At 41.1% G+C, this 72,089-nt stretch overlaps 2 non-coding genes across 2 annotated transcripts; both read left to right on the top strand.

Annotated features, from left to right (window-relative positions):
• Positions 1 to 35,024: 35,024 nt before the first annotated feature.
• LOC141636038 (small nucleolar RNA R71) lies at positions 35,025 to 35,130 on the top strand. Its single transcript, XR_012540680.1, has one exon. It is a non-coding gene; the product is annotated as a small nucleolar RNA R71 (small nucleolar RNA).
• Positions 35,131 to 68,034: 32,904 nt separating this feature from the next.
• On the top strand, positions 68,035 to 68,143 carry LOC141635032 (small nucleolar RNA R71). The gene has a single exon (XR_012539741.1). It is a non-coding gene; the product is annotated as a small nucleolar RNA R71 (small nucleolar RNA).
• Positions 68,144 to 72,089: the final 3,946 nt, after the last annotated feature.

Below are 72,089 nucleotides of genomic sequence, written 5' to 3'. Positions count from 1 at the left end.
ACAACCAATTGTAAGTTGTCTAAGTGTTAGTTCTGGTTAGAGAAAGTGGCTTTTATGGGCCATGTGATCTCTGAAGAGAGTGTAGCTGTGGATCCTTGCAAGATTGAGGCAGTGTCTAACTGGAAGGTACCAAAGAATGTGGTCGAGATCAGGAGTTTCTTGGGTTTGGCAGGACACTATCGGCGATTTGTGAAAGACTTTTCAAAGATTTCCAGGCCTATGACAACGTTGATGAAGAAAGAGAATAGGTTTCGTTGGGATGAAAGTTGTGAGACGGCGTTCCAAACATTAAAGGAGCGTTTGACCACAACTCCAGTCTTAGCTTTACCTAAAGGGAGTGAGAACTTCGAGGTGTATACAGATGTTTTGAGGAACGGGTTGGGTTGTGTGTTGATGCAGAGCAGGAAAGTAATTGCCTATGCTTCTAGGCAGTTGAAGTCTTATGAGGATAAGTATCCGACGCATAATCTAGAGTTGGGTGCGGTTGTGTTTGCTCTCAAGATATGGAGACACTATCTATATGGGGCAACTTTTAAGGTGTTTTCAGATCACAAGAGTTTGAAGTACATCTTTACTCAGAAGGAGTTGAACATGACACATAGGAGGTGGATGGAGCTCATAAGAGACTATGATATGGATATTATATACCATGAAGGGAAGGCTAATGCGATGGCCGACGCGTTGAGCAGGAAGAGTGTGTGTAGATACCCATTATCCGAAGAGGCCTCAGGTATGACTCCTTCTTGTGGCTGGAGAGCCTTTGTACATAGTCTAATGGACTTTAAACGACCCGCACGGATAGCCGACAGACTCTAAACTGTTCCCGACGACACGTCCTTGGCTCGTACCCTCGAGTTGCCTTGGCGTCGCCCTTCCCGACGGTAGGTCCTGGGCCCAAATCCTTTCGAGCCGCCTCGACGTCGCTTGGGTCTCCAGGTTGTACTCTTCTATTGACCTGGGGACTCTACTTTGACTTTCGCCCTGTCTAAGCCTCAGTCAAAGTGGGGGCTCTGTAGATACCCAGTATCTACTGAGACTCCAACAAACACCCGATGATTATCGGACTATAACATATTTTGGAATCGCGGCGTTTGATCGACAGTTTATGTAAAACTTTACGTCGGAAAACTTAAAACGATTTCGAAAATAAAATATTTCAAAAATTTTCAAAAGTACCTGGAGTGTTTAATGCAAAACGACGGGGTCACAATGACACTAATTATAGTTAAAACCGACACCGGACCAAAAACCGATTCAAAAATTCAAATCCCGACTCCAACAACGAGTCAAACCGAGTCAACCACAAAAAACAAACCATTTCAAATCTTCTATACTAAGATTTCCCGGATTCATGAATGGTCAAGTACCAAACATGTGACTACAAATCCTAGGATAGAACAAATCATGATTGCACTTGTGTGAAAGTGACAGGACAACTCGAAGCCCCGCGACGTGGCTCGCGCCTCTTTGATCAGCCCAGGTGGCCACGTCGCTCAAAACTCACACAACCACTCATTTTCCTATAAATACCCCTCAAATGCCCCTATTTGAGAACTTACGCAAGTGTCCGCCCCCTCTTTTCTCCCTTAAAATTCTCGACTCGACTTCTTAAGTCACAATCCGACGCGTATTTACGACCTACCGATCGTAAATACAAGCCTTACACATTGTTTGGTACCGTCATCGTGCATTAAATCACTTGACCGACCACTTCAACCACTACACCGCCACTAATCTTAATAAAACACCCTTTTTACTTACCAAAATGGTTTTAAACCAAGTCTCTTCCGACCAAATGAGTTGTTACACTTACGTCGGTTTCTCGCCATAACCAAACATGTAAGTATGAGGGTGTAAAAATCCTTCTTTTATCATGTCTTCATTTTTTTCATGACTATAACATGCTAAAACATGCATAACATGATCCAAAACATGAGATAAACAAGCCAAAACTGAGTTTTGGCCTGAGGCAGAAGCCCCTTATTGTGCACAAAGGCTCGCGCCTCAATGGGGTGCGCAGGTCAGAACTCAACTGTGTTTGTTCTCGTCTTTCCCCTATAATTCATTTTCATATTTGTAATCGGTTTTTACCATTTCAAATATTTTCAAACCCTTTTTTATTTTATTTCATTTGTTTTAACCATAAAACATTTTTCACCCTTGGTTCCTCATACCATGACGGTTAAATCCGTGGTTCGGTGATAATATTTGGTTAATAACATTTAAAAGGAATTTTAAAGCCTTTTATTTCATTTTTGGGAGGTATTTTAAAGCCTTTCATCATTTCTTTACATTTTCAAAACAAGGATATTAGTCACCAACACAAAGTCATCCTTGGTTCTACATACCATGCCGGATTTTAACCCGAGTACGATGATGAGTATCGACTAATGATATTCAAATGAACTTAAAACAATTAGTTCATAATTATTTTCAAAACTATTCATGTCAAGTTTGTCAAAGTCAAACCCGACACCGAATGTCATCAAAATAATGATGATTATTCGAGTCTCGTTCCTCAAATCAAATAATGCGGTCTAAACGACTCTTTCAAACCAAATCGGGTCAAATACCCATTTCTCAATACGTTTTATAAAAGTTTTTCAAAAGGTCAGAACACGGCATACAACCGTTAGTTGGCCCGCGCCTAAACATGCCCCTTCTTTCTTATTTCCAAAACCAGGGGAGACCCCCTTGCACTGCCAACAGGCTCGCGCCTTATGTGGCCGCCTGGTGCAGGGCCTGTTCCCTTTCCAGCATCAGTCTAGGACGATCCCGACTCCAGTTAGCCCGGATATAGGACGGATCAGACGACTATTTGCTCATTCAAAATCATATTTGCAAAATGCTTCATTAAGGCAAATGGATCACGTTATGCACCATAAACCTAATACGGTAAATGGATGTTTAATTTCCGTCTTGCATGCAAATCAATCATTAATCCATCTCGATATCTTATACTTGATACTTGGATTAAATCAGCCGACTTAGAAAGCTCTCACGTGTTTGGTTTAAATTATTGGATGCGCATTCATGCATTTAAACCGTTTTATCAATTTTTGCATCCAACCAACCAAGATCGATCAGTAGAGGCCGCTACCACGGGCGGGATTGGGTGTCTGATTAAAGGGCTTCCCAATACATACCTTCACCTATTACTCAGAAACTTTGGATAGTGGACGACCTTATCCAGTGTACAAGAGTCATTATAGAGATAGGATGCTAAAGAGGGACGATTTCCTTATCTTTAGTACCTATGTCAAACGCTGCTTTGTGCTTCGATTTGACCGAGGTATAAAGTGGATTTCGAACGGGTTCCAAGCATCCCACAAATGCCTGGTGGCGACTCCGAACATCTCTAATCGTTTCGAGACCTTTACCGAGACGAAATCGACCGATCCAAAACGATCCGGTCGAAAGCTTTTTTACGCCGCCAAGCGTGGCTTTGAAAAGACCGTTGCACGTCCGCAGATCGAACCGGACCCGCAGGTGGGCCATGTCCACAGATTGGCGACTCTGCTGGGGAAAACTAGGACACTTACTTCTTTGTGATCCCTAGATGGTGAGACTCGAACGAGGTCTTGGTTGGAATGCATTAATTGATATTACGGTCACGGTCGGGTTCCTTGTCCGGGACCACAACCTAACCTTCATCGGCCAATTGGCTCGTCTCGTCGTCGTGAGTTTTCTGATCCCAGTGTTTCGAATCCCGATTGAGTCAAGCATATCATTGATGTCACACATTTATGTTTCGTCAAAGAGCTTTCATCACTTTCGAGCACGAGGCTAGGGCACCCTCTTTACACATTTTGTTTGGATTGGTATCCCTCTCACAAATCGGGGTTTGATTGCTTGGTGTGTAACCCACCCTTCTAAGCCAAAACCCGTGTCAGCATAATGCATAATATAATGAACTGTGAGTGCTTATGTGCTAATTGATCATAAGTCCTTCCGTGTCATTTTCAAACTTTCAAAATCACCCTTTTGCGCCGTTATAATGGCCATTTCGAACCACGGTCTTTTGCCGACGGTTGCACGCCTTTATAGGCGGTCGTAATGACGATTTTCAAACCCGGTTTTTATAACCATTTCAACACGCCTTTCTAGGCCGTCGTAATGACGATTTTCAAACCCAGTTTTTATAACAATTTCAACACGCATTTCTAGGCCGTCGTAATGACGATTTTCAAACCCGGTTTTTTATAACCATTTCAACACGCCTTTCTAGGCCGTCGTAATGACGATTTTCAAACTCGGTTTTCTACAACCATTTCAAATCACCTTTTTATGCTATTATAATCGCCGCGTCTAGACACGGATTTTAACCCATCTCGCGCCGACAATGGCTCTTTCAAAACCCGAGAAAAGCACACACCCTTTTCTCGAGACACTTTCGAGATCCCGAGGACCATGCACCGTCCCCGAGACCTCTTCAAACATTTCAAACTCGATTTTCAAAACATACAATTTTGAATTTCAAAAAACCATCGTAGGAGGTAGTGCCTTGTTTTCCGAGCCGATTCAAACTTAAAACCGTCTTTTGCAAATAAACTTAAGACAACCCTTTCAACTGACCGACTTGCGTAGATCTCTATCTTCGGAAGCCGTCCACAAAGCGACGAATGAATCTTTTTGAAAATTTATATTTTCGAAAACTTTAGTCCACCATTCCAATTCCGCCTCGTCTCCATCGAGTCGAAGCAAACGTACTCATGGGTCTTTACTTATGAGTCGTCTCACCACGAGACTTGTCCAATGGCGGCACGCCATTACATTGGACACGTGTTAAAGGTTCGGTCAACACTATCACGTCATAAATCGGGTCAGCACCGAGGAACCACACACGGTCATCTTCGTCTTGTTGAGTCTGATCTTTGTCTCGTCCTTTGTGTTATCTGCGTTCAGTCTTCAAACTGTGTCGGATTGAGTTGTAATGTGAGCCGTTTTTCTGCTTCAGAGCGATGGCCCCGTCTTTAACTTCGTCTGTCAAGAACAACAACAATGATAACAACAGAGTTGTCACGACTGCTCAACTAGCCAGCCTGCTCACCGCTGCTAAGGTCACCCTAGATCGTGTCGAGACCCGTATCGACACCCTGGAAAACAAAGAAGCTGGAGAACATAATACTCCACCTCTGACTGAAACTGAGAAGAGGCTAAAGCTCTTGGAAGAACAGCTCCTAGCCCGGGGTAACAATATCCATCTTGAGAACAACCGAAGGTTTGAACCTGTTGGGGATCAATTACCTGACAACTTTACCCTGCCTGATGTACCTAAGTTCAAAGGAGTGGAGGACCCGCTCAATCATATCCGTGCCTTCAAAGACTACATGGCCAAAAAAGGGGTCAACCAGGAGCTCTTCACCCGGATCTTCCCATCATCCTTGGAACCGATCCCTCGCCAATGGTACTATTCCCTTGACCCGAAAAACATTACTACCTGGGATGAGGTCGCGGTTGAATTTGCTAAGCAATACGCTGACAATGTTGAAATCCAAGCCAATACCCGTACCCTTGAGGTCTTAACCCAGAACGACAAGGAGGGATTCATCGAGTTCTTAACCCGTTGGAGGAGGGTAAGTACTCAGCTGGTCAGCAAGCCGAGTGAATCAACTTTGGTGAAAAAGTTCGTCAATAATCTCCGCCCAGTGTATGCCAACTTACTGAGGTATCAAAATATTAAGACCTTCCAGGATCTGCAAATTCTGGGGACATGCATTGAAGATGACCTTCGAAAGGGTGTCTTGGCCAAGACCACTGGCACAGGCTACCAGGGATCAACCTCAACCGGATTTTGCCCTTATGGTCAAACGAATAAGATCGATGAGGTCAAACTCGTTGAACCATCTGCTAAGGGAGCTAAGCGCCCCCATAGAGTGTTCACAAATATAGGGTCAACTTGTGCAAGTGCCCTGAAGAGGCTCATGGACCAGGGAAAGTTACAACCAATCGAACCCACCCCGGATCCGACCGATGCTAAGAAATCCCGCTTCTGGAACCCCAATGCCTACTGTCAGTACCATCAAGGGAAAGGGCATGATACAGAAACCTGCTTCAAACTCAAACACATCATCCAAGACATGATTGAGAAAAGGGAATTGCCTTTACCCCCACCAACTAAGCCGAACAACAAAACAAATCCTCTCGGAATCCACGCTATCTCCAATTATGAACCAACTCTAGAATGCTCTCACCTCATCCTGCCAATTGATGACGAGGTGAACACCTTGGAGAAAGATCCCTCGGACGGGGTATTTGTGTTTAGTGCCGCAACTATGCTTACCATGTTCCAACAGGTTAAGGAAGCCATAGCCAGCCTCTCCGAGAGGATTACCTGACTTGATGATGCCTACCGCCGGCTTATCATCAATCCTCCACCACCACGCCCGAGGGAGAGTCCCCTGAGCGCCCAAAACTAGCCTCACTAGGACAGATTGCTCCCGCGACCATTCTGGCATGCACCTCACAATAATAATCCTCACAATAATTATCCTCACAATAATCACCCTCACAATAATCAACCCCACAAAACCTACCATCACAGAAATATCCCTCACAAAAATTGCCTACCAAAGAATACCCCTCCAAGGCGCCTTCTGTAACACCCCCATACTCCAAGTGCCTTACCAGGACCACTCAGGTATGAAGACATTACCATCTCGGTTACCCGAGGCAATGATAATCAAACAACAATAAAGAAAAAATGTTTATTATAAATAATTTAGTGAACAGATACAATCCTCAAAACCAAACCAAAAGTACGTTACATGATTTCAAATCAATTGTCTAATCGAAATGTAAATAAACTAAAGGCTACAAAGCGGAAGACTCCTATCATCATGTCGTGGCATCCCACCTATCCCAGTACTCATCTCAATACCTACTCAATATCTGCTCACCATCCCCGAATGGATCACCGCAGGTTTACAAAACAACACCGGGGTCAGTACTAATCACACAATCAATATGTATAACAATAATAAGATAAACAGACAGCTTAACTGTCACACACACACACACACACACAGCCAACCAACTCCCATCATCTCAATCCTGACTGTCCACTAGACCAGCCCTGCCAGTGGGGGACCGCAGCCGTACCCACTAAATCCCCGCTCCACATAGTGAGCGATAACCCTGTAAATTAATGTGCACATCCCCTTCCGTGGCGGGTTCCACGAAGGGCGAAACTAGGGCGTGAAGTCACTCCCGCAAGTGACCCCACTCAGCCGAGAACGCATCTCGAGAACCATCAACAAACACAACCACAAACACAATACAATCATTATATCAAACAACCAAATACAACACATCACCAATATCCCATTATGGGACTAATACCGAGTAGGAAATCCTACCCGGAAAGCATAATGATCAGACGGTATCAACAATTTGTATCAAAAAGCCTCTTCTACGAACCCTCCTCCTATCATATAACACATAGAGGCTACACATCACATACTACACACAAAAACCCCCAATCTCTAAATTAGGGTTTAACCAAAACAAGGGAAAAACGGTAAAAAGGGTACATAGATCTTACCCTCGACGTAAGGAACTCAACGATACGAATAACGACAAGAACTGACCGTCTGAACTCCGGGAATTGCTAAGAATGCGATTAGGAAGATGAACTGGTTGCTTTCTCTCTTAAACAGGGTTTTAGGTTTTGTAAAAGTGATTTAAAACAATGACGACGAAACTTAAATACCTTAATCGCATAATTAACAAAACCCGAGAAAACTCCCCGTAAAACCGGACACTCGATCGAGTACCCAAGGTACTCGATCGAGTACCCTCTTACTCGATCGAGTACCCCAGCTACTCGATCTAGTACCCAACAGGTAAGAAACTATTTTATTTCGCAACTTACCCTTACTCGACAGAGTATCGACAGAGTAAGGCCTACTCGATAGAGTTCCCCAAGACTTATAAATACGGAGTATTACAGTCTTCCCTCCTTAAAAGGAACTTCGTCCCCGAAGTTCAAACCACTACTAAACAAAGGTACTCCCACAACATTCCCGACTCAAAAGCCAAACAAAATTTAACATAAAACATGATACTAACCCAACTCATCCCGACAAACATACCGACACTACATATAAAAGGTGTATAAAACTCTTAAAACTGCTCGCGATCATCTCCTACCCCCCTAAAAGAAACAAGGTTACGTCCCCGTAACCATACATACCTGATCAAAGAGGAAAGGGTAACGCTCTTTCATAGCTTCCTCTGGCTCCCATGTAGCTTCCTCGGTCTCGTGGTTAGACCAAAGGATCTTAAGCAAAACTGTCTCACCACTCCTAGTCTTTCTAACCTTTCGGTCTAGAATCTGTTTAGGCACCTCAAGATATGATAAGGACTCATCTAGCTCTAAGCTCTCTGCCTCTAACACATGTGACGGGTCACTCACATACTTTCGCAGCTGCGTTACATGAAACACATTATGCACTCTCTCTAACGCAGCTGGTAAAGCCAGACGATAAGCAACTTCCCCAACTCGCTCTAAGATCTCATAAGGCCCTATAAACTTCTGACTTAGCTTGCCTTTCTTCCCAAATCTCATAACTTCGCGCATAGGAGAAACTTTCAAAAGAACCTTGTCCCCAACCTGAAACTCTATATCCCGGTGTAGATCTCGCATAACTCTTTTGCACTGTTTCCGAGTCGCTTTCATCCTTTCCCCGATCATCTTAATCTGTTCCACCATCTCATGCACCATCTCTGGTCCTAAAACCCTTGCCTCAAAGATTGTCGTCCCAACAGATTGGACTCCTACATCTCCTCCCATACAAAGCCTCAAACGGTGCCATACCAATACCGGTGTGATAGCTGTTGTTGTAAGAAAACTCTATCAAGTCCAACCTCTCGCTCCCGCCTACTACCACCAAAATCCATCACACAAGCTCGCAACATATCCTCAAGAGTCTTGATTGTTCTCTCAGTCGCCCATCGTCGCAGGATGAAATGTGTACTCATCTTCAAAGTTGTTCCCAACGATTCCCGCAACTCTTTCCAAAACCTCGATATAAACCTCGCATCTCTGTCAGACACTATGTCCTTAGGGACTCCATGTAACTTAAGCACGTTCTTTCGATAGGCCATAGCCAATTGTGCCTTAGTCCATGTATCTTTCATTGGAACAAAGTGAGCTGACTTGGTCAGACGATCCACTATCACCCAAATCATGTTGTTACCTTGTTGACTCTTAGGCAAACCCATAATGAAATCCATGGAAATGGATTCCCACTTCCACTCAGGCACCTCTAAAGACTGAATCTTACCTTGTGGTCGTCTCTGTTCCCCTTTAACTCTCTGGCATGTCAAACAACGGGACACAAACTCAGCTGTCTCTCTCTTCATCCCAGGCCACCAAAACGTTTTCTTCAAATCCTTGTATAGCTTGTCTCCACCTGGATGAACTGAATATGGTGTGCAATGCGCCTCTGTCATGATCGTCTTTTTCAACTCCTCATCATTAGGAACACACCACCTACCATCAAACCTCAAACTACCATCTGTATGAATAGAAAAGCGGGACACTGTCCCTTTCTCTACTCCAGCTCTCCACTCAACTATCTTAGGATCCAAAGCCTGCTTACCTCGAATATCATCATAAAACTCCGGATGTCTTGTCATATCACCCATGGCATCTCCTTTCGCATCATATGTATCCCAAAGCTCGCTACCTCATCCCTCAGCCTCATCAAAGATAGAGCTGTACACAAGGAATGTACACTCTTCCTACTCAAAGCATCAGCAACAACATTGGCCTTCCCTTCATGGTAGATGATTTCCATGTCGTAGTCGCCAATCAACTCCATCCACCTCCTCTGTCTCATGTTCAACTCCTTCTGCGTGAAGATGTACTTAAGACTCTTGTGATCAGAAAATACCTTAAAGATTGCTCCATAAAGGTAATGTCTCCAAATCTTGAGAGCAAACACCACCGCACCCAACTCCGGATCATGTGTAGGATAATTCTCCTCATAAGGCTTCAACCGCCTGGAAGCATAGGCAATCACTTTACCATTCTCGCATTAACACACATCCCAGCCCATTCTTCGAGGCATCCGTATAAACCTCAAAATTCTCGCTCCCTTCAGTAATGCTAGGACAGAGCGTGGTCAAATGCTCCTTTAATGTCTGGAACGCCGTCTCACAACTCTCATCCCAACGAAACCTGTTCTCTTTCCTCATCAACGCTGTCATCGGTCTAGCTATCTTGGAGAAATCTTTCACGAACCGTCTGTAGTATCCAGCTAAACCCAAGAAACTCCTAACCTCAGCAACATTCTTTGGTGCTTCCCACTTTGTCACTACCTCAATCTTCGCCGGATCCACAGCTACCCCATCTTTAGAGATCACATGCCCCAGAAAAGCAACTTTCTCTAACCAGAACTCACACTTGGACAGCTTAGCATACAACTCATGATCCCTCAAAGTCTGCAACACGATCCTCAGATGCTCCTCATGCTCCTCCTTAGTCTTAGAGTAGACTAAGATATCATCGATAAACACCACTACAAACTGGTCCAAGAACGTCGAAGATTCTATTCATCAAATCCATAAACACCGCCGGCGCATTAGACAACCCAAACGGCATCACCACATACTCATAATGGCCATACCTCGACGTGAAAGTTGTCTTTGGTATGTCCACCTCTCTAATCTTCACCTGATGGTACCCCGACCTCAAATCAATCTTAGAAAAGACTGTTGCACCACTCAACTGATCAAACAGGTCATCTATCCTTGGCAAAGGATACTTGTTCTTTATCGTCACACGGTTCAGCTCCCTGTAATCTATGCATAACCTCAAACTCCCATCTTTCTTCTTCACGAAAAGAATTGGTGCTCCCCACGGCGATACACTTGGTCTGATGTATCCCTTCTCTATCGATCATCCAATCGCTTTCTAAGCTCCTCCATCTCCTTAGGACCCATACGGTACGGTGCCTTAGAGATCGGCCCCGTCCCTGGCTTCAACTCAACGGTGAAATCTATCTCCCTCTTCGGTGGCAACCCGGAATCTCCTCGGAAAAACATCGCAAACTCTCCCACCACTGGTATCTCATCAATCGTCGGAATCTCTATCCGGTCATCTCTCACATGGCACAGATCAAAGGACATCCCTTCCTCGAGATAAGACTTCAAGGTAATAATTGCAATCAACTTAACTTTGGGTTTGACTAGAAACCCACGATAAGACACACTAACACCCTTTGGACCTCTTAAGGACACTTTCTTTTGATGACAGTCTATCTTAGCTTTATACTTTCCTAACCAATCCATCCCAACTATCATCTTAAAACCGTTAAGAGGAAACTCTAGCAAGTCTACAGGGAAATCAACTTGCCCAACTATCAAAGATACATCTCTAAACAATCTCCCACACGATACAGACTCACCCGAAGGTATGAAAACTTGCTCACTAACAGATTCATATACTCTCAAACCCAACTATTTAACATGACTCGAAGACACAAACGACTGAGAAGCCCCCGAATCGAACAAAACAAAGGTAGGAATACCATTAACAAGGAATGTACCGGTGATAACGTGCGCATCTTCCTCAGCTGCCTTCTTCTCCATCATGAATAACTTGCCACTGGTCTTCTGTCCGCCTCCCTGAACAGTACTGGCTGATGCGGCCGGCTTAGCACCCGACCCTTGATTGTTGTTGTTGTTCGTCGGTGTTTTCTGATAAGAATTACCGCCGTTGCGGTTGCCTCCCTCCACTGTAACTCGACTTCCCGGTTTGGCCATGATCCAGCCGGTCCGTTGCTCGCGAAGCTCGTGCAGGTCTCGAAAGGATCCGGTGCACTCGTGCACTCATGTCTCTTGTGGCCTACACCACCACAACCATAGCAGTTCACTCCCCAACTATTACTCACACTCCCACGGCCACGCCCAAAGGAAGCCCCAAAGACTAAACCTGGACCCTTAAGAAAATCCTTTAGATTGACTGTGGTTGCCTTTCTTGTGATTCGATTGGCCACCACCCTCACTCTCGGACTTCCTCTTCTCACCACCTGACCTCTCCTGAGCCATCTCCACCAATCTCTCCGCTCTCCCAGCCCTCTCATAAGCTTCCTTAACATCAGTAAGGATCCCCACGGGTAACTTATCCATAATCTTGGTGGTCAACCCCCTTTCAAACCTCAATGCCAAATTCTCCTCACTCAAACCCATGTCCTCTCAAAGATACCTAGACTTCTCATTGAAACTGTAGTACTCGGCCCACGACATCTCGCGAGTCATCTTAAAACCATCAAACTCTTCTCTCAACTTACTCCTCACATGTTAGTACAAACTCCTTTCTCACGACCCTACGAAACTCCTCCCAAGGTATAGCAGGTAAGCCTTGGTTGGTATATATTTCCTTAGCACTCACCTTCGCTGAGTCCCACCACTTTACGCCGCCTCCCTCGGATAGAACGCACTGTTCCACTCTCATCTCATCGGGACAATGAACCAAGTCTAAGATGTTCTCCATCTCTCTCAGCCAACTATCAAGCTGATTAGGTTCCCCAACCCCCTTGTACTCTTTCGGGTTAAACCTCGCAATATAGAGGCTGATTTTAGAATGATCAACCTCCTTCTCCTTATTCTTATCCTTGTCCTCATTCACTCTCTTCAGGGTCTCAGTAAGAGCATCCTGGTGCTCTAACATCTTAACGATGTCATCCACGGTCATAAGCTCAGCTCTCGCATACAAAGCAGTTCTCTTGGGCGGCATCTTGAAGCTATATAAGAAAGGGTAAACATAAACACGCGTACTAAACCTCAAAACACGAAAACACGCTGCCCAGAACCCACTCGATCGAGTTCCCAAACACACTCGATCGAGTAACGGACTACTCGATCGAGTGCCCCACGTACTCGATCGAGTACCCAAACTCCGTAACCCAAACAGACCTTCGATCTCTTACCTACTCGATCGAGTATCTAGGCTACTCGATCGAGTGACCCCCTACTCGATCGAGTACCCCTAGTTACTCGATCGAGTGCCCCAAAACTCGATTCGGACTCAAAATCGCCAAAACCCACCCGATCGAGTCGGTCTCACTCGATCGAGTAACACTAATTCATAGAAGCTACCCGCATGTTACGTCATATGCTAACATGCTAAACTTTATAAACCACATTATATCATAATAAGCATACTACGCATCTTTTCTACTATCTACGAAACCATTTCATCATGTTATTAAATGCCACATTGTAAATCATCCAACATGTTATCATCTCATCAACAAGTTTCCTCATATCACCATTTTCTTGCACATGCTCAACTTTCTACTTCAACATCCAACAATTAACACATTCCATCACATTCGTAAACAAGTTAACCAAACACACATACGACTCGACAAACATTTCCCCCATGTGACCGGTTCAAAGTTGTAGGGCGACCCTGCGACTTTAGGACGTCTCCCAAGCCTTTGCATTAGCTCCTACAACTTTTACCCCGGTTCATTTTAATTGACTCCCTATGTTCATTAGGTTCATTGGTTACAGGTTTCAGGATCGTCGCTCCGATACCATTTGTAACACCCCCATACTCTAAGTGCCTTACCAGGACCACTCAGGTATGAAGACATTACCATCTCGGTTACCCGAGGCAATGATAATCAAACAACAATAAAGAAACAATGTTTATTATAAATAATTTAGTGAACAGATACAATCCTCAAAACCAAACCAAAAGTACGTTACATGATTTCAAACCGACTGTCTAATCGAAATGTAAATAAACTAAAGGCTACGCGGAAGACTCCTATCATCATGTCGTGGCATCCCGCCTATCCCAAAGACTCATCTCAATACCGCTCAATATCCGCTCACCATCCCCGAATGGATCACCGCAGTTTACAAAACAACACCAGGGTCGAGACTAATCACACAATCAATATGTATAACAATAATAAGATAAAGACATGCCTTTTAACTGTCACACACACACACACACACACACACCCAACCAACTCCCATCATCTCAATCCCGACCGTCCACCTGGACCACCACCGCGAGTGAGGGACCGCAGCCGTACCCACCAAATCCCCGCTCCACATAGTGAGCGATAACCCCGTCCATTAATGTGCACATCCCTTCTGTGGCGGGTTCCACGAAGGGCGAAACTAGGGCGTGAAGTCACTCCCGCAAGTGACCCCACTCACCCGAGAACGCATCTCGAGAACCATCAACAAAGCAATCACAACCACAAACACAAGACAATCATTATATCAAACAACCAAATACAACACATCACCAATATCCCATTATGGGACTAATGCTGAGTAGGAAATCCCCCGGAAAGCACAATGATCGGACGGTATCAACAATTTGTATCAAAAAGCCTCTTCTACGAACCCTCCTCCTATCATATAACACAGAGAGGCTACACATCACATACTACACACAAAAACCCCCAATCTCTAAATTAGGGTTTAACCAAAACAAGGGAAAAACGGTAAAAAGGGTACATAGATCTTACCCTCGACGCAAGGAACTCAACGATACGAATAACGACAAGAATCGACCGTCCGAACTCCGGAATTGCTAAGAATGCGATTAGGAAGATGAACTGGTTGCTTTCTCTCTTAAACAGGGTTTTAGGTTTTGTAAAAGTGATTTAAAACAATGACGACGAAACTTAAATACCTTAATCGCATAATTAACAAAACCCGAAAAAACTCCCCGTAAAACCGGACACTCGATCGAGTACCCAAGGTACTCGATCGAGTACCCCCTTACTCGATCGAGTACCCCAGCTACTCGATCGAGTACCCAACAGGTCAGAAACTATTCTATTTCGCAACTTACCCTTACTCGACAGAGTAAGGCCTACTCGATAGAGTACCCCAAGACTTATAAATACGGAGTATTACACCTTCGAGATCCTGAAATCAATGGCATCTGGAGAGATGATGTTGGAGATGTCTATATTGTCCCAGGGAAAGAGAAACGGGCGAAAGAGATCGGTCACCTTACCCGGTCCGGACGCCCCTATCAGAACCCGAACAATTCAGCGGTCGCTCCAAACGACCAAGTCGTCCCAGAAGTAGACACTCAACCAAGAGCTCCTGAGAATTCGATCCTCAAGCAGCTTCAGAAGGCAAAAGCCGAGATCTCGATCTGGCAACTGATCGCGACATCCTTTGAGAATGACAGGTTTTCCTACAGGCCTTGGGAAAATTAACCCTACCCTCAACCTCTTCCCCTGAAGAAATAGTGGCACATATGACGAGGGATGCCCCTGACATGAACAACCCAGTCATCTTCTCTGACGAAGACATCCCTCCCTTCGGAGGCAATCATAACCTTACCTTGTACATTACCGTACAATATCTCAAGAAGAATATACCCATGGTCCTTGTAGATGACGGATTCGCGGTAAATGTCATTCCCCTCAAGACTGCTCACAACCTGGGTATTAAGGAAGCTGATTTGGTCCCAACAAATCAAGGAGTACGCGCCTACGACGGCACTCGTCGCAAGGTCGCGGGGCTCATCACTCTGACTGTCGCAACCGGACCACTGGAAAGGCAACCCAGCTTTCAGGTGGTCGACATTGACGCCTCCTTCAATATGCTCCTGGGACGTCGTTGGATTCACTCCGTCAAGGCAGTTACCTCAACTATCCACCAGAAGATCAGGGTCCCCTTCAACGGGAAAACGATCACAATTCCCGCTTCCCCGATCAAAGCTGTCATGAGGAAGGGAATAGCCTCCCAGACCATTGAGGAAGATGATAATGAAATGTGGGGATTCCAAGCTGTGAATGCTATAACTGATGAATCAACACCCTTTGATTCTGACCCGTTCGCCAACCTCACGGTCAACCGCATCATGATGCGTCAGGGTTACTTCCCGGGCTTGCCCCTCAATCCACTAAAGAGCACCTTACCTCCCTTGAAATAGGCTAAGGTCCCCAACATTCCCTTCGGACTGGGATATGAGCCTACCGATGAAGATATCCAAGAGATGAACCTCCTAATTCGAAAACGCAAGAACCACGGAGTTATCCTCCGTCCCTATCATCTGACCCTGAACGGAGACTTTGTCCCTAAGGGAGAATCAGAGCTCTACCATGGCTTTCCGGAGCCAATATATGACTCTGTAGCCAAGGCTAGGTACCCGGGTGTGGAAGTCTTCCAGGATTGCTACTTCATCCCCGACAACACCGAAGCTGCATCAACTGAGTCTAAGTCGTCGTCATGCCTCGATGGACAAGCTGTCACCCTCCTCTTTGGAGAGGATAACATCAAGCACCTCGACTATAAGGACATTATCAACATCGCCCTAAAGGACAATCAATTTTACCCAACTGCTTTGATCTCCGACACTGACCCGGAGAAAGCCGCACAAGGCTGGAGGAAAACCGTCAAGTGGACCGATCGCCAAGGCCGCATTCTCAAGATCACGACTGGAGAAGGCCATATGTTCAAAGAAGGAAGTAGAGAAGAATCTGAATCTGAGTCTGAGTCGGAGTTAGTGTCTGTCATATCTCTTAACACTCCTGATGTCCCAATCAAGGTCCCCTTCACGCTATTTTATCGCAAGGTCGTGGCTGATTCAGAGGCTGAGTCTACTAGGGTCACCCCCCACTCCCATGAAAGGTGACAACCTGGAGCCTATTCAAAGGGCCACCTCCTCTGCTGTGTCGCCTCTGACCGACCATGAGATGTATGTCCTCTCCGAGCTTTTCGCTCGTGTCAACTTAATGAACTCTAAGTTTGCTTATGACTCGTCTCAATTTAACTGTAATGCAACTCTGAATGACTATGAGGAATTTGACTTGAGTGACTACCCACCTCACCTAGCCAAAGAAATTGACAAACGAGAAATCAGAACATCCATCATTGAGGAGACCGAACCTATTAACGTAGGGACCAACAACGCACCTCAAGAACTTAGGATAGGGACAACCCTGGACCCCTCGGAAAGACAATAGTTCATTGACCTCCTCCCCGAATATAAAGACGTATTCGCCTGGTCCTACAGAGACATGCCTGCGATTGACAAGGAAATTGCAGAGCACCGGATACCCATTAAGTCCGGAGCTAAACCTATGAAGCGGAAGTTACGCCAGATGCGTCCTGAATGGGCCCTAAAAATCAAGGAAGAAGTGGATAAACAATTCAAGGCTAGTTTCATCAAAGTGTCTGAATACTCTGAATGGGTGGCCAACATTGTTCCTGTATCGAAGAAAGACGGGAGAATTCGGGTTTGCGTCGACTTCAGGGATCTGAACAAGGCGAATCCAAAGGACGACTTCCCTTTGCCACATGTTGACATTCTGGTAGACAACACTGCTGAACATGCTCTCCTATCATACATGGACGGGTATGTCGGATACAACCAGATTAAAATGGTTGAGGAAAACTTGCACAAGACTGCTTTCACTACACAATGGGGTACATATTGCTACACAGTCATGCCTTTCGGTCTCATCAACGCAGGGGCTACCTATCAGAGAACCGCTACCACTCTTCTACATGATATGATGCACAAGGAGGTAGAGGTGTATGTCGATGACATGATTGTCAAGTCAAGAGAACGGGACGGCCACATCAGAGCCCTTTGAAAATTCTTCGCTCATCTGCGGAAATATAACATGAGACTAAATACTCAGAAGTGTGCATTCGGGGTCACCTCCATAAAACTCTTAGGACATGTCGTCAGCAAAAGAGGCATTGAGATTAATCCAACCAAAATCAAAGCCCTTCAACAAATGCCACGGCCTAGGAACGAGAAGGAGATTCGGGGATTTCTCGGTCAGGTCCAATACATCAGCCGCTTCATTACCAAGCTCACCATGATCTGTGAACCAATATTCAAGAAGCTTCGCGCCTCCGATCACACCGACTGGGATGACGACTGCGAAAAAGCCTTCGACAGGATAAAGGAAATCCTATCCAAACCTCCTGTCCTCATGCCACCTCAACTGGGGATTCTTTTATCCTTATACCTGACTGTTACCGATGACAGGGCTATCGTGTACCTATAAAAAATAACTAACTAAACTAACTATATAGCTAGGGAAGTCAGGTCGATCTCCTCAGGGAGGCAAGATATCTATAAGAGTTCGTCTATTTGGTCACAAATGGGGGGGGTTTGTATTTTGAATTCCTAAACTAAAACCTTTAAGGCAAGAGAAATAAGGAAAGAGCAATTAAGGCAGAAAATAGGAATAAACTATCAATAGAGAAGGGGACATGTCAGGATTTCGGTTCACTACGGTAGTCCAGTGACTCAACTGTAAACAATTTGGATGAATTACTGCGAGACGGATATGGAAAGGTCCTTTCGGTCCACTTTCTATCCTAAATTACCACTAACTTAACTTCCGTCCTCGTCAGGGTAGTCTACTGTTCATAGCAGGTCTATTTAGTCCAATCTTCCGATCCAGGATTAAATTTAACCAGAATAAAAAGGTGACTCAGAAGCATGCACTCAACTAAGTCGGTAAATACAGTTATATTGCTATGGGGACAGAATCTCACAAATAATTCATCTAACCTATTTACTACATCGTCACATTTCTACCGTAGATCCCCTAATCCCAACATGAAACAGAATAGCTACTCATGCTATTAATACTGTCAATACTAATAACAAAGAATAAACTAACATTTAACATGATAAAACAATAATTAAATTGCATTAAAAGTAATTAGGACATAAATTAAAAGGAAGCAAAACAAGTAATTAAAATGAATAAAAGAAAGATTAATATTAAAATGGGAGAAAGAGATTACAATCGCAAGAATCCGGCGTAAAGAACAAACAAATCCGAGCGAGAAAATCCGAAAAAAAAAAGTTACAGTGAAGAAGAAAAAGTAACGCAGTCATGAGAGTGAAAGATGAATAATCGATCAAAACATAGATAGAATAGAATAGATGCTAATGACCTAGTTAACGTGCGTTTAAATATAAAAACTACTAAGTCCATCAACTAAAACAAGTTCACGGGCTAATTAAAGCCCACGACAGCCAAAACCACTTGATCGAGTAGTCAGAAAACCACTCGATCGAGCATTTCTCCAGATAATCTACTCGATCGAGTAGAATTGTTACTCGATCGAGTAAGCTCAATTTCAGCACTTCTTGATCGAGTAATATATTACTCGATCGACCAACCAATGCCATAGAAACCACTCGATTGAGTGATAAAATAGCTCGATCGAGTATTCTTCCATCAAATCAGCTACAACTCGTGGCCGACTGTCTTGTAGACCGTTCCTTCACGCATCCCAATGCAAGATCTCACTCTGAAAAATCCCGTCTCCTCAAAATGCATGCAAAAAGGACGAAAATGGTACGATTCTACTACTTTTACGTTCGTTCCTGCAAAATAGTCAAGACGAACCAAAGTAGCCAATTCGGGGGCAAAATGTAATATAAACAGTACGAAAGTACATAGAAATACGTGCTAAAATAGGCTAAAAAGACTATACAAAATGCACGTATCAAATCTCCCAAAACCGAACCTTTACTCGTCCTCGAGTAAATTACAATGCAACTAATGGAACGGAAATGAAAACTCAGAGCTAGCTTAACTTGTCTACTTGAACCAATTTAATGCAACAGAAATTAACAATTATAGCTAAGCAGTCAATACGCAAACGAGTTACAAGCTGTTCAGAAATATAACCGACCTATCGACCTTGCAAGACCAACAAAATCGGACTATCACGTGGTCACTCTTCTCTCATGAAGCAAAGGGTGAATATTATATGTAAAAGAGAGAAAGAGAAACAGTCATTCACCTAACTGCGACCTACATAGCATGCATGCAACAAAAATGAAAGACGATTCAAGTACTAATGCACACACTCCAACCAATAATGTCCGTCACAGCCGAGGGCTTACAAATGATATGGGAATAGTGAGGTTCAAGTGAGAAAAGGCAAAACAAGTTATGGTAATGTGGATGTAAAAGCGTCAAGCTAGTTCCTAAACAGGACCATATAAGACCATTCAATTCTCAACCGACTGGAAAATAAAGTACAAGTGTCCTTCATCTGGCACACAACTCACTAATCATATACACTATCTCCTCAAAAATGTGGAATAAAACGGAGGAGTGAGACCGTCATAAGATAAAAGTGAACACAGACGGACTCAAAATCAACCAGCTTAAAATTTTTGAACTTTTCTTCTTCCTGGTTTTCATCACTGTACAAACATGATTTTTCTTATTTTTCTTCATCTTTTTTTTCTTTTTCTTTATTTCACGTTTTTCTCTTTTTTTTTCTTTTCCAACTCTTTTTTTTTTCTTTCTTTCCTTTCTTTAATTTCCACCAACTCCAATCATATACACACGGGCCAAACTGCAGACGGAATAATATACCACAAAAGACAAACTAAACAAGCTTGACTAGACAGGCTCAGTTTGGGATGTAGCTAATGGGTCAAAAAGGCAAGTTTTGGCTTAAGTGGAGCTAAATTGGTGAAAAATATAAGAAAAAGGGAAAATTTGCAAGCACCTCCCTGCATGTGACACCGACCACAAACCCGAATGTGTGCATTTGTCAATAAATCGAATGTCATAAAAGTGCAAAAATGATGAACATGCTATGCAAGGAGTACTACTCTCAATTCCTAATGAACTGGTCATGAATGTCACTAGTTGTGGGCTCTAAACCTCAGAAATTGTAAAGTAGATTGCCAATTTATCAGGTCAAGTCTAAACAGTCAGCTATATTTGAACAAAAACTCGTAGACTATGCGTATGACAAAACTAATAACCATCAACAGAAGTGCAAGGCTCAAGTAAAATGACAAGTTAAGATGCAATATCATCACGGAAATCAACCGTTCCGACTCAACCTATATGCAAAAGTAAATGTGAATATTTTTTGAATTTTTGAAATTTTCTAATTTTTTTGGTTATTTTTTTTATATTCAATGAAATAAATAAATAATGCAAGCAAAAATAAATAAACGTGAATGCAAAACAAATGCAAATGTAGACTCAAAAGGATGCAATACCCTCCCCAAACCAAAACGGACAACGCCCTCGTTGTCCTCCAGCATACACCAGCAGATATATATATAGGAGAACGGGAATATACAACCAATAAAGAATGAAAAACAATAAAATAAAAAGGAGACAAAATAAATAAAAGAGCGAGAGTAAACATACAAAACACGAACTTCCCCAAACCATCCAGAAAACTAGGGAAGTGAGTAGACCAGCAGCTACTCGTCAGCCTCCTCGTCACTGTCACGCACGTCCTCCACCGTCACATTGAAATCCGGATCTACCTCCTGCTCTCTCCTCCTTCTCTTCTCAGCTCGAGCTCTCTCCGCCGCCGCCGCCGGGTCCTCGTCCTCCTCCTCCTCACTAGCAGACTCCGGGTACCCCTCAGCTGGGTACCGCTGAAAGGAAGGGTGTGGCAACCCTTCTGGGATCGGACAGTGTCGCCTCATGTGATACTCGTATAGAGGGAACAAAGTCAAAGCTATGTCCAGCTCCATACGAGCCTGTCTCTCTGCAATCTCAACTAACAAACCGTCACGGCGCCCTTGGTCCATGACCGAGGATGCCTCAAAGGGTGGTGGAGGTACAAAATTAGCCGGTAGGACCGGCTGTGTCTGTCTCTGGTCAGCAGGCGCGGGAGTAGGAGTAGGAGTAGGGATCAGGGTAGGTGTATCCGTGGAAGTCTGGCCACCCGTGGAAGGTGTGGATCCCTCTCCGGTCTCAATTCTACGCCGCTTCTTAGCGGCGGGTAAAGTAGTAGGTCGGCGGACCTGAAGGTGGTACTGAGGTAGAGGTGGTGGTCGGGCGCCCCATGCAACAGTGGGCAAAGGGGCTAGACGAGGCAGGGTGTCACAAGGAAAGTAGACGGACAAGGAACCATCTATCTTCCATGTCCGGCAGTCTGTGGTCAGCCAAGTCTGAGAGTGCATGGCAGCTAGGCTCAGATACCTATCATCGTCTATGTAAGTAAGTCACGAGGCAAGACGGTGAGGAGAGAACGGGCAAGAAAGGTGGCTATGCCACCGCAGACAATAGTGCCCATGAGCTTCTCTCCCTGAGCCTGGAAGTACCTGGTTGTCAAATAAGCACTGTTGAGGGAAAAGGGACCCTCGTCGTCGATGTTCAGGTAACCGCCTAAGATGGAGAGCTCGATGTTGTTTGGCTCCTTTCGGCCAAAAATAGTGCTCCCCATCAGTCTAAGAAAGTAACGGGCGGGGGTAGGTGGACTTGAGCGAGCTTTCGCTCGTGAAAAGGGGTCTGTGCCAAAGCCCGCAAAAGAAGACTAATGACCTTCCTAGGGGCAACAGTGGTGCCCGTAAAGAAAAGGCCGAGTCGGGTACCAAACTCCTCAAGTGTCACAGAAAAGGTCCGGTTATACAACCAGAAGGACACAGAAAGACTAGTAGGGACAGCATCGTGTGCCCCGGAGGAGAAGGTGAAGGAGCTGAAGAACTCAAGGCTCAGCTCCCTAAAAGTGTGGCCGCTCATAGTGATGAGTCCGGCCATCCCCGTGCCCCGTAAAAACTCACAAACTGGCTCGTAGAAGCCGAGACTCTGAAGTCCTGGACGGTCTAAGAATCGGGTAGGGAGAAACTTACATTCATCTAAGTTATAAAATCGCTCACAATGAATACCATTTACAAAAATTACCTGAGGGAACCGAGGGTGTGAGTCAAGAGAGTCATCCCCTCGAACAGTGACCGTGCCAGAAGGAGTAGCAAGAGTACTAGGAGCTGGCATAGCACGAGCACAACTGCGACCCCGACCACGACCTCTAGAACCTGAAGTAGAAGACCGTCCACTGACGGTACGAGGAACTAGAGTCGCTCGTAAAGCAGCTGAAACTGCGGGTGAGTCCGCCACAGGTGTGCTCACCGTGGCTGAAGTAGAGGCTGTGGCTGCAGTTGTGACCGCCACTGAGGAAGAAAGGCTAGCATCAGTGCTAGCAGTAATAGTGGTTGTGACTTAGGTGGCAGCTGAAACAGGGCTAGCAGCAGTGCTAGCCGCAGTAAACATGGTACCGGCAGCAGAAACGAGAAAAACAGAGGTACTGGTAGGTGCGGAGACGGTAGTAGCAGCAAGGACTACCGTCTCAGACAGAGACAAGGATGGACTGGAAGCGGAACTCGTAGAAGGCATGGAGCTAGAATCCATCCTGAACAAATAGGGCAGGGGAATTTGATAAGAGACAGCAATTTAACAGCATGAAAAACAGCGTGAAATCAGCATGAAAATTCCCCTAAACAGTCGAAAAAAATCGACTACAGCCCAAAAATTCCAAAATTACCTCAAAAATTCGAATGGTAACAAGTAAACAGCGATAGGGGAAGTGTAGCAGAGGATAAATGCAGCAAATTAAGCAACAATTGAGGGAAATTAAGCAAATGGCAGCAGCAAAAACAAGTTTAGAGTCGAAAATTTTGACTGTAATTAGCCCTAATCGCAAATTTCTCGCAAAATTCGAATTAAACAAGTAAATATCAACGAGGCATGGGAATTAAGCATCAAGTAAGACAAATGAAGCATTAAATCAAAATTATAGTCGAAAATTTCGACCCAAAACGGAAATTCGAAACCCTAATTCCTAATTTACTCCCTAAAAAGCCAAATTAATGAAATTAAAATGCAAAGAAGTGTAGGAATTACTTACTTGATGATTAGGAACCTACAAATAGCAATTAATCGACAATAAACAAGCAACAAGGGCGATTTTTTGATCGAAAAATCGCAAACCCTAATACCCTTAAAAGACCATGTAAAATAGCGTAAATCTAAGGGAAAACAGAGGGCAAATGACGATTAATTAGCAATAAACAAAATGTAGGTGGTTGATTTGGCAAATGGGCAAGAAAAATGGAGGAATTGGGATTTCTTTTATCGCAAATATGGAAGGGGGCAACGAAATAATGAAGAAGAAATGAAAGAAATAAAACAATAGAGGGAGTTAAATAGACTCCCTGCGTGTAATTTCCAAATTCACTTGATCGAGTGGTTTAGAACTGCTCGATCGAGAACTTCTTGCATTTATCTACTCGATCGAGTAAAAGGTTACTCGATCGAGAACTCCCCTTATCAGCTTTAGTCGATCGAGTAACTTGGGATCATTCTGTAATACCCCGTATTTTATATTGTTTATTGAGCCGAGTAATTGTCTGGTCGTATTGATATCGTAGGGTCGAGTTATTCGTAAGCTTGTCAAGACGGGTTTAACTGAATGAGATCACGTTAACTAATTCTTTTACCAACCACGCGGACCCATAACATTTACCCACTTACCCAATCACGTTTACCCATGACCCATTTACCATCTAACCTAAAATTTAACCTAATTCTACCCTAACATTACAAACCCTACTCCCTCACCCGCCTACCTCTTTTCTTCGGCATCAAACATCAGCCTTCACGTAATGAGAGAGAGAGAGAGAGAGAGAGAGAGAGAGAGAGAGCGTGGGCATTGACGGCGCAGCAGGGAAGAGCTTAGGGTGGTTGTCGACGTGGTGAGGCGGCCCTGGTGGTGGTTTTCGTGGCGGTTTAGGTAAGCAGTCACCATCCCTTTTCTCTTTTGTTGGTTGTCAGGTTGTGGTTGTTGTCTCGGTGTGTCGCAGGGAGGTAATAAGGGTGGTTGGTGTCGGGGTAATGCTGTTGGGTGGTCTGAGTCGCCCCTATTGGTGGCGGTCAGGTGGGCTTTAGGTGGTGGTGGTGGCAGAGATAGGCGGCATCGACATGGGGGGGTAGCAAACGAGTTTATTTATGTTTTTAGGCGAGTTTAGATGCTAGGCTTGGGGTGGCGCCACCGTGGACTCGGGGGAGGTCGAAACGGCGGCGCCACGGCAACTGTGTGCGTGGCTAGACGGTGAGCAGAGTGGTGGTGATAGGGTGGAGTGCTGTTGACAACAGCGGTGACTGTGGGGTTGTGTTGTGGGCTGCTGTGGTGGCAACCGTGGGAGGTGGAGTGAACCAAGGGGGAGTTCGTGGCCACGGTCTGACTCACCGGCGGGAGTCGAACCCGGTGAGGGTGTTGGTGGGTGCTCAGGTCAGACCCGGTGTCTGACCTGGCGGCTGTCACGGTGGAAGGGGGCGCGTGGGAGTTCGGGAATCGGGTTGGAAGTCGTGGGTTTGGGCGTGTTTTTAGTCGGCTTTGATTCGTTTCTTTATTGTTTAAATTATCGTATTTTGTAGTTAATTTAATTCCCGAGTCATTTAAATAATTTATTTAATTTAAATTCCCGAGTCTTTTAAAATAATTAGAAACGGATTTTGAGTCGGGCTTGTTAAAAGAGAAAAGTTACTATATCGGGAAACTTTCCATTTTAAGAAATTCTATTTTTAGTAACTTCTATTTTGGGAACGGGAATAGTTAAGTGATTGTTTATCATTTAATTATCTTTCAGAGGGAGCATTGTTGTGGAATATTACTGGACACCCGATTATTTGATTGCGGTATTGAGGTAGTGAAATACACTTGACTTCTTATCGTGTTATTGAATCGTGTTGGCTTGTTTGTGTTTCATATGACCAAGTTGTGAACGTGACTTGATTCGTGGTTGTTGATTACGCTATGATATGGTTGACTGAATTGTTCGTGTTGAGTGTGTTATCACGACATTTGGTAGCTGGCATGATTTCATTCATTGTTATACATTTGTATTGCATTGTTTACTGTGGAGCATTCATATGCATTGGAGATGGAGGATATTGAGGTGATATGGTGTGGTGATGATGAGGTTGTGATAAGGCCCAGGCAGGTTCTGCAGACTTGCCCTGGTGTCCTCAACAAGGCGAGCAGATCGGCTACGGTCGATATATATAGTCTACCGGGATCGGTATGGCTGGGTTGTCCGGGTTATGAGTTATGAGATATGAGTTATGAGATATGAGTTATGATATATGAGTTGAGGTGGAGATGGAGGTGACGGAGGAGCATGCATATCATATTTTTGTTGTTTCATTGTTTTCCCTACTCAACCTCGTGGTTGACCCTGTGTATTCGTGAACACCTGTGATGACCCAAACATTGGCGAGCAGACTTGACAGTTTAAGAGACAGAACGGGAGCTTGGTGGGCGTGAGACACCGGATCGAAGACTTAGTAGCTAGATCATCATCTAGAAGACTTTCATTTTTATTTATGTTAGTTCTTTGTAAATTGACGTAAAAGAGGTTTTGTAATAATTAAGTTAAAAATAATTATATAAATTGCCTTGGAGTTTAATTTGTTATTCACTACCTCGGGAAACCGAGATGGTAACAGTCCGGTTTATTAGGGAATGTCTCGGCAAAGGCTCCTTCATAAACCGGGGTGTTACAAATTGGTATCAGAGCCGAACGATCCTCAGGCCTAAACCAATGAACCCAATGAACATAAGTTGTGTCTAAATAAAATGAACCCCTGGGAATAAACTGTTAGGAGCTCACAGTGCGGTTAAGAAGGCGCCCTTAATACGTGCTCTTTTGCCCTCTCAGTTTTGAACCAGGTAACCCGAGAGAAAATTGAGTGAATGGGGTAGTTAGCAGGAAAACCTTGGATATAATCGAGTTGATGTATACCTTGAGACCCATATATTCTAACCATTCTGCAGGACAACGTTACGGTAAGTATTTTGTATGAATGATGACGTGATCATATGATGTTGTGGAAATGAGAAATAAATTTTCGTGTTCAGATTGATAATCAATGAAGTGTTGGATTGTGGTAATCGTGAGCGTGAAAATAATTGCGAATTGATGATATTTATCTGGATGGATGTGAACGACGTGTTGATAGTGTTATTATGTCTAGTGATATGCGGTTATGTGATCCCGAAGCCATGCTAGTATAGTATTGTGATAGTAATTAGAAACACTAGTGACTTGCTTGTTTCTAGTCATAGCAATCGTGATTTAGATGTAAGGAGTAGGTTGAGATGCGAAGGGATTCTATGGGATAGACGTTTACGTAAGTGCAAAGTGTGAGATTTAAGTTGGGATGGGTTAGTGTACATAGTGGGTTCATAAGAGCTTGTAACATAGTAAAGAATGACCTAGTGCTGAAACACGTTTGTTTGATTTTACTCCTTAATTGATCTTGCTGTCATTTCTTTTCTGTTAATTTCCTATGGAGTAAAAGTTTATGAGAGATAGCCTCGTGAGTTAGTGTTCATTTGGCGTTGGTTTCATGTTTATAGGATATACGGATTAGGAGTAATAAATATTTTAGTGGGCTGTGGTCAGGAAGTTTCTGTGCAGTGATGTTTTGACCAACAATTTTGTAAAAATTCTCATTTAATTTGTATACATTATTTTTGCATAATTCTAACTCCATCGACTAGAAGGTTCGCATACGTTTTCAAATTGATAAGCCAAGAAAATTTTTGATGTCTCTATATTAAATGGTAAGTTTTGCAAACTGACCCAAGTTTCGGACCAATTGCTGCCACATACTTGTTTGGACCAACTGAGTTGTAAAATTCTTTCAAAATTGAATTCTTGAACTTTGGACCTCATTCTTTTTATCACGAATTATTAACTCTCTGTATGTTATGAAAAGTAATATAACTCAAGTTTTCGTTGAGCGGCTATTTATTCGTGATTTTTGAAAGTTACAACGTGAATCATGACCTGTAAAATGTGCGTTCTATGTTTAGTTTTCATACAGTTGATTGATTAATTCATGAGCTTAGTAATGTGAAATTATAATGTTTTTATATGAAGATAGTCGCACGCATGTTCAGTAGTTATGTATCTTAACAAGTGATAAAATTAAAACTTAGTTGATAACATTGTTGGCATGATAGTATGAGTAAAATTGAATAGCTTAATTTGATTCTTAATCGAGGGTGAAATATGTTGTACGAGTCCAGTTGTTTGCATATTTTGTGGCATGTTGTAATATCTCTGGTGTTCATCATATTTGTATAGTGGTCGGGTATACATAAATATAAAACTATATTATCATATCTTGGTAAAATTGGTGGCGTTAAACGTCCTAATGTACTCGCATGAATATTTACAATAATTATGTTAAATGTTTACACATGAATGGTAGTAATGATTATGTCTAAATGTTCCCACATGTAGGATGTCATCTGAGTTCTAAGGTCCTTTATGTGAGTCTGTGTGCCTATAGTTATACTTATTGCTTTCATTACATTAAATTATTTCAATTGAACCTAAAACCTATAACATGATAATAAAATGTTGTCGTTATTCCTTATTGAATATGTTCGTTATTATATAGTCATAAAACGCTAAAGTGATTCTTGCAATTGTAGCACGACATTTGACATACCTATATTTCCGAGTCGTTGCTATCAATTATAATCTAACGAATAACTATGTTGACAATTATAATGGGATAACCCTTTGATGATCCACATGTTATGTGTATGTTTAAATGATAGTCGTTATAGTTACGTTTAATTGAGCCGCGAGTTGCCTATTTGTTCAAACCGTGCAAACCAGAGAACTTGTTCACCTTGCTAATATTTTGCCATAGATAATGTTTTACAAGTTATATGATGGTATATGTACATGTCTAGGCTAATTATGCGATATCTTTTGTTTTGCTGAAAAGGAGTTATACTAAGTTGCTGGACACGATTGAATGATGTGGTTGCTAAAATGTCAAACACATATGTGATATGGAAGTAATGTTGTTGTTGTCATGGATCATATGTTGTTACTTTTATTGGGAAATATGTTCCAGAATTTATATCAAACAAATTGACTAATTCGTGTTGTATGTCTGATGAGTCAAAAGGTTTTGATTACGTGTTATGTTTTCTATGGTTTCAAGGTGTTTAAGTAGTCCTTATGTACCGCATGTTTTAATACTCCTGGTGATTTATTAGTAGTAGGGCGGAATGAATGCACATATGGTTCAATTGTTTGGAATTGGTAACAGTTTTGACTTGGGAGAGGAATTTGGTGGGGTCAATGTTAGATTGTATGCTGGTTTACGTGTATTCTTGCGGTTGATATTTCTAAAGTGGTTGTTCTCTGGTAGATAATGCGAACTGTGGTGATCTTGAGTTGACCAAAACCCTGGTATTACAACAGTTACCCTGAAAACTTGTTATATAACTTTCGCACACTTAAACCTCGAGAATGAATCCTTTATCTTAACACCCTTCTACGGTAACACCCTTGTGTCTTAATTTGTTTAACTTTCCACTTTGTAGGATGGATCCCTACAATGTGCACCCGCGAGACTGTTACATGTCACTTGATGCTGACTTTAATGAGCATTGTGAGAAACTTTGTGCTGCCATGGATAAGTATGGCCATAATGGGCACCCTGAGTACCTAACTAATACTCAGTTAAGAGCGTATACCCTTATCGATACTATCCCCGACTGCATACTAAAGGACAGCAAACGCTTCTATATGAGAGAGTTGTCCACCCATTGCATGAGGCTATGCCGTGACCCCAATTACTGCGGCGGGGCCAGATACCCGCCCGAGCATACCTTTGACTTTATAGCAGGCGACCTGAGATACGAATTTTACGCTAATGTATCTGATGCCGAAAGTACGACTGAACCACCCATGCCAGACTTCGGGGAAGAGGTGAACCAGGAAGGGAATGACGTAGAAGTCACCAAAATCAGAGGAAGCGCGACCTAAGGACCGTTAGGTTAGGGTTAGTAACACCATGATCGGTCTGTTGTGGAGCCGTGTAAACCTTTGGCTCCTTTCTTGTTGTTCTTTAGTTGATGTTGTATTTTAAGTCAAGCATGGGCTAAGTAATAAGTGTTACTTGATGACAATCTGTTAATTCCATAATAAAACCTTGTTTTCGACTTTAATGTTACTGCGCAATCTCTTATCATGTGTTCTTTTATGTGACATGTTGTTGACAGTGATTTTGTTGCATAGGGATATGAAATTTGAAAAGAGGTTACGAGGACGTAACCATGCTTTTAGTTGGGTAGGATTGTAAAATCTTAATGTTTATGTTGCACTTGTTTATAGATTGTGGTTTTGATCAAGTTGTAGATCGTGGTTTTGATCAAGTTGATGTTTCGTTGCGTGGTACCCATACAAATGAGTTCTCTATGTTGTGTAATTAAACTGCTGCTGTTATGGTGCTCTGATAGTTTGCATGAGTTCATGAGTGGTGATAGGTTTGCATGAAGTAAGTTCCGGGACGTAACTTTCTTTTTAGGAGGGTAGAATGTAACATTCCGTTTCACCCGCTTAAGTTCATGAGTTCTTGTACTAGAAAATCTATTTTGTAAACGGTGTGCTTGGAGGTTTGGTAGATGAGCGAACTTCGGGACGAAGTTCATTTTAAGGGGGGAAGACTGTAATACCCCGTATTTTATATTGTTTATTGAGCCGAGTAATTGTCTGGTCGTATTGATATCGTAGGGTCGAGTTATTCGTAAGCTTATCAAGACGGGTTTAACTGAATGAGATCACGTTAACTAATTCTTTTACCAACCACGCGGACCCATAACATTTACCCACTTACCCAATCACGTTTACCCATGACCCATTTACCATCTAACCTAAAATTTAACCTAATTCTACCCTAACATTACAAACCCTACTCCCTCACCCGCCTACCTCTTTTCTTCGGCATCAAACATCAGCCTTCACGCAATTCGAGAGAGAGAGAGAGCGTGGGCATTGACGGCGCAGCAGGGAAGAGCTTAGGGTGGTTATCGACGAGGTGAGGCGGCCCTGGTGGTGGTTTTCGTGGCGGTTTAGGTAAGCAGTCACCATCCCTTTTATCTTTTGTTGGTTGTCAGGTTGTGGTTGTTGTCTCGGTGTGTCGCAGGGAGGTAATAAGGGTGGTTGGTGTCGGGGTAATGGTGTTGGGTGGTCTGAGTCGCCCCTATTGGTGGCGGTCAGGTGGGCTTTAGGTGGTGGTGGTGGCAGAGATAGGCGGCATCGACATGGGGGGGTAGCAAACGAGTTTATTTATGTTTTCAGGCGAGTTTAGATGCTAGGCTTGGGGTGGCGCCACCGTGGACTCGGGGGAGGTCGAAACGGCGGCGCCACGGCGACTGTGTGCGTGGCTAGACGGTGAGCAGAGTGGTGGTGATAGGGTGGAGTGCTTTTGACAACAGCGGTGACTGTGGGGTTGTGTTGTGGGCTGCTGTGGTGGCAACCGTGGGAGGTGGAGTGAACCAGGGGGGAGTTCGTGGCCACGGTCTGACTCACCGGCGGGAGTCGAACCCGGTGAGGGTGTTGATGGGTGCTCAGGTCAGACCCGGTGTCTGACCTGGCGGCTGTCACGGTGGAAGGGGGCGCGTGGGAGTTCGGGAAACGGGTTGGAAGTCGTGGGTTTGGGCGTGTTTTTAGTCGGCTTTGATTCGTTTCTTTATTGTTTAAATTATCGTATTTTGTAGTTAATTTAATTCCCGAGTCATTTAAATAATTTATTTAATTTAAATTCCCGAGTCTTTTAAAATAATTAGAGACGGATTTTGAGCCGGGTTTGTTAAAAGAGAAAACTTACTATATCGGGAAACTTTCCATTTTAAGAAATTCTATTTTTAGTAACTTCTATTTTGGGAACGGGAATAGTTAAGTGATTGTTTATCATTTAATTATCTTTCAGAGGGAGCATTGTTGTGGAATATTACTGGACACCCGACTATTTGATTGCGGTATTGAGGTAGGGAAATACACTTGACTTCTTATCGTGTTATTGAATCGTGTTGGCTTGTTTGTGTTTCATATGACCAAGTTGTGAACGTGACTTGATTCGTGGTTGTTGATTACGCTATGATATGGTTGACTGAATTGTTCGTGTTGAGTGTGTTATCACGACATTTGGTAGCTGGCATGATTTCATTCATTGTTATACATTTGTATTGCATTGTTTACTGTGGAGCATTCATATGCATTGGAGATGGAGGATATTGAGGTGATATGGTGTGGTGATGATGAGGTTGTGATAAGGCCCAGGCGGGTTCTGCAGGACTTGCCCTGGTGTCCTCAGCTGCGAGCTGGCAGATCGGCTACGGTCGATATATATAGTCTACCGGGGATCGGTATGGCTGGGTTGTCCGGGTTATGAGTTATGAGATATGAGTTATGAGATATGAGTTATGATATATGAGTTGAGGTGGAGATGGAGGTGACGGAGGAGCATGCATATCATATTTTTGTTGTTTCATTGTTTTCCCTACTCAATCTCGTGGTTGACCCTGTGTATTCGTGAACACCTGTGATGACCCAAACATTGGCGAGCAGACTTGATAGGTTTAAGAGACAGAACGGGAGCTTGGTGGGCGTGAGACACTGGATCAGAAGACTTAGTAGCTAGATCATCATCTAGAAGACTTTCACTTTTATTTATGTTAGTTCTTTGTAAATTGACGTAAAAGAGGTTTTGTAATAATTAAGTTAAAAATAATTATATAAATTGCCTTGGAGTTTAATTTGTTATTCACTACCTCGGGAAACCGAGATGGTAACAGTCCGGTTTATTAGGGAATGTCTCGGCGAAGGCTCCTTCATAAACCGGGGTGTTACACATTCAATCGAACAAAATTCTTTCGATCGAGTACAAAAAGTACTCGATCGAGCTCTTTTACTTGTGTAAGCTCTTGAATTTGCTATTATTCCCTTGAATTTGCGTAAAATTCCCCAAACCTGCATAAAAACACTCGCAAAAATATCCCAAAATACCAAATACGAAAAGTAACAGTCTATAGTCCTCTAATCTATACTAAAATTGTCTAAATTCTAATTGTCCTAATTAAAAGCAATAAACAAAATTCAACGGAAAATATAAAAATTGTTTTTACAATTTGTTACACGGGGCATTTCCCCGCTCACTTCTCGAAGCAATTCAGCAGCCTCTCGAAGGGCTTCTAACTGGAGGACGTCATCTCAGCAACATTAATCGTCCTCTTTATTTTCCACGAGCTTGCATTTGAATCATTGGGAGGAGAATAGTTGACGTCCACATACGCTCGAACTTTTCTCATCCTTACTCCGTTCTCACCGGCTTTAACATCATTGCTCCCACTTTGACTGACATTAATTGCACAATACCCTTTGACAGCTCCTGCATTATTTTTATATGTACCTGCAGCAAGGAAAACAGACGAACTTTCCTCCTTTTTGCTCTCAACCTGAGGCGGAGGGGTAACAATAGCAGCACAATATTCCAAATTTTCATTTGGAGTGTCAATAGGAGGGTCAACAGAAGAGAGGGCATTGCAAGGCTGAGCTTGCATGGAAGCCCTTCGGGACTTAGACTGATGGAAAATCAATTCCTCGTCCCCAACCTGAAAAGTCAATGTCTTGCCCCCGACGTCTATTACTGCACGGGCAGTAAATAAAAATGGTCTCCCTAAAATAATAGGGGTATGGGCATCTTCGGGGATGTCAAGTACAACGAAGTCAACGGGAATAAAGAACCTCCCGATCTTAACAGGTATGTCTTCTATGACACCTAGTGGCCGTGATATGCTACGGTCGGCCATCTGAACAGTCCTATTTGTGCAATTAATCTTTGTCAAACCAAGTCTCTTAGCCAGAGACAGCGGTAAGACGCTCACGCTAGCACCAAGATCGCATAACGCGTTATCAATCAAATGGGTACCAATATGAGACGGAATCGAAAAACTACCCGGGTTTGATTGTTTGGGAGGTAAATTATTCTGAACTAGGGCTGTCCCTACCTCGGTCAAAGCCACCGTCTCATGGTCGTTAATGTGTCTCTTACGCGATAAAATTTCTTTCATAAATTTAAGGTAAGAGGGTACCTGTGTCAGTAGTTCGGCGAATGGCACAGTGACTTGCAAGCTTTTCAGGAGCTCGGCAAATTTGCCGAATTGTTGATTAGCCTTAGTACTCTGCAAACACCTTGGGAAGGGCATCGTGATAAGTATCTCGAGTCCCTTGTTCCTTTCTTCCAACGTGTCAGCCGGATCAAGCTCTAAATCCTTCGAACACTTCTTTCCTCTCGAACGAGGCCTTTCAGGCGATGTTTCACTCGTTCGAGCACTAGCAGGCTCTCGATCGAGCTGTTCTTTATCAGTATTACTCGATCGACCAAAAATATCATTCGATCGAGCAGATTCTTCAACAAAATCACTCGATCGAACAAAAATTTCATTCGATCGAGTAAAATATTTTTCCTGTTCACTCGATCGAGTAGAAATTTTAATTGATCGAGTACTTTCTTTGTCGTCAGCACTTTTTCTTCGACAGAACACTGTTCATCAGCAGTAATTACCTTCCCCGGGTCTGATTTGGTCCTTCATATGAATAACCGCTTCTCAAATTGATTAAATTCACCATCTCCTATGGATTATTATCGTCTTGTGACGGTAAATGTCCCGGTTTCCTTGTGGATTGGTTCGCGGCTAACTGGGCAACTTGAGTTTCAAGTGCTTTGATAGATGCATCTTTTTGTTAATCACTCAGCTGCCACTGCTTTGTCAAAGACTGTAACATCGTCTTCAACTCACCTAGCTCACTTACCCCACCAGAAGATGATGCACCTTGATTAGGTGTAGGAAAGGAAAGAGGCTTCTGAAAGCCTTGTTGAGCCTTATGAGGAGGGACATATGGCTGCTGCTGCGGAGGAGGAGGGGTAGGATTGAGCACATTTTGACTTGTCCACCTCAAATTGGGATGGACTGCCCCTTGGTTATTATAATAGGAACCCCCTCCTTGCTTGTATTGTTGAAAAGCAAGGACATGTTCCTTCTCCGTAAGACAGCCAACAGCAGTGTGACCGTCGTTGCTCCCACACCTCTCACATGTGACAGTCTCCCCTCTAGTAAGCAAATAGACCGTCTGAGGCTCCCCAGCAGAATGCAACTCCAACTTATCAAATCTAGCATTCATGGCTTCCAGCTGAGCCACAACTTGTTTATCGACTGCATGAACTGTTCTAATACCATCCCTCAGGTTTCTATACTCAGCATAGTGGGTCGCTATCTCTTCAATAAGAGCCCATCCCTTATCATCGTCGGTGTTCTTTTGAAATCTTTTGTTGGATGATGCATCAAGTATGGCTCTGTGATCATCGTATAGCCCATTGTAGAACTGATTGGACAGGAACCATGGATCAAAACCATGGTGAGGAATAGACCTCACCAACTTCTTGAAACGGCACCAAGCTTCATAGAAAGTTTCATCCGGTGCCTGTTTGAAACTTGTGATCTTGGCCCTCAGCTGATTAGTGCGCTGCGGAGGGAAATATCTCTTATAAAAAGCAAGAGCAAGGGTCTCCCATTCTGTGACCCCCGCAGCCGTGCGGTCCAAATCAGTCAGCCACTCCCTTGCTGATTCAGTCAAAGAAAAAGGAAACAGAACCTCCTTAATCTTGTCTTGAGTTACCCCCTGTGTGGCGGGGATAGTAGAACAGTAGTCCGTAAAGACCTCTATATGCTTCCTCGGGTCTTCACCTGCCATACCTCTAAAGAGATTTCTCTCCACCAGATTGATATAGGAAGGACTGATGTCAAATGTATTCCCATCCTCAGTCTGGAGATTGAAACCCTTTGGAATTGATGATGCTTTAGGCTCCGAATGACTAGCAATGTTCGGCATCTTTACTGGTTGGCTTACAGAACTGGAAGTATCTTCTTCAAAAGATGGATTTTCTGTAAAAAGGAACTGCTGAAACTCTGGTTCGAAAGTACTCAAGTCTTCCTTTCGTGATTCTCTTTGCAGACGGAGTCTATGCCTGAACAGTCTCTCTGGCTCAGAATCAGCTGAAACTAACTCAAACCTGTGTGACCTAGGCATACACAACACTGAAAGAAAATGAATAAGAACTGCCTCAAGGAATAAAAATTCCCTGAGACGGATAAAATAAACGAAACAAAGACAGATAGGGCAATTGCCTCCCCGGTAACGGTGCCAAAATTTGACAGGGCTGTCGTGTACCTATCAAAAATAACTAACTAAACTAACTATATAGCTAGGGAAGTTAGGTCGATCTCCTCAGGGAGGCAAGATATCTGTAAGAGTCCGTCTATTTGGTCACAAATGGGGGGGGTTGTAATTTGATTTCCTAAACTAAAAGCTTTAAGGCAAGAAAATAAGGAAAGAGCAATTAAGGAAGAAAATAGGAATAACTATCAATAGAGAAGGTGACATGTTATGATTTCGGTTCACTACGGTAGTCCAGTGACTCAACTGTAAACAACTTGGATGAATTACTGCGAGACGGATATGGAAAGGTCCTTCCGGTCCACTTTTTATCCTAAATTACCACTAACTTAACTTCCGTCCTCGTCAGGGTAGTCTACTGTTCTTAGCAGGTCTATTTAGTCCAATTTTCCGATCCAGGATTAAATTTAACCAGATTAATGATACCGTCGTCAGGTACCAAAAATAAAATACCTAGTTACACTAACAGAATCTAGCAGTAAGTAGGGTCGATCTCCACGGGAAGGCGGTCACTATCTACTTGTCTATTCTGTCTGTCTACGTCACAGTTGGGGGTTTTGAATTGAATAAAACTAAACTAAACAAGATTAAGGGAAAAGAATTAAAGATAAGAGAAATTAATAAGAAAGAGAGAAAACTAGGATGTCGGGTTATCAACGAACGTCAGTTAATTACAGCTAAGGTCGCAGATTAGTCGATGTGTCGGTCAAAGGGGCAACGAATATCTCCTTCCGCTCTCAATTCGCCCTAAAATACTATTAGCTTAGCTTCCGCCCTCACTAAAGCATTGTATTGTTAACTGTAGGTCTCAACCCTTCCAACCTTCCGGTCCAGGTCAAGGCTTACCAAGGTTAAAAAGGCTAAATGCATCGATTCAAATAGCTAGATACAATTATAAGCAGTGATTAACAACATAGACTTAACAACAATGACAATTTGTAAACCTAATTAGCAATTAACATTGGTTCATCGACTCCCCTAGATCCTAGCAGGGAAATTAGCTAGACATAGATAAGGGAAAAGCAAGAACGAAAAGTAAAAGAATAAACAACATCATAAATTAAGAAGAGAATAAGGAAAGAGAATTACTAAGGATAGTCCGAAAAAGTAGAGAAGAAACAGTGTCTAACAGAGGAAAGGAGAAAAAGTAGTGTATATGGTCTATAGTATGATACAAATGACGTCTGATGCTTTCCTATTTATAGGAAATAGGATTTTATTTGACCTAAACACAAATTAAAGCTAAAAAGCCCGAGCCCAATAGAGATATACTCGATCGAGGACTTTCATATCACTCGATCGAACAAAACCAAGCTAAAACCTCTCGATCGAGTACCTAACGAACACAATTGTACTCGATCGAGTACAAAAAGGGTTCGATCGAACACAATTGTACTCGATCGAGTACTTTCCAGCGCACAATTCCTGCTTCGCGCACTGAACTTCAAACGGCTGCCATTTCTTCGTTACTTGGGAAAACAGGATGATTCCGGTGGCGTTGGAAAGCTAAGAGGACAAAATTTCATCTCCAAATGGAATCACCTGAAAATCAGTTTTATAACTCGAGATATGTCTCTTCAAATTAGGCACTAGTAATTTAAAGTTCCTCCTTTACTCGCCTAGCTATCTTACTCCTTTGCGCATTTCAAAATAGTAGTCTTAAGGCTCCGACTCAACTCATATCCTAAATGAATACATAGGGACATGTTTTAGGCTTGATTATGCTCCTTTTCGGTTCATACCTGCAAATAATACAAGACAAACCAAAGTAGCCAATTCGGGGGACATTTGTAGCTAAATACTACACAAAATGCATAGAAATGCGTGCAAATGAAGTATGAAATACTTATATAAAATGCACGCATCAAATCTCCCCAAACCAAACCTTTGCTTGTCCCCAAGCAAACTAAATGCAAACTAATGGAATGGATAAAGAAAGCTCAAAGCTAGCTATAACATGTCTACTTGAACTGATTTAATGCAAACAAAAATCAACAGTTACAGCCACAGCAGTCAATACGAAAACGAGTTATAAGATGTCCATAAATAAAGATGACCTATCGACCTTGCAAGACCAACAAAATCGGACTCTCACGTGGTCACTCTTCTCTCATGAAGCAAAGAGTGAATTATATATGTAAGAGAGAAAGAGAATACAGCCACTTACCTAAACTGCGACCTACATAACATGCATGCAACAAAAATGATAGACGATTCAAGTACTACGCATACAGTCCAACCAACAATGTCCGTTACAACTGAGGGCTTACAAATAGTATGGGAAAGTGAGGATACAGGTGAGAAAAGGCAAAATAGATTATGGAAATGTGGAGGTAAAAGCGCCAAGCGAGCTCCTAAACAGGACCATATAAGACCATCCAAAACTCAGCTGTCTAGAAAATAAAGCTCAAGTGCCCTTCATTAGCACACTTCTCACTATCCAATACACTATCTCCTCAAATATATATATGAGTAGCACGGAGGAGTGAGACCGTCACAAGATAAAAATAAGCATATACAGTCTCTTTTATTCAACAACTCAACTTTTTCAATTTTTCTTTCTTTTTTCTTCTTCTACTTTCACGTGTTTTTCCTCAATTCTTTGTTTTTTTTTTATTTTCTTCTTCCACACGTCTCATTCTTTTCTTCTTTCTCTTTCTTTTCTATTTTTTCTACCAACTCCGCACAAATGAAAGCAAGCCAAACTCGCAACATGACAGATATACCACAAAAGTCACACTAAACTAGCTTGACTGGGCAGGCTAAATTTTGGGTGTAGCTAATGGGTCAAAAAGGCTATATTTGGCTGAAGTGGAGCTAAATGGGTGAAAAATAATGAAATAAAGGGAATTTGTAATCTCCTCCTTGCATGTGACACCGACCACAAACCCGAATGTATGCAAATGACAAGAAATCGAATTTCATAAAAGTGCAAAAGTGATAAACATGCTATGCAAGGAGTACTACTCTCAATTCCTATGTAAACCGGTCATGAATGTCACCAGTTATTAGGCTCTAAAACTCAGAATTTATGGAGTAGTTTGCTAATTTATCATGTCAAGTTTATACGGTCAGCTAAATTTGAACAAAAACTCATAGATTATGCGTAAGACTTAGCTAATAACCATCAACGAAAGTGCAAGGCTTAAGTAAAAAGACAAGTTAAAGTGCAATTTCATCACGGAAATCTACCGTTCCGACTCAACCTATATGCAAAAAATAAACTTGAATATTTTATTAATTTTCGTTTTTTTTTTTTGAATTTTTTTTTTTAAATAAAGAACAATGCATATGAAATATGAAAATTAAACATGATAACAGGAATGCAATAAAAGATGAATGCAGACACAGATATGGATGCATAACCTCCCCAAACCAAATCGTAAAAATGCCCTCATTATACTCAAAAATAAGGGTAAGAAATGCAAACTAAAAAGGAGAGAGTGAAAATGCGGAAAGCTTACAAGATAACGTGAAGTAGGGACCTCCCCAAACCAGCCAGCAACGTGGGAGGTCGCTAAATAGCCCAGAATGTCATCACAGGAAGCTAATCCAAGCAAAAAGCACTCGATCAAGAGAGAATAATGGTCAATCGAGTGAATTGGGCATCTTAAACAGCTCGATCGAGGAAATGGGGCACTCGAACGAGGGTTTCTCTTTGGCAGGTACTCGATCGAGAGGAATATATACTTGGATCGAGTAGAAACAGCAGCAAAATGGTTCGATCGAGCACAAAAAGCACTCGATCGAGCCATTTTCAATTGATTCCTGCAAAGACGCAATAAAACAGCCCGCAAAACTAACAAAACAAGCGTAACTGATCTAATCTATGGTATGATAACCAACTATTACAACGCAAAATTGAAATGAAATGTAATGTTTGAAAAAAACAAACTAAAAACTAAAAATTAAATCTCCGGGTTACCTCCCGGGTAGCGCTAGTTTCAGACAGGTCCTAGCTCGACCTTCTTTTCTTCGACAGCTGCTCCATTCAGTCAAAATTAAAGCAACTCAAAGCTCTTAACAGTAGATCATATAACTGCGCATGTGCTACACAAGAGCTTAAGTAGCACCATAATATAAAAATAAAATAGGAAATTGAAATGTGCTTCCGTTTAAGCCTAACAAATTTCCTATGAAACCTCCTAAATTTGTCAACAAAATAAAGGAGCTCGGGAGCAATTAATAATAATCTAGGGAAGCATTTCAGATTAACAAAATTGAGATGACAAGAACGGTGAAAAAATGTTAAATTAATTGACCAACTGGGAGGGGTGTAAAAAATATCGGTATACTTCCTCTAAAATTGAGATTATAACGAAATTATAATTATGAATAAAACTAGTCATAAACGAATTTACATAAACAAAAAGAGTAGAGATTAAGAATTAACCTTTAGTCCTAGCAAATTTGGCCTAAGAACAAATATCGAATCGATATTCTCCTAATTGTTGCACCCAAAATGCTTTGAGAAATGCCTCTCAATTTGCTAGAATGAGATCCCCAATTTTCTAATGTTTTTAGGGTTTTTGTGTGATGAGTGAATTAGGTCAAAAAATGAATCAATAAAATGATCCTCCTTCTCACCTAATATAACCGAAAAAGGAGAGAAATGGGGAAGATAATTTTTTCTCTTCTTTCCTTTTGAGCCGTGTAACACCTAAAATAAGGAGAGAAAAATCTCCTTATTTTTGGTAGTTATCATAATGTATATAATGTGTATTGTTTTTTATCAATTGTCAATTATGTCAACATGTATTTAATAAGTCCACAAACAACAATTTGCAGTCGATTTAATAATATCGGTCTGTCAACATTTATTATGACAATATCGTATAATATATACATTAATTATAAATATCGCATATTTATAATTTGCTTATTAAATATAACTGGTTACGTTTAATTACGAATTGACATCTTAATTCGTTTAAGCTAACATTATATACATTAATTAAATATAACAGTTTATATTCAATTTACGAATTAACAGTTAATTCGTCTCAGCTAATATTATTTAATTGTATTAAATAATCGTCTCATCATCACATTGACTAACTGTTTAGTCAAATACATGGACTAACCTTTTAGTCATATAAGGCATCAATGTGATTATATTTTCATACAATCACATCTCTCAAACACATCCTTTCGGTGTGACTTTTAGGGACCAGTTGATCACCGCCATCAGTATGATAATAACGTCAAACTTCTAGCAAGCCAACCTTCATTAAGTAAACGTTAATCAACTGATAAAATACTAAGTATACTCTTATGAACCTATAAGAGATTTATATACGTTATCACACTAACTGTGGAGGACACTAGCTCCAACAATCTCCCACTTGTCTTCACAAGTGTATGTGCGATAACCGATTCTCATATTCTAAAATTTCTCCCACTCAATGTAAAAAAATTTGCAAAATCTGTATCCACAAAGGTCGTATATTACAAGTGATCAATATCAAGAGTGGTTTTCCCGACTAGAGAGTAACTTAACTGATAAACGAATCATCATTCGAGCATGGCCATGCATTTCAGTTACAACTCCTCGAGTGGCCCTGAGAAATAACTAAACCTGATAAAGGTTGGATATTTTCTTCAACTCGGATCCTACAAATATAAGCACAGTATAAAATGACCCAGAAAAAATCTGCTTAGCCTCCTGTTACAGTCGACCATGAGAAAGAAACCAAAGTCACCCAAAAACTGCCTTAATCTCAAGAGACAGTCGATAGTCAAAAGAATCGACTCTAGGAACACAATGGACGTCCAATCTACGAACTGGCACCGAATGTTTTTAAACATTTTGGATTCCATTACGTTGTCACAATTTGTCCTACGAGGTATCGTTATAACTCGCATCTGTGATCGATCAGCCAACCTTTTGAATTATGGCTCGTTGAACCCACCATCAATCAACTTCACAAAATAATAGCCAGAGTTATCAGCTCATGTAGGCGATTACGAACCAAAATAAATATAATGTAATTCAGTTCACTTTGTGGCATTCAATGTTGTCGTAGAAACCACATGAAAAACAAAATATGAAAAACGATGAAGTTATAAATAGCATATGAAAAAGATAATGTATTGAATCCATTAGGAACTAGTACAACTCAGGAACACATTTGATTCCCATGGAAATAACGTGCCCTTCATGCTTATCATATTTCAATGGTTTAGTGAGAAGGTCCGCGATGTTGTCATCCGAAGCAATCTTGTCAATCACTATCTCCTCTTACTCCACGTAATCACGGATCAGATGAGCCTTCCGATGTACATGTCTAGACTTGTTGCTAGACTTAGGCTCCTTAGCCTGGAAGATGGCACCTCTATTGTCATAATAGATGGTGATTGGGTCATTCGAACTAGGAACTATGTTTAGTCCTTGTAAGAATTGACGCATCCATATAGCTTCCTTCCTTTTCGTTTCAAGCGGCATAGTACTCGGATTCAGTAGTAGAATCTACTACAACTTCCTGTTTGGAACTCTTCCAGCTGACCGCAACACCATTAAGAGTAAAGACGAATCCAGACTGAGATTTCGAATCATCTCGATCTGTTTGGAAGCTAGCATCTGCGTAACCGATTGCACATAGCTTAGTATCACCTCCATAAGTCAATACCCAATCCTTAGTCCTCCGTAGGTACTTAAGGGTGTTTTTAACAGCTATCCAGTGTGTTTCACCAGGATTGCCTTGGTACCGACTCGTCATACTCAATGCATATGCCACGTCTAGACGTGTGCATATCATGGCATACATGATTGATCCTATTGCTGATGCATAAGGAACACGACTCAAGCGTTCAACCCCTTCAGGTGTCGTGGGTGAATGAGAGTTGCTCAAATGCATCCCAGACGTCATTGGAAGGTTCCCCTTCTTGGAGTTGGTCATGCTGAACCTTTTAAGAATCTTATCTAAATAAGACTCCTGACTCAATGATAACATCCGTCGTGATCTATCTCGATAGATACGGATTCCCAATATGCGTTGTGCCTCACCCAGATCTTTCATCTGGAAATGGTTCTTCAACCATCCTTTTACCGAAGATAAGAGAGGAATGTCATTCCCAATCAAGAGTATGTCATCGATATACAATATCAAGAAAACAATCTTGCTCCCACTCGACTTGATATATAAGCATGGTTCCTCGACCGATCGAGTGAAACCATACTCTTTTATCACCTGGTCGAAACGATGATTCCAACTCCGAGAAGCTTACTTAAGTCCATAAATGGAACGCTTAAGCTTGCACACTTTTTAGGATTTTCAGGATCTATGAAACCTTCAGGTTGTACCATGTACAACTCCTCCTCCAAATAACCGTTTAAGAAGGCGGTTTTCACATCCATTTGCCAAATTTCGTAGTCATGAAAAGCAGCAATCGCTAAGATTATCCGAATGCAACGCAGCATAACTACAGGTGCAAAAATTTCATCATAATATAATTCGTGCACTTGAGTGAAACCTTTTGCCACTAGTCGTGCCTTATAGGTATCTGGTTGCCCGTCTACAGAATGCTTTATTTTGTAAAGCCATTTGCACTGTAGAGGTCGTACCTTGTTAGGTAAATCAACAAGATCCCATACGTCATTCTCATACATTGAGTCCATCTTGGATTGCATGGCTTCAAGCCATAGCTTAGAGTCGGAACAGGTCATGGCACCTTTATAGGTAGTGGGTTCATTACTCTCTAGGAGCAAAACGTCATTTTCCTCGACCATACCAATGTATCTGTCTGGAGTATTAGAGACTCTACCCGACCTCCTAGGTTTCTGAGGAATATTAAACGTCATTTTCATCAACATTTTTTTTTTTCAGCGCGGCCAGAACAAAAAGGCTCGATATGGATGCGTCAATTCTTACAAGGACTATCTGTAGTGCCTAGTTCGAATGACCCGATCACCATCTATTGCAACAATAGAGGTGCCATCTTCCAGGCTAAGGAGCCTAAGTCTAGTAACAAGTCTAGACATGTACAACGGAAAGCTCATCTAATCCGAGATTACGTGGAGCAAAAGGAGGTAGTGATAGAAAAGATTGCTACAGATGATAATATAGCAGATCCTCTCACTAAACCATTACGACAAGATAAGCATGAAGGGCATGTTAATTCCATGGGAATTAAACGTGTTCCTGAGTTGTAGTACTCTTTTATGGATTAGATTCATTTTCTCATGTACTCTATACGACATCATCGTTTTGATATTTATATATTTTGTTTTTCATGTGGAATTGTACGACAATTTTGAACACCACAAAGTGAACTGAACAAACATTATATTTCGGTCCTTAATTGCCCACGTGGGCTGATAACTCTGGCAATTATTTTGTGACGCTGGTTGATGGTGGGTTCAACGAGCCATAAGTCAAACGGTTGACTGACCAATCACAGAGGCGAGTTATACGGATATCTCGTAGGACACAATTGTGACAACGACATGGAGTCCTAAATGTTTTATAACATTCGGTGCCAGGTCGTGGATAGGACCTCCATGGTGATCCTAAGAGTCGATTCTTTTGACTAACGACTGTCTCTTGAGATTAAGGCAGATTTTGGGTGACTTTGGTTTCTTTCTCACGGTCATCCGTAACAGGGGGCCAAGTAGATTTTTTCTGGGTCATTTCATGCTGTGCTTAGATCGGCAAGAGTCGAGTTGAAGGAAATATTCAGCCTTTATCAGGTACTCGATATTTCTCAGGTCCACTCGAGGAGTCAGAATCGAAATGCATGGCCATGCTCGAATACGGATTCGTTTTATCAATTAAGTTACTCTCTAGTCGGGGAAACCACACTTGATACAGATCGATTGTAAAATACGACCTTTGCGGATACGGCTCTGCAAATTGTTTTACATTGAGTGGGAGAAATTTTAAATGGATATGAGAATCGGTTATCGCACATACACTTGTACGGACAAGTGGGAGTTTGTTGGAGCCGGTGTCTTCCAGTTAGTGCGGATAACGTTATTGCACGTACACTTGTACGGACAAGTGGGAGCTTGTTGGGGCTGGTGTCCTCCACAGTTAGTGCAATGACATATAAATCTCTAAAAGGATCAAAGGGTATACTTTTGTATTATTATCAGTTGGTCCACGTTTATCAATAACGGTTGGCTTGCTAGATAAGTTTGACGTTATTGTCATACAGATGGCGGTGATCAACTGGTCCCTAAAAGTCACACCTATAGGATACGTTTGAGAGATGTGACGGCATGAAAATGCAGTCATGTTGATGCCTAATATGACTAAGCGGTTAGTCGGAGTTATTGACTAATAATTAGTCAAACGCGATGTTGAGATAATTATTTAATAAAGATTAAATAATACTGGCTAAGGCGAATTAAACGGTTAATTTGTAAATTGAATATAAACGGTTATATTTAATTAATGTGTATTGAATTAATTAATTATACAATATTGTCATTGTCGGACAAGTATTAACATGTCGACCGATTCATGTTATTAGTCGATATTTTAATATCCAATATAGGATGACGATTTATAATTAAAACCCGTCATATACATTTAGCAAAACGAGTCGGACCACGAGTTAAATAAGGAGAATGTGGAAAGCCCACTCCCTCCCTTAGCACACGGTTGGCCGAGAAGAACAAAAGGAGAGTCCTTCTCTCCTTTTGACCTAATCATTCTCATTTGAAGAAAAATTAGGGTTTTGGAGCCTTTTTCTCTGAAATTCTAGATCTCACATCAAAAACTCACAAAAGCTCTCTCAATATTGCAAGGCAATCAGAGAGCAATTTCTAGCACAAGGGGCATAGTCTCAGACGATCTTGGGTGCAACAATTAGGAGGAAATCTACGTTGATTTCTGTTCTTAGGCCGATTTGCACAGGACCCGAGGTTGATTCTTATTCTTTTATCGTTTCTCTTGTTTTTCGTTTATGACCATTAATCACATGATAAATTACGTTATAGTCCTTAATTTTAAGGGGTTTTATACGGATATTACCCTACAACCTTTATAGGTAGCGGGTTCATTACTCTCTAGGAGCAAAACGTCATTTTCCTCGACCATACCAATGTATCTGTCTGGAGGATTAGAGACTCTACCCGACCTCCTAGGTTTCTGAGGAATATTAACCGTATCATCAGTTGAAGGAACAACTTCCTCCATCTGTTCCTCGGTTGTTGGTTCTTGAATCTCCGACAGCTCGAAGGTTCTATTACTTGACTTGTTCTCGAGAAATTCTTTCTCTAAGAACTTTGCACTAGCCGCAACAAAAACTCGACGTTCGGTAGGCGAATAGAAGTAATGACAAAACATTCCTTTTGGATAATCAATAAAGTATGTCTTGACCGATCGCAGGCCGAGCTTATCCTCGTGCCTCCACTTGACATAAGCCTCGCAGCCCCAAACCCGAATAAAGGACAAGTTAGGGACCGTTCCCTTCCACATTTCATATGGAGTCTTGTCGACAGCTTTAGACGGACTTCGGTTAAGTATAAGAGCAGCTGACAAAAGAGAAAAACCCCATAATGAATCAGGTACTACCGTGTGACTCATCATGTATCGAACCATATAGAGTAGTGTTCAATTTCTCCGTTCGGACACACCATTTAATTGAGGTGTTCCAGGTGGAGTTAACTATAAAACTATTCCACGGTCTTTAAGGTGTTGATCAAACTAATTTGAAAGATATTCGCCAACCCGATCTGAACGGAGTGCTTTAACCTTTCTTCCTAGTTGGCTCTCAACCTTATTCTGGTATTCCTTTAATTTTTCAAATGACTCACTTTTATGCTTCATTAAGTAGACATATCCGTATCTACTCAAATCGTCCGTGAAAGTGATAAAATATCTATAGCCATCTCTAACGGTAATTGACATAGGTCCACATACATCAGTATGTATGAGTCCTAATATGTCACTAGCGCGCATTCCAACACCTTTGAAGGAAATTCGAGTCATTTTGCCGATAAGACATGATTCACACGTGCCAAATGTAGAAAAATCGAATGCGGGAATAGTCCCATTCTCGATGAGTTTCTTTACACGTTTTTCATTTATGTGTCCCATTCGACAATGCCAAATGTAGAAAAATCGAATGCGGGAATATATCTGTGGTTTGATCTAAGATATAAATTTCATTCATGGAAACTGCTTTGCCATAAACCATTTCATTAAAAGAGAAAATACAGCTATTGTCCTTTATTGAAAATGAAAAACCGTCTTTATCAAGTACGGAAACAGAAATAATGTTCTTAGATAAACTAGGTACATAGTAACAGTTATATAAATATAACTCAAAACCACTAGGGAGCTGGATTACGTATGTTCCCATTGAGACTGCAGCAACTCGTGCTCCATTCCCGACTCAAAGGTCCACATCACCCTTTGCGAGAGGTGTGATGTTTTTTAGGCCCTGCAATTGATTACACAGATGAGAACCACAACCAGTATCAAGTACCCAAATTCCAAAACTTGCATGGTTAATCTCAATCATATGAATATAAGATGAAATACCAACAGGAGTGACGCGGCCTGCTTTTATGTCCTCACGGTACACGGGACAGTTCCTCCTCCAATGTCAAGTCTTGTGACAATGGTGGCATTCAACGTTACCGTCCTTGCTCTTTGCCTTGCCTTGTGAGCCACTAGTCTCACCAGGCCCACTCTTACCGTTTCCTAACTTCTTAAACTTTGGCTTTCCTACAGTTAGGTCGCCGTGAGCTTTGCCTTTACCCTTATTCTTGTTGGAAATCATGAGAACATCTTGCTTCATGGTCCCACTCAATTTCACATCCTTCTCGGTCTGTACAAGAAGTGAGTGTAGCTCATGAGGACTTTTCTTCATGTCATTCATGTAATAATTTGCCCTGAAGAGGGCAAAACCATCATGAAGTGAATGAAGCATACAGTCAATGACTATGCTCTCACTGATTTTGCAATCAAGTGCCTCCAGTTTCTCGACATTCTCAATCATGTTAAGAATGTGTGGGCTAACAGGTTGGCCCTTCTGGAGTTTCGCATCAAAGAAGTGACAGGTATGCTCATAAATAACGATTATCGGTGCTTTTGAGAACTCATTAGTGAGCGTGGTGAAAATCTTGTTTGCACCTTGGGCAATGAAGCGTCTTTGCAAATTGGTTTCCATTGCAAAAATGAGTACGTTCTTTATCGCACCCGCTTCCATAACGAAGTCACTATAAGCAATTGACTCGTTAGCTCTTGCATTGGGGCCTGGGTTTGGCGGTATTGGCTCAGTTAAGTACTTGAGCTTACCGTCAGCAATGGCAGCATTCCGTAATGATGCTTCCCAGTCCGCAAAGTTGGATCCGTCATTCTTCAGTCGTGTGAACTAATTCATGTGGTCCATGAAAGCTTTTAGCCAGGACTCGCGTCCAAGTGTGGCACTTGGCATAGGGATTTCGTTATTTCCAGCCATTTGTTGTAAGCAGTATTATCAATATAAAACGAATTCTACACTGCGAAAAGAAGAAAAATATAATAAGCATACTCATCGTTATGATTTAAGACTAATGCAATACTGTTATAACGCGAAGACTCAAGTATTTATACAATTGACCTCCCTCAAGAATTATAAAAATGATCCCAAGACTCAATTATCTGTAAATTGATAAGCCAACCTCTTGGCTAATTCTACTATTAGAATTCTTGGTCGATAAATTTCTGTAAATTCTATCTATAGTCCATCATAATCACAAGAAACTCTTTGGATTATAATGTTGAAGTAAACTAAGTCAACACAAACTACTTACCCAACGTAGAAGGGGTCATATGGAGAGTAAGGTCCTATATGCCTACCGATGAAGAAGGGATTCATAGCTGTTTGGCCTATAAAGACTAGTCTCAATTTCAGTTTTAGAGGAAGATCCCATCAACTTTATTTTAATTCATTTTAAGTGAACTAATATCTAGCATGCGAGAATGAATAAACTAAGATGATGGCTTAAAATTGTGTGACATCTGTATGTCTATGAAAACTAACATCCAAACTATATGAGTCAATTTTCATGCATATTAGGTGGTTTGATTTAGGCGGAAAATGATGCACTAACTATGAAGCGAAGAAAAAACAATAAGAATGGAAAAACGTAAAACAAAATAAAGTCCTAGTGTGGCCTATCTACCAAAATGAACATAAATACAACTTTGGAATCCTTCCTAGGACACGAGAAGCTTGTCTTGATGTTCCATCTTGGTCCATGTAGCGGGAGTGAGCAATCCAATCTCCATCTTTAGTCTTCTCAAAATTACAATAAAAATTACAAAATAAACCTATTTACATTCTAATTTCAAAACCATAATACTAAACAAAACCAAAGGAGATACGAGATCTCAAAATTACATTAAAATTATGTTTCCATCATTACGAAAACATAATTAACTAAGGCCACACTAGGTATTACAAATTACAACTGATTGCAAAAATACGTAAATAAACCATTCAACAAAACATTCAACTAAATAAAAATGCATCAACTATAAATTAATCATTCAAGACATAATTCCTTAATTATGTAGATAAATTTATCCAAACCACCTATTTAAATAATCAAATTATGTGACAATTCCTCAATTACTCACTATAAATCCAATCTTAATACATATTAACTTGTAATATGAATTAATCCAACATTATTTTAAACCTCTTTAAAATAATTAGGTATCTTAAATTTGTGAACTTTTTCACAACTAACAATTATACATTATAAATTTAATTTATAATAATAAATGGCCAAAACACAACAACAAAAAGAAAAAAACAGGAAAAAAAAAATTATAGTCTCGGCATTCTGCAAAAAACGAAAAACACAGGTTTTTTTTCTTTTCTTCTTGTGCTCTTGGCATTGTGCCAACAAAAACAAAAACGGTTTTTTTTTTCTTTTCGGCATTCAGCCATAATACCAAAAAAAAAAAGTTTTTTTTCTTTTCAATAAAAACAACCCTTTTATAATGAACAAATTTGTTTAATATTGCTACTAGAACGAGATTGGCATAATCATCAACATTTAAATTAATGAATCATGATCTTAAACAACAATTTAACATCATGTGAGCCAAAAACTATATAGCAAAAACAAATAATCATCATTAATCATAAAATAATTTCCATTTACATTTTAATTTAATTCTTTATTAAATCAAAACATCTACAAATTTATCATATTATCATCTTAACTAATTAAAACAACAATATGAATAAATCAAAATGGAAATAAAGCATGAAAAACAAGATCCATCTCGGCAAAACAAAAAAGATTGATTCGGCAAAAAAAAATTAATTCGGCCGAATGATTTTTTTTTCTGAAAATTTTTTTTGAATTCATTTATGAAAATCATATAAAATAATTTTGTGGCCTATGCTCTGATACCACTTGTAAGAAATATCGGTATACTTCCTCTAAAATTCGGATTATAACGAAATTATAATTATGAATAAAACTAGTCATAAACGAATTTACATAAACAAAAAGAGTAGAGATTAAGAATTAACCTTTAGTCCTAGCAAATATGGCCAAAGAAAAATATCGAATCGATATTCTCCTAATTGTTGCACCCAAAATGCTTTGACAAATGCCTCTCAATTTGCTAGAATGAGATCCCCAATTTTCTAATGTTTTTAGGGTTTTTGTGTGATGAGTGAATTAGGTCAAAAAATGAATCAATAAATGATCCTCCTTCTCACCTAATATAACCGAAATAGGAGAGAAATGAGGAAGATAATTTTTTCTCTTCTTTCCTTTTGAGCCGTGTAACACCTAAAATAAGGAGAGAAAAATCTCCTTATTTTTGGTATTTATCATAATGTATATAATGTGTATTGTTTTTTATCAATTGTCAATTATGTCAACATGTATTTAATAAGTCCACAAACAACAGTTTGCAGTCGATTTATTAATACCGGTCTGTCAACAATTATTATGACAATATCGTATAATATATACATTAATTATAAATATCGCATATTTATAATTTGTTTGTTAAATATAACCGTTTATGTTTAATTACGAATTAACATCTTAATTCGCTTAAGCTAACATTATATACATTAATTAAATATAACAGTTAATATTCAATTTACGAATTTAACAATTAATTCGTCTCAGCTGGTATTATTTAATTGTATTAAATAATCGTCTCATCATCACATTGACTAACATTTTAGTCAAATACATGGACTATCCTTTTAGAAATATAAGGCATCAATGTGATTATATTTTCATACAATCACATCTCTCAAACACATCCTTTAGGTGTGACTTTTAGGGACCAGTTGATCACTGCCATCAGTATGATAATAACGTCAAACTTCTAGCAAGCCAACCGTCATTAAGTAAACGTTAATCAACTGATAAAATATTAAGTATACCCTTGTGAACCTATAAGAGATTTATATACGTTATCACACTAACTGTGGAGGACACTAGCTCCAACAAGGGGGTATAGCATTAAAAGAAAAAACACGAGTCATACGAGGTAGCGTACTATTAATATTAATAATAATAAGATTATCGCTAACTACCTCAGGTGGGTTGCTCTCAATGTCGGAATCATTGACAACAGAATATATTACTTCATCCGTGCTAGCAGCAATTACCGACTCAGTTGTCTTCTCGTCACCCTCCTCAGTGGATATCGTCCCATAAATCGCAGCCTCAAACGCATCCAGCTCGGCCTTGAAAAAGGGGGATTCACCGTAACCATTATCATCATCAAAATCGTCATCTAGAACGAACCCAAGTGACGTTGCATTGCTCTCTCTGGCCAAATCAGTCGATCGAGTAGAATTATTACTCGATCGAAGGCTTCCTTCCTGATTTTCACTCGATCGAACACATTGAACTGCTCGATCGAACGTTTTCTCTAGAAATCCACTCGATCGAGCACTATTACTAGCTCGATCGAGTGATCTTTGCAATGCATCGCAGAAATCTTCATAACTCGCTTCATTTTCGGATAGATCTTCGTAATATGAGTCATCCAAATCATTAATAGCGCTAGGCAACTCGGGTCCTTCATGGGAAAGACCACTCTCGGTATAGGTAAAGTATACCTCTTCTGGTTGCCCACTATTCGACTCAACAGCTAGTTGAGCTATTTGAGACTCCAGCTCAATGAGTTGAGCTTCTTTACGTCTATCATCTTCTTGCACTCGGAATGCAAGTGCCTTCATCAAAGATTTCAGCTCCGTAATCTCTTCTTTCCGTTTATCAGGAGGAGGAGCTTGTTGATACCGTCATTTTGTATCAAATTAAATTTATAATTCCAAACTAAAACTATAGCTAGTGATAGTAAGGGTCGAACCACAGAGAGACAAGATTAATTTTATTTGCTATTTTTCAGTCTATAAAAGTAACAATTAGATGGGGGGTTTGAAATTGGTTGATTCTAATGACTAATTGCTAAATATGAAATTTCTCAACAAGATAAAAAGAAGATCGGGAACTTCGGTTCACCATGGCTAAGGTCAGGTCAATAAGGTATCAAAGGTCTTACAATACGCTCTCAGGGAATATGAGCAAGCCTTTCGATCAATGCTCAAATTTACCTTACGGTCTACTAATTCCCAAGAATTTCTCAAAGCTTTCACTCAAAGGAAATTCCAATCTAATGATAATTTAAATTACTAATCTTTCAATCTAGTAAAAGGGTTTATCAAAAGACAACAAGAACGATATGGAAGAATTCATGCTAACCAAATAATCCTAATTTACGCCATGGCTCACCTCGTTCCCAATCGAAACAATTAGCTACGCATAATAAAAACTATAACAATTATAAAATTGAAAGCAAGGAACAAGATCGACGTAATTGAAACTGAATTAAAGACAAAAGGCAATAGATGAATTGCTGGAATTAAATTGGTAAAACAAGAACTGAAATAACAAGAATTAAAAGAAGGAAGAATTTGCATAAACTTACTAATTAAAATGATGAACAAAGTAATCGAATTCGAGGTTTTCCGTTTCCAAAGCTAGATCTAAAAACTGAGTTCCTCAATAATGAAAAGCATAACCTAATAATTGCTGCGTTCTACTGATAAAGATGCCCAAAAGTTAATTACAAATTGGGCTTTTAAAAAGTCTAACACGATGAATTAGTTCTCAGCTCGCAGACTGGTCGATCGACCGGTCAGCATGGTCGATCGACTGGTGATAGCAGTCCAGTAGCGTCTGATGAATCTCCTTGGTCGATCGACTGTGGATGCTGGTCGATCGACTGCTTGAGCTGTGTATAAACACCTTCTTCCCTTCAAGAACAACCTCTTCACTCCAAGCACGCATCCCGAGGTGAGTGAGTACGAACCTCCTTCTTCCAAGCTTCCCTGAAGTTGCCTCCGGAGGACGATTTAGGCTTGATTTAGCTTACTTCCACTCATTCCTACAATAAATCATAGAAAATGCAAAGTAAACCGTTTCGGGAGAAATAGTAGCTTAAAGCTAACAAATACGCATGGAAATACGTGCCAAAACTGCAAATAAAGTGTATAGAATATGCATGTATCAAATCTCCCCAAACCAAACCTTGCTTGTCCCCAAGCAAGCACTATGACCCATATGAAAACCTCATGGAAAAGAGTATATCTCAGAGCTAGCTACAAGTCAATGCCAAACCGTTTAATGCACATAGACAACTACCGCAAAGCTCAAATCAAGTGAACAAATTTATGCATATCATGGAATTAAATCGGGCGTTCGACCTTGCAAGACTCATAAATTCGGACTCTCCCGGGTCACTCTTCCCTCAACAAAGCAAATGGTAAGAATATATGTAAAAGAGAGGGAAGAAAATTACAGACTCTCACCTAGACTGCGACCGACAAAACATGTATGCTTGACTAGTATGAATAATGATTCTAGCTACCGTACACACGCATAACCACCGTCAAGGACTATTACATGCCGAACTATTGCAAGATTTGGATATGTGAGGCTAAGTGGGAGAGAAAGGGCCAAACAAGTATGGAAATGTGAAGGTAAGAGCAAAGCTAGTACCTAACAAACCATCAAAAACCGTATCCCGTTCCTCCAACTCGAAATATAAACCATGCTTTTAAAAGACTAGGCAACACAATATCCCAAAACAAACACCTCCAATTGTAGATACCCGTATCCGTCGATATTGGAATTTATAGAGAACCCGACAAACACCCGATGATGATAGGACACATGTATTCTTTAGTTGTCATTGTCATTATTTGGGCTCGTTTTACGATGTAGAATAAGCGTTGTCGACGAAGTATTTTATTAATTTAAATGATATTTAAATTAAATATTTTTTTTAAAGTGAATTCATTTTAATGTTTTAATTTGAATTTATTTTCTTAAATTTATTTTATTGAAAATAAAATATATTTTTGATTTGAAAAATCATTCTTTAGTTATTTGATTTGAAAAATCAATTTATATCGTTTATAAACCGAATTTGAAGAACTCGATTTTTTACGATGGTTTTATACGCGATTTTTGAGCTCGTTTTCTACTTGATTTGGGCTCTATTTTCGACGCACTTTCGGCCCAATACCCTCTCCTCCAACCCGTGTTCAAATCCCAGCCAAAACCCACCACAAAACCCTGGCTTAGCCCTCCCAAATCACTCCCCAAGCAGCCCAACACCACCTTCGCTGCTCTGTTTTGCAGCCCCAAATCCGACACCAATACTGCCCCGTATTCGACTCCAATGCGACCCATATCTCACCTCCTACCTAGCCCACATATCAAGCTATAATTCCAAGCCCTTTTCCATGCAACCCACGTCCAAACTCCTTCACAAACCTCACACAACAAGCAGCCCCCCTGTTTTCGTTCTCCAAACCCGAGCCCAATCAAACACTTCCAAACCCGCTCCAAACGGCTACCAAACCCGTGCCCATGACCACCCATCCACACCTAACTATCCTAAACATATTACCATGCCTTGCCCACCAAGAAACACCCCTCAAAAACTCTACACGAGCTCATGAAAGCTGCTGGACAGCAGCAGCGAAACAAAGCAGCCCGACTGCTTGTTGCTCTCTTTTACCCTACTTTAACTCCCTATAAATACCTCCCCTCTGCCATAATTTCATTCCTCTAAGTTCTCCATACATAATACCGTCACTTACAAGTTTTAAACTCCAGAAACAAACCCTAATTGCCTCTCAAAAACCCTCGACAAAACTGACATACAAAACTGAGAATCAGTTTGTGTGTCCTCTTTGGAACCCTTCGTTCAACCCTCAAACCTCCATCAAAATTCGCGTTTCTTGTTCCTAATTAATCACACAACATCCATCTACATCTTAGACAAAGATTCACGAGCCAAATTGCCCTTGAGAGTACACGAATCCCCTCGAAAAACAGAGTGACATACACTCTGTTTTCGCGACTTTTCCTGTCTGTCCAGTTCTGTTTGTGCTCGTTTTTCGTGCCCAATAATTCAAAACGAGCAGGGATTGTTTTAAGATCTTTGTTCTCCTCTCTTTCTAGTTTTCAAAACATCTTTTAAATCTAATTTTCACCGTGAAACGAGTGAGAAATTGCAGTTTGAAAGTTGCAGTCCAGATTTGCAAAAAAACGTGTTGTTGCTTTGTTCCTTCGTCGACGACGGCCTCTCGAGATAAAATCTACGATCGATTACGACCCAAGACGGTGTCAACGATACATGTAGGTTTAGGGTGCATCAAATCCTCCTCTTCTCCCTTTTATTTCGTTCTTTTTATGTTTGTTTTTTATTGTTTCGTTTTACATTGTTTATCGTTTTGTTTATCATTTGATATCGTTAACTATGAAACTAGTTTAGTCCGAGTATGAGTTAAAGTACCACCATGAACACCCGCGTTGACTTGATATGGGAAAGAAATCCGCCACATCGGTCGGTCGTATCCCCCGTCTCATTTACATATCCTCGTGTTCAAGGTAGGGCATTAATAAAGCGAATTATAACTTCGTTCCTCGCTTTTGACCCCTCGTTTGTTTCGACCAATTCGACCTACCCTAGGACCCTTTGCATGTTAGTTCGACCTCTGATTGTTAACATATGAGTCATATTGACGACATTGGATCAATTTAATAACCTAATTAGACATATTAGGTGGTCTCGACATAGCCTTAAAAATCGACTAATAATTCTATAACTTAATTGAATGCATCTCTCTTTTCACTTGATTTCTCGCTAGCATAGGAGTGCGTGATTAGCACCTTCCTATTAACACATGATGAGTAGCGTTAATATCATAACTTCGTGACCTAGTTGGACTCTTTAGGCCGTGTAGAATACACATTCGCGTGACATCTTCTCAATCGATCAACGTCGTTTCTAACTTGTTTTCTAACTCGTTTCCTAACTCGCTTTGCAAATCTATCTGACCTAATGAATCTAACCTAAGGATTAGGGTAGGCTAGGATATGTAGGTCATGTTTGGCCGTATTTTTGTAGTCCTTTTCTCGCTCTTTCTTATCTTTATCTCGTTATTTCGTATCTTGTAATTATTTTTGTTTACCGAGTCGTGTTTTGTAATTTGTTTGTAATTAGTTTTCCGTCATCGAGTCAAATGATTTCTAAAAAACCTTAGTCTTGTTTGGTTAGATTGTTGTGCTCCAATTCATGTAAGAGCGTAGTAAATCGCATATTGTTTAAAGCGACATGGCCCGATTTATGCTAATGCATGCTTTGGTGTGTGGCCCTATGTCTAATTCGATAAGATTAAGCGAAGGCACGCATTACGAGGAGTGACCCAAGGCCGTGAGTCATGTAAGCCGTGGGCCACCCCCCTTGTGCTCGTTTCCCTAGGCCGAATTGGCCGTGTAGTGTGTCGTGTATGGTTTTGCGTATAGCATTGTATTTAGATCGAGTTTTATCTTTAATTTCTCGTTGTGTCGGCATGAATTGCCTGGGTTGTAATAGAGTAGATCCCAACGGCTTCCCCATTCCCCTTAAGCCTTGTTTGCTTTGTATGTTGTTAGATCAATCAACCCACATGCTAAATTACAACTTTGACAAAGTTAGTTTAGTTGCATCTAAATCGACATAGAAACTTCACATGTTAGGGTTTTAAAAACGATGTTTGCATATCATATATCGCAGTAGCTACGACTTTGTTTGAAATCCGATACTTGACTTAGTAGAGGCCGTTATTGACGGGCGGGGTTAGGTGTCCTTATGGGCTTCCTAACACGTACCCTCACCCCTTACTCAAGATCTATAGTTTGTGGATCCGTCTAAATACCATTGGATTACGAGAGTCATTCTAATCGAGTGATATAGGGTACAAGTCTTTATCTTTAATCACTCGTAGTCGATTGGCTTTATGCTTTTCGATGAAAGGTGTGAAGTTGGCTTGAACGGTTCCAAGTTCCCAAAAAACTTGGTGGCGACTCTAATTTGTCTTAATTCGATTCGAAAGAACCTCGAGTCGATTATGCCTAGTGTGGATCCCGCGGACGCAGTTCCCGAGGGCCTTGTCCACGATTTGGCGACTCACTGGGGAAAAGAGGACTAGTTACACTTTGTTTCTAGGGTCTTTTCCTCCGAGGTGAAACTTGAAAAGAAAGTATTGGAAAGTAAAACATTACTCGTAGTGCTACGATTCATGCTTAAACCCTTAAGGACTTTCCCGGGCCGTCCCAGCGCTTCTTTGTGACGCGTGGGGGGCGACGTCCCACTATGCCAGGAACTTGCACATTGCTTGCTTCCGCTCCGCCTCGTCGTGGTTCTTGATGGTGGGGATGCTCTTCTAGGTACTCTACCTAAAGGCCCTTGCTCTATAAGACCCAAAAAGGATGGAGGGCATAGACCTTCTTGTAGAAGACTTGCCGAGACTTAGAGATGTCTAAGAGCATACATCCTTATAACAAGAGAATGACAATGTGCGAAATGAATTTCCCGAGTCTTTTCAAATTTTCCGTATCGATTTCAAAACCGAACTTTTGAACTACTTACTTTCAAAATAGCATGGTTTTAAAAACGCGGAATGCTGCCCAAGTAGGACTAGATTTTTCGGCCCAAAATAAGCTTTTATAGCCGGCATGCTGCCCATTTTAAATCTCATTTTCAAATCGATTATTCGTTTTTTTTTCAAATTCAATCCAAAATGTTTCTCGAACCTTAACCAAGCATGAAATGCATCGAGTCGTGTTCGGGTCCTGGCCGTGTTTGGCTAGGCATGTTTCGTTCTAAGTATCTAGAACACGACCCTGTTGGGTCACCCAAGCTCACCTCTTGGGATTCGAGTCACGTTGGTCGACCAATTGGTCTAGGATAGTCCACAGAAACGTCCAAGCTAGGCCATTTAGGGCGTTTCACTTAAACCTATGGGCTATGTTAGTCCAATCACGGGTTTAGTCATACCGAGTCCAGTTTAGAATCGAGCTATGACAGCTTGAGTCATGTCGTCTTGTCGAGTCTGAAATGAATCGAGGTCTAAATCCAACCGTGAGTCGAACCCTTTGGTTAATCAGTCTTAAGTCGAGTCTTGACTTGAGTCAAGTTGGTGTCGTGTCCTTAAGTGTGCAGGGGCTCTTACTTTTAAATATTGACTCGGTTCGGGGTTTTCTTGTAGAAAGGCCGCCAAAAACCCGACGTCAAGCAATGGAAGATGCTGTTAACAAACTCACTGAGGCCGTGAACCTCATGATGACCAGAATCGATGCAATCGAATCTAAGCTGGGTGAAGATTCCTCTTCATCTACCCCACTCTCCCAGGGGAAGAACATCCATTACGAAAATGCTAGGGCCTATGCCCCAATTCAGGATAAGTTGCCCACGAACATGGTACTCACTGATATCCCAAAGTTTAAGGGCACAGAAGATCCAGTCCACCATATTAAGGCCTATAAAGGGTACTTAGCACTGAAGGGAGTCCCTGCTGACATGCTCTCTGAAATTTTCGCTCAATCCCTGGATGAACACCCGGAGGCGTGGTTCTACAATCTGGACCTTAAGAACTTCCCTACTTTCGAAGATATCACGGTGGAGTTTTGTAAGCACTATGCTGACAATGTCGAGATTCAAACCAACATAAGGACTTTGGAGGTAATGACACAGAAGGAAAAAGAAGGCTTTACTGAATTCCTCGCAAGATGGCGCGCTGAAAGCGTGAAACTAGCCAATAAGCCTGATGAAGTTGAAATGGTAGATAAGTTCGTAAAGAATTTACGACCTGTTTACCGTAATGCTCTGAAATACCAGAATTTTGGTTCGTTCAAAGAATTGATAAGAATCGGGATAAAGGTAGAGGATGACGTCCGAATGGCCGAAGCTGAGAAGCCGAAAGGGTACCAAGGGGCCTCGTCATCTAAAGCAAAAGCACCAGCAACGGCCCACTTTGTTGAAACTATCAATCTCTTAGATGGACAATCAAAAAGGCCTCCGCGCCAAGCTCCGAGGGTATTCACCGATATCGGGTGCACTTACGCCTACGCTCTCCAAAGGCTCATGGCCCAGGGAAAGCTGAAGCCCATCGGTCCAACTCCGGATCCACCTGCTGAACAACAAGGCAAATGGTACAAACCGAATACCTACTGTGCCTTTCATCAAGGAAAGGGACACGATACTGAAAGGTGTTTTAGACTAAAGCACGAAATTCAAGACATGATTGAGAACGGAACGCTCCCAATCCCGGCCATAAAACCCAATAACATCACCAATCCATTTGGCGATCACGCCAACTTTGTTTATGTCGAAAACAATGTCGATTATTCCCATCTTATCCGCCCATGTCACTTGAAAGGGGTGTTTATCGGGAAAATATTTGTGGATTGCTTTGAATTCTTGCCAAACCCGAAGAATGAAATTCAAATCGGAAGTCTCGCTCTAGAATGTACTCCTCTCGTTAACGAAGTTAATAAAGGACAATTCGATTCACCAATCTTCATCACTGGCGTGGATCCTCAGAGGACTACCTCGGGATGGAGGCAGACCATCAAAGGGATCAAGGACTAGAACCGAGCATCTAAGCTGATAGCTGAACAAGGGAAAGCTCAAGACCAGATTTGAAAAATTATGAGTCGGGATCTGTTTTCTTATCTTAGTCGAGTCGAGTCTAGGACTTTCTTTTCCTGAAGTTGAGTCGTTTGTTCCGCGATGACCTAGGGTGTGTCCTAGGAATCATTCCTTCAAGTCTGTTAAGCATTTGTCATTCCAATAAAAGTCGCAGTTTCGTTTCCAAATATGTCTTGTTTCCAATCCTCAGTCATTCCGAAAACATGATAAAATGCACAACACACTCAAAGGCATCCCTGGGGTGGAAGTATGTCCCGTTTCAAAATGTAAGGATACTTTAGGATCCCGTTTCTGTTTCCTTTACTTATTCCATGTCTGGCGGTAGAAAACCTCCATCTAAACCAATGCTTAACACAAGCCTTTAGATGATTCTATAATGAACCCGGACTAGCTCCTGGTTTCCCTATCGATGATGGAAGGCAAGCCTTTTCCCACAAAATCATCCCATCTCGAAGAGAGAAGAAACCAACCCGTTTTAACAAGGAATTGTTAGTTCTAACCCAAATTAGTTGGCGAAGCCCTATTTTCAGTGTGAGTTCAATGGTAACAAACAGTATGGGTAGAAGATCATTTTCAGAAAGGAAAAGAAGAAAAAGGAAAAGAAGAAAAAAAGAGAAAGAAAAAAAGAAGAAGAAGAAAAGAAAAAGAAATGTCGAAACGTTGATCGAAGTTCAAAGGCGAAGCCGAAATGGTCAGGTAGTGCCATCAGCAGTCATCCATCCCCCTAAATCCTTCCCGAGGCAGTTACGAGGGATTAGTTAGGGATTCTGAGAATCAGTCATCTTGTGTTAGTACATCCAAGCCTTTAGGGTCCAGACATGGAAATTTGAACCCACATCAATTCCCAACCTATTTGTACTCGGGTTTCATCAAGCCTGAGACACCATTTCCAACCACGTTATAAGCCATAGCCCTTGGCCTTAGCATTACAAAACGAACCTTCAGAATGATAGTTTACCTTGCAAACTTATTTTTACCAAGCTCCACATCCCAAAGTACCACAACCTTTTGTTACCAACCCTAGACACGGGATTTAACGGTACTTTACAGGCTAGAATGGGATATGACATGATACCTTAGGTGAAACCTTCGAGTGTGTACACACAATCAAAATGCCAATTTAATGCACCTTGATCGAACTACGTCGGATTTGATTTCGCTCCACGTGAATACGTAGGCAGTCCTTCTGAACAAGGGATTCAATCCACTCATCAACCAAGTTGTCATCTTGTCGGTTTCTTACGGGTCTTAACCAAGTCCAAATGAAGCCACCTTTGTTTGAGTCGGTCTTAGCACTCGATGTATGCTAGGATAAGGATATAGGCTCGGATGAATAGTATCAAGTTTCAGAATGAGCTTTATCTAACGGTTTAGGCAAAGATGTTGAGTCACATAGATGTGGGTTTGTGTTGGGAACAGAAAATATGAAAAACCCGCTGAAAAGAAAGAAGGCTTGGAAGAAAAATAGTAAAAGCCCGCTGAAAAGAAAGAAGGCGGTGGCAAGAAATGATGAAAACCCGCTGAAAATAAAGGAGGCAAGGGGGATGTGTGATGTCTAAGTGTTCTCATAAAATCAGTCTGTGTTTAGTATCTGGGCGAAGACAACGTTGTTGCTCTGTGATTTTAATCCTCCTTGTCAAGGCCAAGTGATCTTGATTCCCATGTGCCCTCGGGAGCACGCCCATGCCATACGATATCTCCGTCCCAAGTCCGACGACTTTGTGATTCCCATTTGCCATCTTTTGGCGCCAGAATGGCCAATTTACATTTCTACCCCCAACAAGTCAATAATCGGATTAAAACCCGTTCACACTTACGGTTTTATTTTCTTTTTTGTTTTACGGTAGCGGGCTACGCCCACATTATTTACGGGTCATACAGAGTGTCTGAGTCGTATTTCCTGCTCACCTATCAAGGTTCAATTTCAAAATGCCAAATATTTCAGAATTCCGAAATTTCAAAAACTTTTTGCATCAAATTTTGGGTCGACGACCCAACATCCAAGGGATTCATTTCAAATTCAAAATTTGGGTCGATGGCCCAATTATTCAAAATTTTCAACTTGTTCAAATTTTGGTCGATGACCTGATCATTCAAATTTAATTTTAGGTCGACGACCCAAAGATTCCAACACTTCAACTTCAAACCTCGGGTCGATGGCCCAATATTCTAAGTGATTCAAAATTCGGGTCGATGGCCCAATTATTCAAAATTTTCAAATTCAATTTTCGGGTCGATGACCCAATCTTTCAAATAATCCAATTTTAAGATCGATGATCCAAATGTGCTTATGTGATGATTATTGCTAGTACGTTTTTGTGTTTCAAATATAGCAGGATATGCTTCAACTGGGGGCTCTAAAGTCTTCGACTTTAGAGCCATTAAATCGGGGCTCGAAGCCGTTGGCTTCAGAGACCATTATCGAGATGTAAAGGGTGACATCCACCAAGAATTCAATTCAATACAAGAGTATGAAATGGAAGAATTCCGTAGCTGAAAGCAAATGATGAAAGCGGCGGCAACCTCCTTGGAAAGTCCCGTCCCATTCGGACAAGCGCCAGAAGATGATAAATTTTGGGCAAATGTCGTGAGATGATGAATTTTGGACATACGCCACAGATGATAAACTTTAGGCATGTGTCAGCAGTTGCCGAACTACGACGCGGGTTTGATTCCGTCAGAAACGGATACGTAGGCGCCTAAGGATAAGGCTCAATCCACCATATATGCAATTTATGGGTCAACGACCAATGATGACAATTTGACGCAACAGAAGCAAGAGTTAATCCCCGACGAAGTTTCAAGTATGATCTCTTCTTATGGCTGGCGAGCTTATATACGCAAGTCTAATGGACTATAAACGACCCATGAGAATCCTCGTGTCGAGAGGGACTGGGGTATACTTTGACTTTTGTCTTGTCCAAGCCTCGGTCAAAGTGGGGGGCTCAGAGATACCCGTATCCGTCGATATTGGAATTTATAGAGAACCCGACAAACACCCGATGATGATAGGACACATGTATTCTTTAGTTGTCATTGTCATTATTTGGGCTCGTTTTACGATGTAGAATGAGCGTTGTCGACGAAGTATTTTATTAATTTAAATGATATTTAAATTAAATGTTCTTTTTAATGTGAATTCATTTTATTGTTTTAATTTGAATTTATTTTCTTAAATTTATTTTATTGAAAATAAAATATATTTTTGATTTGAAAAATCATTCTTTAGTTATTTTATTTGAAAAATCAATTTATATCGTTTATAAACCGTATTTGAAGAACTCGATGCTCTGTTTTGCAGCCCCAAATCCGACACCAAAACTGCCCCGTCTTCGACTCCAATGCGACCCATATCTCACCTCCTACCTAGCCCACATATCAAGCTATAATTCCAAGCCCTTTCCCATGCAACCCACGTCCAAACTCCTTCACAAACCTCACACAACAAGCAGCCCCCTTGTTTTCGTTCTCCAAACCCGAGCCCAATCAAACACTTCCAAACCCGCTCCAAACGGCTACCAAACCCGTGCCCATGACCACCCATCCACACCTGACTATCCTACACATATTACCATGCCTTTCCCACCAAGAAACACCCCTCAAAAACCCTACACGAGCTCATGAAAGCTGCTGGACAGCAGCAGCGAAACAAAGCAGCCCGACTGCTTGTTGCTCTCTTTTACCCTACTTTAACTCCCTATAAATACCTCCCCTCTGCCATAATTACATTCCTCTAAGTTCTCCATACATACTACCATCACTTACAAGCTTTAAACTCTAGAAACAAACCCTAATTGCCTCTCAAAAACACTCGACAAAACCGACATACAAAACTGAGAATCAGTTTGTGTGTCCTCTTTGGAACCCTTCGTTCAACCCTCAAACCTCCATCAAAATTCGCGTTTCTTGTTCCTAATTAATCACACAACATCCATCTACATCTTAGACAAAGATTCACGAGCCAAATTGCCCTTGAGAGTACACGAATCCCCTCGAAAAACAGAGTGACATACACTCTGTTTTCGCGACTTTTCCTGTCTGTCCAGTTCTGTTTGTGCTCGTTTTTCGTGCCCAATAATTCAAAACGAGCAGGGATTGTTTTAAGATCTTTGTTCTCCTCTCTTTCTAGTTTTCAAAACATCTTTTAAATCTAATTTTCACCGTGAAACGAGTGAGAAATTGCAGTTTGAAAGTTGCTGTCCAGATTTGCAAAAAAACGTGTTGTTGCTTTGTTCCTTCGTCGACGACGGCCTCTCGAGATAAAATCTACGATCGATTACGACCCAAGACGGTGTCAACGATACATGTAGGTTTAGGGTGCATCAAATCCTCCTCTTCTCCCTTTTATTTCGTTCTTTTTATGTTTGTTTTTTATTGTTTCGTTTTACATTGTTTATCGTTTTGTTTATCATTTGATATCGTTAACTATGAAACTAGTTTAGTCCGAGTATGAGTTAAAGTACCACCATGAACACCCGCGTTGACTTGAGATGGGAAAGAAATCCGCCACATCGGTCGTTCGTATCCCCCGTCTTATTTACATATCCTCGTGTTCAAGGTAGGGCATTAATATAACGAATTCTAACTTCGTTCCTCGCTTTTGACCCCTCGTTTGTTTCGACCAATTCGACCTACCCTAGGACCCTTCGCATGTTAGTTCGACCTCTGATTGTTAACATATGAGTCATTTAGACGACATTGGATCAATTTAATAACCTAATTAGACATATTAGGTGGTCTCGACATAGCCTTAAAAATCGACTAACAATTCTATAACTTAATTGAACGCATCTCTCTTTTCACTTGATTTCTCGCTAGCATAGGAGTGCGTGATTAGCACCTTCCTATTAACACTCGATGAGTAGCGTTAATATAGTAACTTCGTGACCTAGTTGGACTCTTTAGGCCGTGTAGAATACACATTCGCGTGACATCTTCTCAATCGATCAACGTCGTTTCTAACTTGTTTTCTAACTCGTTTCCTAACTCGCTTTCCAAATCTATCTAACCTAATGAATCTAACCTAAATATTAGGGTAGGCTAGGATATGTAGGTCGTGTTTGGCCGTGTTTTTGTAGTCCTTTTCTCGATCTTTATTATCTTTATCTCGTTATTTCGTATCTTGTAATTATTTTTGTTTACCGAGTCGTGTTTTGTAATTTGTTTGTAATTAGTTTTCCGTCATCGAGTCAAATGATTTCTAAAAAACCTTAGTCTTGTTTGGTTAGATGGTTGTGCTCCAATTCATGTAAGAGCGTAGTAAATCGCATGTTGTTTAAAGCGACATGGCCCGATTTATGCTAATGCATGCTTTGGTGTGTGGCCCTATGTCTAATTCGATAAGATTAAGCGAAGGCACGCATTACGAGGAGTGACCCAAGGCCGTGAGTCATTTAAGCCGTGGGCCACCCCCCTTGTGCTCGTTTCCCTAATCCGAATTGGCCGTGTAGTGTGTCGTGTATGGTTTTGCGTATAGCATTGTATTTAGATCGAGTTGTATCTTTAATTTCTCGTTGTGTCGGCATGAATTGCCTGGGTTGTAATAGGGTAGATCCCAACGGCTCCCCCATTCCCCTTAAGCCTTGTTTGCTTTGTATGTTGTTAGATCAATCAACCCACATGCTAAATTACAACTTTGACAAAGTTAGTTTAGTTGCATCTAAATTGACATAGAAACTTCACATGTTAGGGTTTTAAAAACGATGTTTGCATATCATATATCGCAGTAGCTACGACCTTGTTTGAAATCCGATACTTGACTTAGTAGAGGCCGTTATTGACTGGCGGGGTTAGGTGTCCTTATGGGCTTCCTAACACGTACCCTCACCCTAACAAGTCTTTCAGTCATTTGGTCAACAAAAGGGAGAGGGAAATGGTCTTTCTTGGTGGCGGCATTCAACTGTCTATAATCAATGCACATCCGCCACCCTGTCACTACTCGTGTTGGTATTAATTCATTTTTCTCATTTTTAACCACGGTAGTCCCTCCTTTCTTCGGGACTACCTGAACTGGGCTAACCCACTTGGAGTTACCAACTGTATAAATAATACCTGCATCGAGTAGTTTCATCACCTCAGCCATAACAACTTCCTGCATCTTTGGGTTCAACTTGCGTTGACCCTGTCTGTAAGGCTTGTGGCCTTCCTCCAGCTCTATTATGTGCATGCAAACATCAGGGCTGATGCCCTTAATATCATACAAAGAGTAACCTAGAGCCTTCCTGTTTTTCTTAAGCACACACATCAAAGCAGACAGCTGGTCATCATTAAGCTTAGCACTAACAATAGCTGGGTACTGCTCTGTATCATCTAGGAAAACATACTTAAGATTAGGAGGAAGTGGCTTACGCTCTGGCACTTTTACCTCTACAAAGATGAGAATCAGCTTCAATGGTATAGCAAGTGTTCACCAAATTCTCGTTGGCCAGGCTCAAGAGCATCTCATCTTCTTCTTCTGTGAGCTCGTAGCTTTCCATTGAGGCTACCAATGCACCTGGCTCCTCAGCATTTTCCGCTGTATTTCCTGCAAACTCATCTGAACCAGTTAGATCAGCTAAGGGATCCTTAGCTATGGATTCCCTCCAATTGTAACTAACAGCCCTGTCAACAATATCAATGGAATAACACGTATCATCATCAGCAGTCGCCTTGTGAGCAAGACTGAACTCAATAGTGTCATCCCCTACCTCTAAGGTGATGGTTCCGCGTTTGACATCTATTACAACCCCAGCTGTATGTAAAAACGGTCTACCTAAAATAATAGGTATCTGACTGTCTTCTGCAATGTCCAAAACAACGAAATCGACAGGAATAAAAAACTTACCCACTCGAACGGGTACATCCTCTAGAACTCTTATAGGTCTCTGAGTCGATCTATTTGCCATTTGAACGGTAATATCAGTCACCTTAAGTCTACCAATATTTAACCTTTCGCAAACAGAATACGGCATGACACTGACACTGGCGCCTAAATCACAAAGGGCCTTTCCAATTTCGTGGTTAACTATAGTGCAAGGAATTGAGAAACTACCCGGGTCCTTTAATTTGGGTGGTATATTAATTTGCGAAAGAGCATTGCGTTCTTCCACAAAAGCAACATTACCATCATCACGAAAATTTCTCTTACGATTTAAAATGTCTTTCATAAATTTAGCGTAAGAGGGTACCTGGGTAATTAAATCAGTGAAAGGAATCGTTACCTCGAGATTCTGGACCATCTCCAAAAACTTACCAAACTTGCGCTTTAGCTTAGTATTCTTTAAACGCTCCGGATACGGGACTGCAACACTGGCCGTAGGATCAGTAACCTTCGGCTGTCGTAAGTTTAAAACCTCCGTCAAATCATCTATAAGTGTAGAATCATGCAAACTAGTCGATGGATTTGCATCCTGCACTGGAATCCCGGTCGATCGACTGGTAGGAGTGGTCGATCGACCAGTCTCGCTGGGCGTGAACAGTTCCTGGAAAGAAGCCTCTTCGACAGGAATCTCAGTCGATCGACTGACAATGTTGGTCGATCGACTGCTCATGCTGGGTGTGAATAGTTTCTTATTAGAAACTTTTTTATCTGACACATCAGTCGATCGACTGATAGTTGTGGTCGATCGACCAGAAGTACTGGCAATTGATCTCGTTTTTGCATCAGAAATTAAACTAGCCTCTTTATCATTTTCCGAGTCTCCTCTTGGATTGTCGGGACCTTCATAAGAGAGGCCACTTCTGAGATTAATGGCATTGATCGTTTCAATTGGCCCTTCACATTTGCTTGAAGAATTGGCGACTTGCTTAGCCTCTATATTCTCCAACTGCTTCACAAAATTCTTTGAGGACTCAATCCCGGCTGCTTCTATATTCGCCACTTGAACCAAAAGAGTTTGGACTATTTCTCTCAACTTCGCGGTCTCATCTGAATTATGGGCAGGAATTTCAACTCCTTCCTTGGAAGCTTCAGAGACCTCGAGCCTCTCGAAACGGGCAGTAATAGAAGTAATGAGTGTCACAACGGTACTCATTTCATCACTTTGCTTTCGTGAATTTCCACGTGAGCTCCCAAACTCAGCTCTATGGACCGCCATCTCCTCAATAGTGTTCCAACCTCTATTCTGACCGGTATTGTTTTTGAACCTACCATTCGCAGCTGCGTCCAGGATGACCTTGTAATCATCATATAAAGCATTGTAGAATAAGTTGTAAAGATACCACTGCTGGAAGCCATGGTGAGGGACAGCTCGGACCAAACCTTTGAAACGTCCCCATGCCTCACAAAAACCCTCATCAGCTTCTTGCTGGAAATTTGTAATTTTACTCCTCAAGGCATCAGTCTTTGAAAGCGGGAAGTACTTCTTGTAGAAGGCTAACGCTAGAGATGTCCAATCTGTGACTCCAGCTGCTACCCTATGAAGGTAGCGGTACCAATCTCGTGCCGAATCCTTCAAGGAGTATAAAAACATCACCCCCTTAACTTCATCCTGAGTCACCCCAGCTGGTATAGGTATGGAACAGCAGTAGTCTGTGAAAATTTCCATGTGCTTCAAGGGGTCCTCATCTGGTAAACTAGCAAACTGATTTCGCTCCACTAAATCGATATAAGAGGAACGAAATTCGAAGTTACCGGTAGTAGGGGTAGGTAACTGGTGCCCCTTTGGAAGATGGTGTTCCTTTGGCTGAAGATTATCATATATTGTAGCCATATTCGCAGAACTGAGAGTACTCAAGCCTTCCTCTCAAAAACCTGTCTTCTAACTATGCAAAAGCAAAACTAGAAGCAAAGGTAAGCAACGGCCTCAAGGAACCAAAGTTTCTTGAGACAAGAAAAATAAACTAAAAATAAAGCAAACAGAATTACACCGTCTCCCCGGCAACGGCGCCAAAATTTGATACCGTCGTTTTGTATCAAAATTAAATTTATAATTCCAAACTAAAACTATAGCTAGTGATAGTAAGGGTCGAACCACAGAGAGACAAGATTAATTTTGCTTCCTATTTTTCAGTCTATAAAAGTAACAATTAGATGGGGGGTTTGAAATTGGTTGATTCTAATGACTAGTTGCTAAATATGAAATTTCTCAACAAGATAAAAAGAAGATCGGGAACTTCGGTTCACCATGGCTAAGGTCAGGTCAATAAGGTAGCAAAGGTCTTACAATACGGTCTCAGGGAATATGAGCAAGCCTTTCGATCAATGCTCAAATTTACCATACGGTCTACTAATTCCCAGGAATTTCTCAAAGCTTTCACTCAAAGGAAATTCCAATCTAATGATAATTTAAATTACTAATCTTTCAATCTAGTAAAAGGGTTTATCAAAAGACAACAAGAACGATATGGAAGAATTCATGCTAACCAAATAATCCTAATTTACGGCATGGCTCACCTCGTTCCCAATCGAAACAATTAGCTACGCATAATAAAAACTATAACAATTATAAAATTGAAAGCAAGGAACAAGATCGACATAATTGAAACTGAATTAAAGACAAAAGGCAATAGATGAATTGCTGGAATTAAATTGGTAAAACAAGAATTGAAATAACAAGAATTAAAAGAAGGAAGAATTTGCATAAACATACTAATTAAAATGATGAACAAAGTAATCGAATTCGAGGTTTTCCGTTTCCAAAGCTAGATCTAAAAACTGAGTTCCTCAATAATGAAAAGCATAACCTAATAATTGTTGCGTTCTACTGATAAAGATGCCCAAAAGTTAATTACAAATTGGGCTTTTAAAAAGTCTAACACGATGAATTAGTTCTCAGCTCGCAGACTGGTCAATCGACCGGTCAGCATGGTCGATCGACTGGTGATAGACGTCCAGTAGCGTCTGATGAATCTCCTTGGTCGATCGACTGTGGATGCTAGTCGATCGACTGGTTGAGCTGTGTATAAACACCTTCTTCCCTTCAAGAACAACCTCTTCACTCCAAGCACGCATCCCGAGGTGAGTGAGTACGAACCTCCTTCTTCCAAGCTTCCCTGAAGTTGCCTCCGGAGGACGATTTAGGCTTGATTTAGCTTACTTCCACTCATTCCTACAATAAATCATAGAAAATGCAAAGTAAACCGTTTCGGGAGAAATAGTAGCTTAAAGCTAACAAATACGCATGGAAATACGTGCCAAAACTGCAAATAAAGTGTATAGAATATGCACGTATCACTTGTTGTTGCGACGGCCAGACAAACGGAGGCTTTTGGTAGCCTCGTTGATGGGTAGATGTGGTTGCGCAATTACAACTGTTTGACTGGCTAGTCTATGCTTCTTGAACGCATAAACCTCGTCATTTTCAGCTGGGCAAACAGATGCATTTTGCCCAGCAGCACCACATCTCCCGCAGTAAATCACCTGATGCGCCATATAATGGAACATAGGTGACGGGTCAAAGGTACTCAGCCTTCCCTTTGACGATCTTTTACCTAGAACTGTCTAGGTAGGATTTGTAGGGCCTATCAAAACAACACTAGAAAAAAGATGAGAACTGCCTCAAGGAATAAATCCCTTGAGGCTAAAGACAGACAAAAATAAACAAGTAAATAAAATAGTTGCCTCCCCGGCAACGGCGCCAAAATTTGACAGGGCTGTCGTGTACCTATCAAAAATAACTAACTAAACTAACTATATAGCTAGGGAAGTCAGGTCGATCTCCACAGGGAGGCGGTCACTATCTACTTGTCTATTCGGTCTATCTACGTCACAGTTGGGGGTTTTGAATTGAATAAAACGAAACTAATCAAGATTAAGGGAAGAGAATTAAAGATAAGACAAATTAATAAGAAAGAGAGAAAACTAGGATGTCGGGTTATCAACGAACGTCAGTTAATTACAGCTAAGGTCACAGATTAGTCGATGTGTCGGAAAAGGGGCAACGAATATCTTCTTCCGGTCTCAATTCGCCCTAAAATACTATTAGCTTAGCTTCCGCCCTCACTAAAGCATTCTATTGTTCACTGCAGGTCTCACCCATTCCAACCTTCCGGTCCAGGTCAAGGCTTACCAAGGTTAAAAAGGATAAATGCATCGATTCAAATAGCTAGATACAATTATAAGCAGTGATTAACAACATAGACTTAACAACAACGACAATCTGTAAACCTAATTAGCAATTAACATTGGTTCATCGACTCCCCTAGATCCTAGCAGGGAAATTAGCTAGACATATATAAGGGAAAAGTAAGAACGAAAATTAAAAGAATAAACAACATCATAAATTAAGAAGAGAATAATGAAAGAGAATTACTAAGGATAGTCCGGAAAAGTAGAGAAGAAATAGTGTCTAACAGAGGAAAGGAGAAAAAGTAGTGTATATGGTCTATAGTATGATAAAAATGACGTCTGATGCTTTCTTATTTATAAGAAATAGGATTTTATTTGACCTAAACACAAATTAAAGCTAAAAGGCCTGAGCCCAATAGAGATTTAGGCCCTGTTCTTTCTGGCTTATTTTCACCATTTCGATTCATTTCACTCTATTGATTCGATTGATCCGATTGATTGATTTCGACTCCATTTAGTTTAGTTCGATTGATTCAGCTCTATTCGATTCGATTCACCACTCATTTCATCTCGGCTCCATTGATTCGGCTCGATTGGCTCGATTTCGATTATTTCGGCTCCATTAAGTTATTTCATTTCAAACTTTACTCATCTTAAATTTAATAGTTATTATTAATTTTGTTATCAATAATACTATTTTTTTAATATTATTATTCTTTATTATTATTATTATATTTAATAATATTGATATTAATAATGTTATTAATAATTTATTTATTATAATTACTATTATTATTATGAATATTATTATTAAAATGAATAATAATGTTATTAATGTTAATGTTGTTGTTGTTGTTGTTGTTGTTGTTGTTGTTGTTGTGAATAATAATGTTATTAATGTTAATATTATTATTATTGTTGTTGTTGTTGTTATTATAATTATTATTGGTATTATTATTAAAATTAATAACATTTATTATTAATATTATTGACAGGGCACGCTCAACCGACTTGACCCACTAGCCAATACGGGGTCATACAAGTCAACACGCTTGCAAACATGGTTACGGTTTCGCTTGATACCCTACGAATCACGAATCGTTAAAAGGGAATTTTATCAAATTGATTACTAAAAATACATATAACACATTTTCTATAAGCGAATCGCGAATCGGTAAGGCGTATACATAGCAAATATGGTAACCATGCTTTCCAAGCCATCATTTTAGGTACACATAGAAACCTATAAATACCTCATTATTGACCAATCAATGGT

This window comes from Silene latifolia, chromosome Y (genome assembly GCF_048544455.1).
Source record: "Silene latifolia isolate original U9 population chromosome Y, ASM4854445v1, whole genome shotgun sequence".
NCBI classification, from domain to species: domain Eukaryota; kingdom Viridiplantae; phylum Streptophyta; class Magnoliopsida; order Caryophyllales; family Caryophyllaceae; genus Silene; species Silene latifolia.
The sequence above is the reverse complement of the archived record's forward strand: the minus strand, read 5'-3'. Positions and strand labels throughout refer to the sequence as shown.